The sequence below is a fragment of the Pan troglodytes genome, chromosome 5 (genome assembly GCF_028858775.2).
Source record: "Pan troglodytes isolate AG18354 chromosome 5, NHGRI_mPanTro3-v2.0_pri, whole genome shotgun sequence".
Classification (NCBI taxonomy): domain Eukaryota; kingdom Metazoa; phylum Chordata; class Mammalia; order Primates; family Hominidae; genus Pan; species Pan troglodytes.
In genome coordinates this window covers 117,958,469-118,019,416 of record NC_072403.2, presented here as the reverse complement: position 1 = coordinate 118,019,416, position 60,948 = coordinate 117,958,469, and the positions used below count along the sequence as shown (strand labels likewise).

Here is a 60,948-nt window from a genome sequence, read left to right as displayed (position 1 = left end):
ATCTTAGTTATGAGAGACAGATCAATGCTGTCAGATCACGCACAAATATACTCCTGGAAGGAGCCGGGGGAGATCAGGGCATCCCAGAGGGTGCTGCTGAAGAACAGGGGTGGGGGCAGGGGAGAGACAAATTGCATTGTGTTCAAAATTTGTTCTGGTGCCATCTGTACAGTATGGAGATGTCGCTCACTGACCCTTCACTCAAGACACTAGACGAATTTTGGTAAAGCATGAACATTTATATTTAATTTACATTTTGACAATTTGCACATAAATAACATTGTAAACCAGTATGTAAACATAAGATAGTTTGTTGTTCTAGCAAAGTAAAAAGCCAGTAACTTTGGTCAGTTTTAACTTTGAGTAGAGGAAAAAATAAAACCACTGTTGATTGTGGGCTCAACATTCACATGTAAGAGGCAGAAAAGGATGGATGGTGAGAGAAGCAAGAAGTCTTTATAAAAATTCTCACTATGGGAAAGCACAAAAGGAGAAAAAGAACAAACGAGTAGTTGGGAATCAAAAGTATTTGGTCTAATGTCAACGTGATGCTTTGGTTTACCTTCAGTTAAGGACTGTGTTTATCAAACACTGATACATAAAAAGCTGTCAGTCTTGGAAGTTACAGAAGACCAGTAAGGCTCTTGGGTTTCCCTGGATTATTCGAAATTTGTTCTCTTCTGCAGGTGAACATTAGTTGATGTGAACAAAATGTCAAATATAATTATAAAATAGATTGGAGTAATGTATCAGTATTTAGTGAGGAAAACAGAAAAATTGCAGCGGTAAAGTCAGTTTTTTATTTCTGTGACTTGGGTGTGACCACATAATCATAAAGTGGCAAAAAAAAAAAAAAACAGAGCTGTCTTAGATGGTCCTTAATACTAAAAAATGATGTATCTCTTCCTCCCTGGTTGTTTTGTGGTCCCCACCACTGCACCAAGGTTTTAGGGTCTCTTACAGTAGGCAAGGGTGCCCAATCATACCGACGTGATTGTGAGGTCACCAAGTATTAAGCAAAGTCTCAGAAAGGATTGTTCTTTTTTTTTTTTTTTTTTTGCCCTTAGAAAAAGTAGATCTTTTACATGGCTTGGCTCACAATTTAAGTGGTTATAAATATATATACATATGATATAGTGGTATAAATAGATTTATAAATATACATCATTTTTTGCTACACTTTGAACACCAACATGTAATCTTTGGGCTTAGCAGAATAAAAGATAGAATGACACAAAGTCTATCTTGCTGGAGCACATTTACTCGGTTTCTCCTCTAGAGAAGCAAATCATTAGATAAGACATCATTTCCTGCACTACTGGACACACTCAATGAGGTAACTGTTGATGAACAACTTTGCAATGCCCTTTCATCTTCCATTAAATTAACCATAAAATGTAAAAACACAAATACTGAGGAAAATCTGAGTTTTACAGAAAAAATACAATTGATGTGTTGGGGATAGGAATGTTCATTACCCGCTTTTACCCCAAGATGACTAGAATACCCGTTTTTTGTTGTTTGTGTGTTTGTTTTTAAAGTGTGGCCTGAGCCTATCTACCTCGAATCCTTCCTGGTAGAGCACCATGTTTGTGCAATTTTGACATTAAAAAAAAAAAAAAGCAACAAAAACCAACAACAAAACACCACCCAGACTCAAGCCCCCAAATCGCACACACACAAAGCCGCCTATGCTTTGGGGAAATTTTCGCAGTGGTTTTAAAACATGGCATTTTTTTCTTCTTCACATTTTCTGATAATACAATGGATGCAAAAGTCATGTGGCCGCTCTGAATGGCCACAGGACTCGGTGGGGAGGGCAGGGCGGTGGGAGGATTCTGCTCTTTTGGAGGGAGAGACAGGTTGGTAAAGCCTTCCTGTCACCCTTCCGGTAAAATTGTGGCTGGGGGAAAAACATGAACTATCAACAAAAATATACAAGATTCCCTTTCTTGTTTCTTCTACTTAAGTTATTCTTGGGTAATCCTGCACACATACCCCCAAGTTATGTACGATGCTGTTCAAATGATAGGATCCCAGGAATGAACACATCAACTGTCCAACATTGGCAATTACCCAAACCTCATTTTCAAACCATTATTAGAGAGAGAGGTTGACTGAAGTCATATATTTGTTTAACTAAATCTTAGGTACTTATACAGATGTGCAGAAATTATCTACAAAGAATGGCCACAAGACAAAAATACATTTATACTCAAATTACAAGGAATCTTTCCAGTCATTGTAAACTTTTTTAATTATTGCTTTCTGAATGATAAATTGTATAATAAATTATGAAGGATTATCATTGAAAAAATAATTATGACTAGGTAATAGTCTTAGTAATGGGAAGGCTATGCAAACATATCCACACAAATATTCAAAATACACAGGGGCAAATATATAGACACAGGTGTAAATAAGTATATATAATATGTATATAGATATATATATATATATATGGCCTTTGCCTTGTTCATGCCCTGAGATTTCAGTAACTTTGGAGTTCCTTCTTTAATTCCAGAGGTGAGGGGAAACCATTTGCTGTCGAGAGAGCTTTGCAGAGCTGGGATTATGTACAAGCCACTTCCTACAGGCACCCTGACTCACCAAGTCATAACTTAAGAAACAAAGTAAGTGTTTTCTGAAAATCTTAAGGATCCATTGGTTCGACTGTTTCTTGTTTGACCTTTACAGGTACCAGAGGTAGTGGGTTGCTGGGAGGCAACTTCATGAGGGGTAGATCTGATGACTCATAAAGGCTGCACCCTGAGGAGAGGAGTCCATTCCCCATGTTTCTTTGCAAAGACACTTTCAGGCCAGTTTCTTCTTTCTCTTTTCTGACCACGGCCAGAATTTCCTTCTCCACTACAGAGATCACACTGATGTCATCCTCCACGTCCTCGAGCCGGTCAGCATTGTCACTGATGTCAAACTTCTCGATTTCTTCATTGATTCGGGTCAGATCTTCCAAGGGCAGCCCAGGCGCCGGGGCCACAGCGCAGTTCCCTTTCAGGTGAACCTTGAGGCTACAGAGATGGATGTAGTTCTTGTGGCACTGGGAGCACTTGTGGGGCCGCTCCCGGGTGTGCAGACGCTTGTGCAGTTTCAGGTGCACAAACTGGGTGAACTTGGCAGGGCACACCTTGCATTGGTATGGTTTCTCTCCAGAATGGAGTCGCAGGTGGGTCTTGAGATTGCTGGTGCTGCTAAATCTCTTGTGGCAGACCTACAGTGTAGGGGAGAGAGACAGCAGGGAAGGGAGACAGGAAGGCCAGAAGATTAAGAGTTGCCAACGGGAGGGGCAGGCTTACAGGCCAACGCCCAGCAACCTAGGAGGTGAGAAGCCTCCTTGTGGCACCTCCAGTGTGGTATTAAGCAAACGGGGGGATGTGGGCACACAGCACACGAGGGGCTGTTTATTTCCCCTACCATTTTCCCACCCACTGGAAGCTGGCTGTGCCATCTCAAGTCATCAGCAGATACAAAGTACTGGGAAGGCCCATAGTGCCATCAGTCCAGGATGGGACAAGGCAGAATCTGGTGTTGGCTTTAACTACGGGCTATATAGGACATGGGAGGGTGACTCACAGACATTTTCTACAAAGGTCAGAAGGTCTACCCAGAAAATACTGCGCACCTGGCATTCATGTGGCTTTTCTCCCGTGTGTACCAGGTAGTGTTTCTGCAGGTGGGCGAGCTGAGTAAAGCCCTTGTTGCAAGTCTGACATTTGAAAGGCCGTTCTCCACTGTGCACTCTCAGGTGGACCTGGGAAGAAGCCACATGTGTTAGCTCTGCTCTCAAGCTGGCTCTGAGACCTAACATTTCTGCTCCAAGACTCAAGTGTTGATGCAAATATCTTAAGAAAAGCATCAAGACAGTCTTAAAAAGAAGAAATCTTCATGTTTTCAGAATGGTGTTTTTCTTAAAAGTACAAAAATCACAGGCTAGCAGGGAGTTTCACCTAATCTTCTAGTCCAAACCCCCAATTTTTTTATTATTCAGAAGAAAATCAGGAGAAGGGAAGTCACTTGTCCAAAGTCAAAGAGCTAGAAGTGGCAAAAGCCAGGCGGAATCCATACCCACTATCCCCAACCGGGGGCTCATACTACTGCAAATGCAATCGATACCCCATGGAAAGCAAGCTAAATACAAACACAAGCATGCACTCACAGCCCCTTGGACTGCTCTCTCTCAAGGCCTACCTTCAGATTGGAGAGCTGGCCGAAAGTCTTGGCGCAAACGTTGCATTCGTACTTGATCTTGCCGTTCTGCTTCTTCAGCGGGTAGGGAAGGGTCTTGTAGCCGGTCATGTTTCTTTTGTTTTTAATGAGATTCATGGCTTCGTCGCTGCTGGGGGCTGCCATCGCTGCTGAGGTAGCTTTGGGCTGCACCACATGTTCTGCCGTGGCGGCTGTTCCCGCCGTGGGAGACCCGCTTGTGGGGCTACAGGCCTTGTCCTTCATGCTGGCGGCGGCCCCGGTAAGGGAGAAGGCACTGTGGGGCGCCGGGACAAGCACCTCCCTGGGATGCTCCGGCTGGAGCAACCTCCGGGCTCCATCTGAGGGCAGCGAGCTCGGGAGAGAAGTGGGGTTGAGCATGGGGTGGGGCAGGCTGCCCCCACCGAGGAGATTGCTGTAGACAGGGCACAGCCTCGGGAAGAGGCCAAAGTTGTTGATGCCATTCATGCTGCTCACAGCGCTCAGGCCATTACAATTCATGCCGTAGGGGGGCAAGAGGAACTTGGGGTAGTGAGCGTTGTACGAGGGGATGAAAGCTGGCGGGAGGTGGGACAGGGGTGCGTAGCCAGGGTAGGAGCCCAAACCTTCCGTGCCGTAGGGCGCGTTCAAGTAAGCGTAGGAGTCCCGGTGCTCTTGAGAGCCGGGGCCCACAGGGGACACCGTATTCCCAGGGCTGCTGTGAGGGCTGGAGCTCTTGAGGCTTTGGTCGGGGCTGCTTCTTGCAGAGGGGCTTGGAGTGGTGGAGGATGGAATGGGGGAGCGAGTGATGTACGTGGGTCTCTCGATCCCGTAGGCCAGGGAAGCTTTCAAAAAGTCTTCTGGCAGAGGGGCCCGGATGGGGTAAACGACCCGAGGGTAGAAGGGCATTTCGGGGCTCCCATGTCTTCTAAAGTCATCGAGGTCCTTTTCTGACGTGAGGGGTGAAATGTTAGAACGGTAGAGGTCCTTTCCTTTGGAGGGGTTGGAGTCCAATTTTAGGATTTCTTTCACGCTGTACTCTCTCTTTGGGACATTCTTTGGGCAGAGTTCATTTTTCTCAGTGCTCGGTTGCTTTAGACTGCTCTGTGTTTGTGCTGAAATAAAGAAAAAGGGGCGATTACACAGAGGGCTAGAGAGAACTGAAGCAAAACTGCCAAAGTTGCTCCTCCTTCTTGAGAAAACCTGAGTAACAGCTGGCGACACAATCGCCACATATCTGGCTTCCAACGCACTCTCATTCTAGAAGGCTCTGGGCCACTCACTCAAAAGTGCAGTTCCGTTTCCTCCTCAGCAAAATGCGGGCAATGGCAGCACAGACAGAACAAACAGCAGCCTTGGGTGATTCTGTTTTCAGTAGTACAGACCTTATGATAGAAAATTGCTATTTAAGCTGGAGTAAGATAGCCTAAGCTGGATGCAGTGGCTCTTGCCTGTAATCCCAGCACTTTGGGAGGCCGAGGTGGGCGGATCACCTGAGGTCGGAAGTTCGAGACCAGCCTGACCAACATGGAGAAACCCCATCTCTACTAAAAATACAAAATTAGCTGGGCGTGGTGGCGCACACCTGTAATCCCAGCTACTTGGGAGGCTGAGGCAGAAGAATCGCTGGAATCCGGGAGGTGGAGGTTGTGGTGAGCCGAGACTGTGCCATTGCACTCCAGACTGGGCAACAAGAGCAAAACTCTGTCTCAAAAAAGAAAAAAAAAAAAAAAGCTTCCATTTTAATGGAGTGGAAAAATACTGGGGTGGGGACCCTGTCATAGGTTAATAAAAGTCTTTCTGATGTTCATGGTTTACCTAAAGGAAATCAGCATACCCTGAGAACTAAATGTGAAAGATTAAGACTCATTTCAAGTAATACACAGTCATCAATTTTCACTTCTACTCTTGTTGAATACGAATTTGATAAAGCCCTGTTCAAACTGCCTATGCCAAGGAGCTTAGCGAAGTGAATACCACCTTCCTCGCGATGTGCAGACAGCCTAAGCACTTCACCAAGGCTCTGTCTGGTCTAGCCAGGATCCCAGCAGTGCTGGCCCCTGGAGTCACAAGGCGTGACAGTCACCTCTGCCAAACCACAATAGGTACTTCCTGAGCCAGTTCAATTACTTAGCGCACCCAAGAAAACAGAACAGGCTAAGAGGAAAGCACTTATTCCCAAAGACGGCACGTTATTACTTGGTAAAGATACTATTTAGGAACAGCAGCAATGAGGACAGTTCTAGACTATCCCTGCCACAGCCAGCCCTGTCTCCTCGCTACACAATAAATGATGCCTTCAGGAAAAAACACCCATCTGGGCAGGGAAAACTGAAAATTCCCTGCTCAGCCTTGCCTGGAAACCAAAAGTAAAACATACGATGTTTAGTTTGAGCTCTGATTATTGGAGGGCAGTCACTCAAGCCAGGACACCTGCCCAAGGAACGCACTGAAGGCATTGGCTGTCAATATGTGGAGATGCCTTCAGAGGCAGCAGGTTTGGGGGATCATGCTGAAGCCTTTGTGCAAATATCCTTCATCGTCTAAAAAATGTCTCCGCTTGAATTTAGTTGAGAAAGAACTCCACGCTTGCTATCTGATAGGTCTAGAAATGAACTCTGTGAAACTCCAGAACTGAACCCTTTAAATGTATTCTCTAGGCTGACTGGCTTGAGGGATTCGATTCCAATTTGAGAGCCCCTTAGAGAATGTTATCTCCTGCCAGCGGTTATCAGTTCCTCCTGGGCGAGCCTGAAGCCCCAGAATAAACACAGAGAAGAACGCTATCAGGGAAGATGCTGACGGGGGGCCGTGATGGAAAGCTTGCTGAGGGAGAGGGATTTCTGAAGCCACTAAAACAAAATAAATATCTCCTTATCAGGCCAATATCGGTCTTTCAGTGAGGCCCAGCAGGCAGGAAGTTCTAATTGTCACTTTTGTTTTTTAAAGCTAAAATGGTAAAGGATGAGAAAGACAACTAAGCTTGAAAACTGATAGGCAAGGCATCTCACAGCCACAGGAAGGAATTTTATGAAGGTGAAAAAGAATTATTTGGAAACTCTATATAGGGTCAAATTCATAATGATTTTTAAAAACGATGCCGCTCGAATAAAATGGAAATACAAAAAACTTTACCCTCATGACTTTGAGCCATTTTTACTCAAATTATGTATCTAAGTCTCATATTTTTTCCAGTGGCTTCCACACTCCCTTGGTTCTATAATTCAACAAATAATAATAGCATAAATGTGCAATAAGCATAAAGTTTCAGTCCATCTGTGGCACTGCCCCTCACATTTAGCCAGGGATTCTTCTTAAGTACCTTAATATAATTTGAATATTGAACTGATATGAAACTTATGATTGGGCCAACAAAAAAGCCAGAATTTTAAACTTTCTATGCAAAACACTTAGCACAGTGCCTAGTATATAGTAAACTCACAATAAATGTTTGCTATCTCTAATGCCTTCAGAAAAATAGATTTGCATCTTATTCTAAAAGAACATCCAGAGTGACATGTTAGCCTCCCTAAGATGCTCTACAGGTGGAAATTAGGAAGTCCATATACAGTAAAGGTGCATTTTAAAAAATCATCCTTCAGCAGCTGAGTAATCAGTGGAGCTGGTGTCATTTCTGACTCTCCCACTCAGCAACAGCTTGAGTTAACATGAAAAAGAAAATCAAGATCTGTTTTTGTTCTGAAATCTTAAATGGCTGTAGGCGGACGGAGTCATTTCAAGAGTGAACTGCTTCTGAAGACTCCGAATGGCTTAATTATGCCGACTCACATTTTCGATCTATAATAAGAACCCCAAGACTATAAGAAAGAACCTAGAAGTTCTGCAGTAGGCAAAACAAAGTCTCTTTTCAACTGAAACTGAGAAAGCAGATTAACATTTAGAAGTCTATAATTTGGTCAACTGTTTTCTAGATGGGTTAGTTAGATAGATAGAAAAAAAATACCTCCCCCCCTGCCAAATTTGGGAGGGGTAGGGGTTTCAAACTTATTAGTTCTTTTATTCCTTTTCCTTTGTTTTTAGAAAAATGCCAGTTTGTGATTTCTGGCTACTTACTTTTCTTTCCTTTGGTTTGTTTCAAATCCCTTCTTCTCCAAACTCTACCGCCTGAACCATCACTGCCATTTAAGCCCTCATGGAGATTCTTGCTCCACCTCTATTGTGCTTTAAGCACGGAAACCCAACACAATTCATTTGGAGACACAATCTACCTATTAGGCCTGATGAAATAGTGGAAATTTTCCTGATCACAGTCTCAATCATCAGCTGCCACGCCTAAGACAACCGGTTTCACAACTGGCAGCAGGAATCTTGTTTTAATGTGACTGGTTATTGTTAACTCTCATTCTTTACTATGAATATTGGACAATGAAATGTGCTTGAAAATGTTAAACCACCATTTAGATAAAATTCTGCCAAAATAAAAGGGGACATACTGCATAAATAAAAAAGGATAAATAAAAGGTGTCATTTCACAGTATATATGACAGTTGCTTCTGAACACAAAGTAGAAGCACTTGAACCTTAAAATACTGTGCAAAACCTTTCTTTGAGGAATAAAAACGCCAGGCCTTTAAACCCTTCCCTTGATTGGCACAGGGTGCGGGAAGCATGCAAAAAAGTTTCTTGGTGGTTGGTGCAAAGTCACTGGGGTAGGTCACCTCAAATGAACTGTTTAAAGAAAAGCAAAAATCAAAAGACTTTCCTCTGAATCCATGAATGATTAAACTCAAGGAATGTAAGGAGACCCTTAAGCGGAAGTGGCTCACTATGTTAAGAAAGCCAGGAGGGAGCTGTACGCTTCTTCTGAGACGCACAGCTGGAATACGAGTTCCACAAAAATGCCACTGTGCCTGTGCATTTGTCGTTTGTTACTAGGTCCTCAGCACTGGGCATGGCATACACAGATGCCACAACAGCCGAATGGTTCCTGGGAGGCTCAGCCCTAGGGATATGACAGAGTCTCCAGAGTCTCAGGGAGCGCTGAAGAGACATGAGGGAAAAGAACTGCCACCTTTTTGGTCAGGACCTGATTAGACCCATTAAGCTGGAACTGGGGAACTGGGAGCCAGTTCTTTTCCTGAAGCTCAAGGGTAACCTGTTGTGTAAGGACCCCAAACACACAACCTCCCCTACGGGGGAGGTCCTGATGCTTTTATAGCCCCAGATTTTCAGAAAAACTGCAAACACAATCTTGCAATCTTAAGGGAGATCAAGTAAAATGAAGTGTGGAATGAATACCAAATAACCATACAGTTGGATTATATATGACTAGGGTAAGTACTTGGCTTGTTCATTGGTCCTAAAATCAAAGTCAAAATTCCAGTTTATGTTAACATTGATATTTATTCCAAATGTCTCAAAGGTGAAAATGAGAACTAAAACAAGTTAGCCTTCTGGTAAAGCAAATGGATATACTTATCAATAATTGGTAAACCTGGGTAAAGGGTAAGTGGAAATTCTTTGTCCTTTTCTTCAAATGTTTTCTTAAGTTTGAAATGATATCAAAACCAAAAGTTACAAAAACTTCAGCATTTAGTCTTAACTTCTAAACCAAAAGGAATAATTTTTAAAACTGCTAGTAAGATTTAGTGGTCTAACCAAGAACACACAACCATAGTTACAGCAGAGGTTAGAATCTTATGGCAATTCTTAAATTGCTCAAAGAGATCACTTGAGAATGACTAAAATGATGCAGCCCTCTGCAGAGAGAGGTCATGACAGCAATTTTAATCAAATAAAAGAAGTAAAAGCACATAAACCTAAGGAACTGAGAATTTGTTAAGATAAAGTGATAGGTGGCTACTATAATACTGATCAAGAGATCAGATAGTTTTTTACTGTAAGGAAGGAAGCTAAGATGTAAAATCTTTACGGTTATTCACTTAGAATAATATTGAAAAATTATGACAAAGTTTTTCTAGCAATGATCTTACAATGTTCCACATCAGATCCTAACTGTACACTCAAATGTACATCTATAAATATTTTGATGCAGTCTAAGCCCTGCCAAAGTACCACAGATGAGGGCTATACCTTGCATACGCAGCATGTCTGGACCAATCCCTGTAATTCTCCCAACTGCTTTTGGATAAATTAGAATTGGACATATATTTCTTCCTGTAACATCCTGAATTCAAAACTCAAGGTAGCTCCTCATATATATATATACTTTTAAATGATCAAGTTTCATAATAGTTAATAGGGACTCAAAAAATGTTTTTCCTCTTCCTAGTCCCTAGCTTAAGCCACCTACTTCATCCAACACATGACAAAGCCGTATAATTAAACAACATGTTATTAGTTCAAAGGGGCAGAACCGACATTACTGGCATTTTTAATTTTTTTGTTCTGTAATCCACTTACTGAGATTCATCATTGTCAGCTCTCCGGGATAAGGGTAGTGAAGCCTTTCTGCAAAGTCCCGACAATACCACACAAGAAGTTCCTGGTTGGCAGGGATGGGCTTAATGGTGTAGAAGTAGATGTTCATCCCGTTCTGACACGCAGCCAGGTTTTGCTCCCGGGGAGAGTGTGCTGGATTCACATAGCGCATCCAGTTGCTTTTCTCTTCATTAAAGCCGTCAATGAAGTGGTGAAGCTCCCCTCTGGAATAGATCTGTCCAAAAGAGAAGACAGGCATGTAAAAGGAAGTCAGACCCAATGCTCCCCAGCACCTCTCAGAATAAACACAGCCGGTACCGTGTGTGATTTCTGATCCCCTACTGCCTAGTTAGAAAAAGAATCCAATCAGTTTAGCCAGAATAGTCTTGAATCAGCAGAAATCAGGGCGGAAACAGGTAAGGCACACTTTTGTCAGTTACCTTTTCCATTTCAGTTTTATCGTCTTTTCATGTTCGGGAAAATAACAGAAAAATGAAACACAAATGTTCATTTAAGGAGCTGCCTCAAACCGATTAACCCACCACAGAGTACTACTTTTGCTACTGCAGTGAATGGCAAATGGGCGATGCTACTGACTTCAGTTCCGATTATGCTGACTTTTAGTGCTTTGAGTCACTGGGTAGAAGACCAAGCCGGCTGACGACGTCAAACTGAGTCTCAGCTTTTTCTATGGCCTCTGTACTCGCCGTTTCCTACACCCCCGCCCAAGGCTTCAACTATGCAAACATCCTCCACCCCCAACCCTCCAAGTCCTAAAGTAACACTTGTTCATATGAATACTTGGAACCTTGCCTTTTTGTGGAAACACTGGGTGGGGCAAAGGTGAACTTCACCTGCCATAACAAAGCGAACACTCGGGCAGCAGCCAGAATTTGACAGTCTATTACTGAGAAGTCACTTTTCCTCTTGATAAACATGTCCAGACTTGCACTTTCCTTTCAATGCAAAGGAGGGAAGGGAACCCCTTATCTGGGAGGAGGCTGGCTAAAACACCACACACAGAGCCATAGGCGTGTGTTTTTGGAAAAAGAACAGGAAGAAAGTATGTTGTTCCTTAAAGGCAACGCAGAATGAAGAATTTGAAGTTTGTCCTAGAGTAATACTACTTCTGGATAACAGATGCACTCAGGCTACTTGGCAAAGAGGCAGAGGAAGAAGAAAAATTAAAACGTACACTCTTACTGAAACTATAAACACACTCCTTATCCTTCCACACAAAGTTTTCTCTCTTCCCCTCTTTTTAGGAGGTACCACCTTTACTTTAGACTTTAAGAAATTTCCTTATACAATCAGTCAATACCTAGTGTGATCTGCGACTTGCAGTCTCCAAGCAGCAGTAAGGCACTGTTCGTAGCAGGAATTTTGTGCTCACCGGACAGCAGGTTATTGCTTTTCCTTACTCACGTACCGACTATGCTAGTCTACAGATAGTTTCTGTATTTCGCTCAAACGTTATCAGAAATAAAAAGGAACTCTGTCCCTTTAACACAGGCGGTAAACACCAGAATCACTTTCTTTTAAGAGTAACTTCCTGTAAATTGTGAAGGGGGAAATACATGTGGCTTCATCAAAGCAGCTTGTGAGAGCTTTTGCGGTGTGTTTTGTTAAGAGAAAATGGAACAAGGCTGGGTGAATTCTGCTATCAAGAGGGGTTTTCAAGTTTGTTTACTCTGATGTGCAAACTTCCAGGAACATGGGGTTCCATCGCTCTTGTACTCTTCGCTGGTGCGGAAACTGCTTTCTAAAGCTACGGGTATGTTGATTCCAGTTAGCCTTCCTCGGACTGCAATTTACTGTATCCTCATTTAAAAACAGCAATGTCGGTGCCATGAAGTCACTCACACAGAATAAAATAACGCATATGTAAAATGAACACCGTTTCCTACCACCTTCCTGCACTTCCATATATTATCTAGAAGATTAAAATGCGCTGATTCATAGTACAGTTACAAGAAATGTCACTGGTTTCTCAACTTGAACATCCCTTCTTTGGCAGTGTAATTTGCATGAAACTTTTTCTTTCCTCACAACAGATGTTCATATTCCTGCCAGCAAAAACGAGATGTTCTACAATATCCTTTGCATGTGAAAGACTGATTCAAATAAATCCTCCCAAGGAAAGCCTTTCAGTTACTTATAGTGAATCTTTAAATGAAACAGGGAACTGGACAGTGAGGGGAGATTCTTAGGTGCTTCTTGCCTTTTCTCAAAATAATCACACATTAATGAGACTTATGCTGGATTGTCTTAATTCAGACCTTTAACTCCAAGAACTATGCACCTTTGTGGCTCACTTCTGAGAAGACGTTATTGACAATAAAGGCAAAAATGCACTCATGGTTCCACCATTGTAAGTCAGGTGATTAATATATTTTAAGGAGGAATAATTATTAAATAAAAACTGTGAGCACATGTAACTACCCTCTTTTGCTTGGGAAATAGTAAGATAAATTTCTAAAAATGAAAAACTTCCTGGATTAAAAATATTGTTTCTTAGGAATAGCTTCTTGTCCGAACGATATAATCGTTCTAGGCAAAAATACCAGCTAAAGCAAGCATAACACAATTTTTGTTATCATGCAGCTGTTTCTTTTTAAAGAATTCAAATAATGTACATTTCATGTAAGTATGCACAAAAAAACGCTTACTAAATTCTTTATCTTCTGAGGAAACTAAATATCCCTGAGACATCTATGGGAAGAAGGAAAGCAATCTGACTTTTTTCTGTTCACTGCTAATCCAGTGTTTTATTCAAGGATTCCATCTAATTGGTTCACCTCTGGGGGCCTTTCTAACCCTAATATAGCAAAGGAAATTGTACTGGCTAGATCTTTTGGTTGGATGCTATAGGAAAGCTTATCATCTTGCATATGACTGTTAAGCATTTTCCTTATGCTATGAGATAATTAACCTATTGTCAAATGGAATCATTTTACCATGCACATGTATTTAAATAGGACTAGTTCTGTGGTCCTCCATTCCCCTCAACCCATCTTCCAGCTATCCTTCCTTAATGGCATTTACTTATAAGGTAATTCATTTGTCATTCCTGGCTGGGCGCGGTGGCTCTTGCCTGTAATTCCAGCACTTTGGGAGGCCAAGGTGGGCAGATCACGAGGTCCAGAGATCGAGACCATCATGGCCAACATAGTGGAACCCCGCCTCTACTAAAAATACAAAAATTAACTGGGCATGGTGGCGCGCACCTTAGTCCCAGCTACTCGGGAGGCTGAGGCAGGACAATTGCTTGAACCTGGGAGGCGGAGGTTGCAGTGAGCCGAGATCATGCCATTGCACTCCAGCCTGGTGACAGAGTGAGACTCCATCTCAAAAAAAAAAAAAACCAAAAAGATAATTCATTTGTGATAACTCTTCCATTCAATTAAAGTTAAGTCAGCAAGAAATCAAAAAGGGGTGAAATCTAAGGCTTGGTAACTCATTACTACTTCCTTGCGGAGAAATGCAAATGAACCTATCCTTAAAGCAAGCAACAAACTGTTTCCTTTCATTACAAAGCTCTAATGAATTGCAAAAATCAAGATTCACATATAGCCCGTATCTCCATCACTAACCACCTACAGGCCAAACATTTAATCGGTTTCATCACATTTGTTCAGAATTCCCTGTGTCCATGGGGATGCTGGATACTTATGGGTGAGCCCCAGCATTTCTCAGCACAGGATGAGAAAGGTGAGCCACCCAGCTCTTTTAGCTCCATTTTTTCCTAACATTTAATGGGTCTGAAGAAATTTCCCTTACTTACCCTCCAAAAATATTTCCTGTTGGCGTTCTTAGGAACTGTGTCATTGGTGTAGATTTCACCTATTAGGGGTCCAAAACGTGTGCCCTTTGGTATGTATTCTTTACTCATCACTCCAATAACCTAAACAGGAAAAAACACAGGAAACAATTACTTTAACTATAAAATGTTAACCAATCTTTTCAATTAAATAAATTGGACTGTCAAGTAGTAATACAACTAACAATGATAAAATTTTGATAAGTAAACAGACATTAATGATGCCTACATAATTAACAAGCTTCACCATAGGGGGAGACCATCTTTTAAAGTCTGAGATCATAAGCAAATACTCAACCAAGAATTAAAACAGTCTAGGGGATTATTGTCTGGTAATACAGGATCTTTTATTTTTATCATTACTTTTTATGCTAGAACAGCGAATATAACCATTCTCTTTTAGAATGAGAATAAGACACTGCAGAATTAGATGGTCAAGATTAGACCATTTCAGCCTGTTCCTAGTTTCCTATTTCTCATTCTCCCTCAAACCATAAGCATAGTGTGCTTGAGGGGAATAAAATAGTTCTGACCTCAGAAACCAAAATAATGTTCTTTGGTTGTTCCATAACAGCCTAAGGAACCAGAAACCAAATGCATTATGTTTTTTTCATTCCAGATGAGGTTTGTGTGTGTGTGTGTGTGTGTGTGTGTGTGTGTGTTTTTCATAGCTTGTACATTCTCTTTAATAAGAGATCTTTCAAGTAACTTTGTTCTTCTCTGGCCTTCTACTTTGTTCTTCTCGAGTCTTCTACTCAAGAGTGGTCAAAGGCCCTCGTGTGTGTGTGTGTGTGTGTGTGTGTGTGTGTGTGTGTGTGTGTTTTAAAGACAAGGTCTCCCACTATCACTCAGGCTGGAATGCAGTGGCTTGATCTTAGCTCATTGCAGCCTCGACCTCCTGGCATCAAGAGATCCTCCCACCTCAGCCTCCTGAGTAGCTGGGACTACAGGCATGCACCATCACGCCCAGCTAATTTTTGTTGTTATTGTTGAGAAGGGGTCTCACCATGTTGCCCAGCCTTGTCTCAAACTCCTGGACTCAAGCGATCCTCCCACCTCGGCCTCCCAAAGTGCTGAGATTACAGGCTGAGCCACCATGCCTGGCCAAAAGCCCTCCTTTGAAATTAAGTTTATACGGAGGAAAGCTGTAGGTTCTAAGATCTGAGGAAATGACCTCAGACTGGATGCATCACACATTTTAACTTTGTGGGGCCTTGCTAAAGAAACATGTTAACTATACCAGTTCCTCCTTAATAATAAAGTTCTCTTTGAAGGGGTAAAAAAATCACCAACCGTGAATCAGGAAGCAATTCGTCACTATTCAATAGAACTCCTCTGTGAGTAGTCCTTTACAACAGCTTGCAGTTACAGTTTTGTTTTGGTTTTTATTCTCTCACTTTCCTAGTTTTATTTTCTTCTCATTCAAGATAGCCTACCTATCACTTTACTGAATTCTTTACTAAAATGGACCAAGGAGGAGGGAGTGGTAATAGATGATAATGTTTATTTTCCAGTTTTTATATTCCCAGTAGCTCCTGTACATTCGTGTACCTGAAATGGTAGACTCAAATATGTGAATCGATCCATGCACAAAGATTGTTCACAGTGGAATCTACAATTTTGGTTACAATATACACCAGTTCCTCATTAAGTCTCATCAATAATTTAAACCTCTATTTAAATAGATATGGCACACCTACATGCCTGTGACAGACTAGCTTTTCTCATTTAAGTGTCTTATCAGCCAATGATTTTTTTTCTAAAACAATTTAGTATTCAATATACAAATCAATGAAGCATACTCAGACTGGAAAGAGAAAAAAAGAAAATTTTCCTACACCTAACGTAAGTTGAAACAAGAGTGTTATTTTTGGTCCTTTAAGAATTTCTGTCAGAGAGCTGAAAAAAGCAGATGTTCATTTCATCCTCCTCCTCTGCCTTCATTTACATCTATCTGCCCTTTTAATCACCGTTTGTCATTATTGGTATTTGTTGGCAGTAAAACTACTGGGGACAAGAGTATCTCAGAGCAGTCTTGAGATATAAATATATATATTTAAAGCTTTAGTAGACTTATTCAGAGGCTCATTGTTTTGGACATATTATTATTGAATCTAATTAATTTGGAAAATTAATGGAATTGAATTCTATGACATGCAAATCATTTAACATTCATATTTCAGTGATTATTCCATAATATTAGAATGACAAACAGGAAAAACAAATCATGCCATTTGTTGGTGAGCCAATAATTAGCAGTTGATATTTTCAACATATCTACTTTACAACAGTAATTTTAAGAAAGGCACTCAACTGGTTCATCAACTTTGCTTTAAATTATAGTCTCTTAGAGATGGTGTCTTGGGAGTCAGAGCTTGATTACCAAAACGGAGCACTGCACTGAGGTCGTGGTTCTTCTTCCAAATTGCCATTCTTTTACAGAATGGGCCTCTAGGTTTTCAGTTATCCATCTTACACACATTTTCTTGTGCCCAAAAAGAAGTCAACTAGAAAGCATAAGCTACCCAATACCTATTTGAGCACAACTACAGACTCATCACTAGTAAGCTATAAAGCAGCACCGGAAGTAGCTCTTGCCATCTCTAACCTTACAAATTCAATTCAACAGGCAAGACAGGAGAACAATTAAAAAGAGAAGGCTCTGTGGTAGAAGAGAGGTCTATGATAATCCTCAAACCCCAGACAAATTAAAGAGCTTCAATATTAGGTTATCATTAGGAAAGGGACAGAGCGCCCTAATATTTTAAATTTCAATTACATACAGTGCTATAGGGCACATATAAACTCACACCTATAGATAAAGATACAAAATCATAAAATTTCAAAACTGGAAGGCGCTTACAAACCACCTATATCCATTCTAAGTCTAGCGTTCTAATATACAGTAAACATCTTCATCTCAAATGCACGTCTGAGACACAGACGCCATAAAAGCTGAAACTCTAAGACTATGGTGCTTGTCCAGGTAACTTTGGAGGGGGAACAGGAACCAGGATTGTTTTTAAAGGGAAGTGAAAAAACCAAGTACTAAGTCTCCCTCTGGTCCTAGAAAGATCCAGAATGTGCATCTTAGACTACCCATCTCCCTGACCCATAGTTTGTAACAGTTTATCTTTGAACCAAGCAAATACTAAGGAGGAACTTGGTGTGTACCTTAAACTTCACAGTGCTAAAAAGACAAAGAATGTGTTCACCTAACTCAAGAAGGAAACTTCACTGGAACTGACCAGGGTCCTAAAGAATTACTGCTGGGGACAGGCCGCTCTGTGCCTTCTATAAACTCAACAGCAAGAGGACACCCGGCTTCAATACCTCCTTGCTTCACCTGCTCCCACAGAAGCTCTTTATGTGCGGTGCAGACCCCTCCACCACTTGAGCAGATTTGTTTCTGTCTGTGGCCTCAGTTACAGAACACACCCCGCCGTCCACAGTTTCCACAGCTTCCGGACAAAACACAGGGCTTCTTTTCAATTTTACACAATGAAGGAGATTTGACAGTTTAGGATGGGTTGAGTTGGAGTGCTTAATGGAAGGCTGATAACAAGGACAATATAGGTTTTTTGTTTTTTTCTTTCAAATTCCTTCTTTAGAGAGTATGCAAACAGACACACACAGCGTGGGTTTGAAGCAGAAACTATATCCAAGTCTAAATGTCATCTGATCATCCTCTCCCCAAATTACATTAAGATCATTTAAATTACTAGCTATCTGTTTTCCCTCCCCGAATCCCACTCTATAAGAATGACTCGTTAGATTATAATTCTGTTTTGACCATATGAATGTTTGTCTTGAGAGAACTAGAACTCAGTAGTGACCAAGACCTTCAGCCTGCAATCACCTCATTTTTATTTTATTTTATTTATTTAGAAACAGGGTTTTGCTCTTGTTGCCTGGGCTGGAGTGCAATGGCATTTATTTACTTATTTATTTTGAAACAGAGTTTCACTCTCGTTGCCTGGGCTGGAGTGCAATGGCACGATCTCGGCTCACTCCACCTCCCAGGTTCAAGCGATTCTCCTACCTCAGCCTCTCAGGTAGCTGGAATTACAGGCGCCCACCACCATGCCCGGCTAATTTTTGTGTTTTTAGTAGAGATGGGGTTTCACCATGTTGGCTAGGCTGGTCTTGAACTCATGACCTCAGGTGATCTGCCGTCCTCAGCCTCCCAAAGTGCTGGGATTACAGGCGTGAGCCACTGCGCCCGGCAATCACCCCATTTTTAAAAGGAGTGAAGTGAACAAAGTTGTTTGGAGAAGGTTTCCTTCTTCATTATCTTTCTATTAAAGGAGACATGGTGATGCCTTGGTACATCATTTCTCAAATAAAAGGCAACATGAAGAGAGAATTGCATGTTATGGTGAGATACTTTTTACAGATGGCTTGAGTTAATAATGGACTTCGATCAGAATGGACACCAAAGGAGTCTTCACAATCTGTCTGATGTTTATCAGCCACGATACAGGGAGGTGAGACTCACAGAGCCACAGTGCCTCTTGAGTGCAAGCAGTCTCAACCGACGGCAGAAACTACAGGGTAACGCTTCTAAAATATAAATGCTTGAACTGATTTTTCTGTAGTCAAGTAGTCATAAGAGATTATTTCAGGAGGACAAGGGGAAAACCCCCATAAAAGAATAACCCATCAGTTTAAAACATTTTCAAAGTTTTGAATAGTAGGTCTATATTTGATTTCAGTTCTGGAAATAGGAAGTAAGAACAGTTTTTCATTAAAGGTGCAGAATGATTCTAAACCCAATCTAAAAATGAGGGTCAAGATCAGAAATATGATTTGTATGTTTTGTTTTAACCAAAAAAAAAAAAAAGGTGCTGACACATGGTACAAATTCATAATGAAAAATGGTCTTGTAAAAAAAAAATTCCCCAGTATGTCAGCACAATAGTACATATTGTAACATCTTTTGCTATTTAAACGAAAACATTTAAAGAAGGGCAAGATTAATAAGTCAGATAAAAAGTACATGTAGAAAGACTCTTCCTATTTCAATGGCTCATGGAACTTAAAGAACTAACTGAATAAAGATAATGTAAACATTTCATCAATCCTTAATGTTGCTGTCCCGGAACTAGTTTGCAGCTATCCTACCCCTTAATGGCTCAACTGCACCATCCTCTTTCACCTTCTAAAGGAAGCTGTCCTTTCCCAAAGTTCAAAAACAAAGGAGAGAAACAGAAAAACAGGTACAAATTCCAGAGTAAGCTTAAGACAGTATTACATTCAAGTTTACTCCTTGCTTGACTTTATGATTAGGGTTTAAAGACATACTATCCTCTATTCAAGCGCTTCAGTTAAATGCAAGATAGGGAAATAGGATAAGAGAACCCTGACCTCTTAGGTTAGTTTCGAAGGACCTTCTTCAGGAACACAGGCATTGTCTGTTTTTTGGTTGCTTAATATATTGAAATAGGAAGTTATACATTCAGAGGGGAAAAAAACACAAAATAGCTTAAGGATTGGTCTGAAATATATTAAGATGATAACTAAAACCACAGTGACACCAAGAGGGGCCAGTGTAGCATAATCGAGAAGCACTCATTGGAGAAGGCAGAAAAACTTTGCTTCAAGTCCCCGGTCTGGCTTTACCTATATGCCTTTGGGTAAGTGACTGTCTTTCTGAACCTTGAACTCAATGATCTAAGAGCATTACTTGACTTAGCTATGATTTTAAAGGAGAATGACGGAAATTGAAAAACTTAAGCTAAGAGCTGAACTGACGATAAGAACATTATAGAATTAAAAGGCAAAGATGACCCACAGAATGGAGATTTTTACTTCAGTCCCAAAGGACTGGACAGGGCAACACAGCACAAACGAACCTTGGGAACAGACGAATATTTGGTCAAACTTGATATGGGGAAAAAACACACTACACTTTTTAAAGCCATAGTCAAACCTCATATACCCAAACAAATCCTACATTCATTCCAAGGGCCACATATTGAGAGACTTTCTATAAGAAGAGCATTACTTTCAGGAAGAGGTATAATTAAGGCTGACCTCTGGGGTTAAATTTTTTGGTAACATTCAACTACAACTAGAATTTAAATTTTATTCTTTATAAAATCTGCCTCCATTCACGCAGCAGTGGGGGAAAAAAGAAAGACTAAGCATTGTTGTTCTATTTAATTTTAGACAGCTGTGTCTCCCCCTCACCAAAAACACTGGACTCAGACACACAAACAGGAAAGAGACAAAGCATTTCCTAGTCTCCCGGATTCCTTCAAATACTGTTCCTTAGGGAAGGGGGAAAATGATTTGACATGGCTGTAAGGAATAGTCCCAGTAGCAAATTCTGGATTTCTACGGCCAACCATCCCCTTTCCCTACTTTCTGAAGGAAGTAATAGAATTGACAGGGCTCTGTGCTAATGGTGGTATGGGAAGTCTGCTGAGGGGTCCTTTCATTCAACTCAACCCAGTAGTAGACTAGTAAGTGCAACTACAGTAAGCCAAATTCTGAAAACAAGAGGTGGTTCTGCAAGTTATTTCACAGCTAAACATCACGCCTAGCTATAATCTTTATATTAAAGGTAAACACAAATCAGTTGCTCATTCCAAGTTTGGGTTTTCATCCCCTTTGAAACAACAAAGAGTGTACCCACTTCAGAGGCCAGTAAGGAATTGGCCTGCCAGCCCAGCCCCAGCAAAGGAGCTGCTGCAGATAAACAGTGGTTAGCTCTGAAGTCATCCAGACAGAGGACACTTTTACATGACCCCCTTTCTCGGCTTATACCATCACTTCACTTCATAAACACGTCAAAGTTTTGAGGATAGTTTTAGAAACCCAGCTAATAAAGCTGGCTTGTTAAAAAGGGTAAAGCCAACTAATTACCAAAGACAGACAAAAGAAACATTAAAACTTTTTTTTCCAAGAAAAAGTTTTCTCCCTTAAGAGATATTGTACAACAGGGACACTAGGGCCAGTGGGCCCAGAGCTTTCTTGAAGTTCACTGACAATTTCACCCACCCTATGCTGCAAGTTGCTTTTCTAAGACATGTCAATTTGCCAAAATATTTAACTGTTTACTAATTAGTACGGAACAGTTGAAGGCTGGAGGAAATGAGAAGGAAATGGTTTAGGGAAAGAGAAAGCAATGCAAGAATTGAATAGAGCAATCAATTATTTACTGATACTTACAGATTCTCAGAGGTTTTCAGAGATATACAAGGCCTCAAGGGCAAGTAGGGAGATTTGGCACCAGGTCCCCAAATCTTCTTGTCAATAAACCAGAGGCTTACCTCTTCACTGTTGGTGGCATACTTGAAAAGCAGATTCCTTGGTAAGGATGCCTCTGCCTGAACCGAAGTACCGCCATCAGCACCAGAATCCCAGGGGTGGTCGTTCACAATGTATGTACACTTCTCTTCAAACTCAGCCTCTGTCCACAGAGTCATATCCGCATCCTCCATGTCCATTTTCATGGTCCCCTTGGTCCCCTCTGCCAATCCCTGAAACCTCACAGTGCTGGAGTTACACTTGGGGGCAGCCTGGAAGAGAAAGGAAAGGCCTTTAATCCCCATTGTCCCGCCGTTCCTGTGGCTCCCTCTGAGAGGCTATGACTAATACAGTAGTCTGAAGACTTTAAAAGCAGATGCAGAGTGCTTGGTACAGTTGAGAAAGAGCCAAAAAGCCGTATAAAGTAAACTGCCTTGAAAAGAAGCAAGGTTTTTAAATGCTACTCTTAGTTAAAAAAAAAAAAAAAAAAAGAATGTGGCAACCTCACTGTGGGGAAAAGGAAAAAAAAAAAAAAAAAAGAATCACCTCTGAACAATCCCTGGCTTTACCTCTCATGGCAGAAAAATGTTCTGGGCACACAGTCCAGTGTCCCAGAATGCCTGGGGTCATGGCCGCCAGACCCTCGGCACTGTGGAAAAGCTGCCTCAGAAAAGTGTCACAAACAAGGAGAGGAAGAGGAAGGAGCTCTGTCTGCCTCTGAATGAAGCTAAAAATGGAAAGCGCGTGTGGGGCAGGAGCGGAACCCAGCCTGCCTTTTCCAAATGGGGAAGACTGAACTTTCCCACCAGCTTCCAACGCAAAACAACTTTCAAAACAACTGCCTCCTCCCTCTGCTGCGAGCTCTCTTTCATCCTCTCACATGGAAGACTGAAAAGGGTTGCATCCTGCCAGCATCACTGAGCTACGGCCTCTTAGAAATCACTTGGACCACAGGAAAAGAGGAGGAAAAATGGGTGAAGGGGAAAACAGCCTGCAGTGTCTTCTGACTTGCAAGCATCTCACACCAAATTGAAAAGGCAAAAACAAAACATAAAACCGTTCAATAAAATTCCCTGGAGAGAATTCCTTTAGGAGCCCTCAGCTACAAATAGCACTTTCCATTTAAATCTGAAAGTGTATGAATTCCCAGAAGTCACTGATGTACTACAGTTTACTGTAACTAAAGTTACAACAAATTAAGAAGACTTGGAGTACAAGCTCTGCTTCCACTTGTACATTGATGAGGATATTCCCCCAAAATCCTTCCTCACACTCAGAAAAAAAGTGTTTTCCAAAGGCAAAAAAAGGTAAACAACTTCTGTAAGGGTTTTCTCATATAGACATGTTTGATAAAAATGAGGAATATGGGTATCATTTCCATGTAAGAATGTGTGCTTGTTCAAATGTAAACATAAAACATTCTGTGGAAGTCCTTCAAGGAGGTTATTACATTCTTCCACTTCTCTAAATAGGATGCTCTTAAAAAAAAAAAGTTGGATGCAAAGTTGTTTTTCCCTCAGTTATGATTTAAGCAAACCTGCTTATTTTTATTTAGTTCCAACATGTAGAGTCATGACGCCAAACACATGTTAAAAATAAAATAAAATTGAAAACTTCAGCCAACCCGGAATAGTTTGACGAGTGTGAGCTGGAACCACTACTGAAATTTCAATGAATTGGCAATTATGTCTAGAACTGAAAGGGTTAATGATTCATAAGGAAAGTCTCACAAATGTTTGACAGCACTAAGTGCACTAAAGCAGAAGCATGTTTCTACTGCGACATTAGCCAAAAAAATTAATAATAATAATAATAAAGGAAAAGAAAATAAAGTTTTCAGATCAATTTCAGAATAAAAAAAAAAATTCAAGTTCCTTACCAAGGTCGTACCCACACGTTTTTCCACGCAAATATCCAACATCTGAGAAAAGTCTCGTTCATCTCTACCCAGTCCACATTCTCCCCGCGTCCCCCGCCAGGCTGAGCCGCACAGACGCGCACCTCGGCGGTCCCTCCTCGCTTCGTCCGGCCGCCCGGGCGCCCGCGTCCCAGCTCCGGGCGGACAGGTGCCGCGGTCGCTGCTCTTGCCTCTCCGCAACACTGGAGGGCCGAGTGTCACGGCAGCACTTTGTCTGTGTTAACCGTCTGGCTTCCCCTCCCTGCTTAAGATTTCCTTAGCCACTCGGCTGCGCGAAGTGGGGGCGTGGCCAACGTGGCCAACACCACCTGGCCGAGCCCAGGGCTTTCCCCCAGATTGCTAGCACAGCCGCCGAGAGCTTCCTCTCTTCGCATGTGTATTTCAACATTGACTTGGAATCTTCTTACTTCCCTTTGAAGGCACTTAACCTCAACGCTTACTTGGGCTCTATTGTATTCTAAACACTCCAGATCGCCCTCCTTCCTGGCGCGGCAGAATTAGGGGGCGCACGTTCCTTAAATTAAGGAAACTTAAAATTTACCTACACAGTTTCTAATTTCTCAGCTCAAATCCCCAGGTACAAAAGACACAAATCTTACTTCAAAAGAGCAAGTTAAATTGTTTTTGCAGCTAATGTAATACAGTGGAGCTGTCTGGTCCTCAAGCTGTTGTGTATGTAACGCACGTTTCCCCGCCCCCCGCCCCAAAAGTTGTAACATTCCATTTCTCCTGCTAACGTTCAAACTTGGCAGAACTAACTTTCCTCTTTTAACTATTTAGTAAATTAGGGAAATAGGCAAAAGTTATAATTCTACAGATTAATGTTTGTTTTCCTCTCCTCTCCTCCCAGAACCCACAGGCTGACTTCCCAGGAGTGTAAGTAAAATGTAGAGCATTAATCGTTTCACAGTTCAGAGGAATATTGAACTGATCACTGCAAGTGGAAAGCGGTCGGAGGCAGTAATTAGTGGGGCTTATTCTGAGCCCCGGCCAGCTTTTCCTCCAGCCCAGTCAGTCCTCTGTTGAAGGAAGGACATCCTGTGATGATGGCATACAATGTCCTGTTTGTTTATTATTAAGAGCGTGGACCTTGCATTCCTGCTTCTCATTACAAAACAAACCAGATGCTTTACTTCCTTCAATGGTCTTGTGCCTTCAGCAAAGAATCCTTTAATTCAGAGAAACAATGTTTATAGCAAACACCCCATTTCAATTATTATTTAGATCATTGAAATCCAGGTCTTCCATTTTTCCTGCTTGCCTTACCATAGGTAGGTTTTTTTTTAAATCATCTCTCCTTCGACCTGCAATGTCTTTTCTAACATTTTAAATACACGTGTGCACACACACCCACCCACACACACACCCACATACACACACCCAGTTCCAACCTAATGATACCAACTTAGTCATACAATGAAATGGACATCTGAGTATTTGTTTACAGGAAGAAATGAAACAAAGCAAAACAAAAGCCCAACTCAATCCTAAAAAATATGTCTGTTTATCTTTAAAATTTCTTTTCTCACTTTTAGAAAACTTTTCTAGAATTTTTTTTAGGGGAGAGGGGGAGAGGCAAAAGATTATTTGCCAGGAAATGGTGTCTAAAGTCTTGCTGCAATCTCTCTCTCAGTACAGAACAATTAAATTCCCACTAGGGGACATGATTAGCACACACTCCCTGCTTGCTGCGTGGCCCACCTGTGATTGCATGTTATGCCAGAGGGGACGCTAGCACCAAGAGGAAGCAGGACTTTTAGAAGGCAGATCTGCTAGGGGTGGAAAACTGAATGAACAATTCCTAAGAGTCCTCAGAAAGCTCCAAGCTGATAATTAAACAAGAGAAATCCAGCCTGCTCAAGAGGGTTTATTAACTGATGCTGAGTCAGCACCACAATGGACAGAAAAACAATGTAGTCATACTGAAGGCTGGCCTGCTGTTCAAACAGTCTCACTTGCAGATGTTAAAGAGTATTTCACTTCCCTTTTAGAATCAAACTCTGTTCTTAGGCCACATACACCATCATGCAACTGCTGGTGAGTCAACCATGATAGAGTAAGGGAATAGGCAAAAAGTTTGATATTTGAGGTGGGAAGAAGGCTATTTTAAGCCAAATATTTGCTTTAATGACTGGAAGATGCCAGTGAATCAACTCACTGTTAATTAATATCAGCCTGCACTCACCTTCAGAGGTGGTGAAATGGGCTTGAGTCTAGGGAGGACGCAAACTTCAAATACCAGTGTGGGGCTTAGCCAGGCAACCCTAAAATTAGTTCCAGGTGTCCCAGCTGAGCTGGACAAGGCCACGGGTAGAACTTTAAGGAAAGTAAATTTTCAGACACAGAGTGTTGGAATGTAAAGTCCTTCACATGTTTGCTTCTTGTCTCAAAGTGATTGGGAAAAAAAAACCTCCAAACCAACTTTTGACTATGATTATAGTAGTCAATGATGGATATCATCATTTAAAATGAAAGCTACCAAAAAGGAAGAAGAAATAAAAGAAAGGAAGCTTGCTCCATAATAGGAAAAAACATGTCCATATTGTAATATTTAGGTATTGTCCAGCACAAAACCATTAAGGGGGAATAAAAGGGACTGACCTCTGAACTTCACTCGGTCCTCCCAGAGGGCCTGAGCAGTGCACCTTTTTACTGCTGACTAAAGCTGGGAGACCCTGGCAGCAGTACAGCTGTGCAGAGAGAGCTATCAGAGGCTGCCACTGTCTGGAATCTTATGTCTCAAAGGGTTTGTTTCTAAGTAATAACTTGGTGCATTTTTAGTCACTATATTATTTCCCCCCAAGTTAGAACACCGAAAAGAACCTCAGTTATCTTTATTAATCAGCATTTCTCAGGCAGAGCTCTCACATTAAAAGTGTTCACAATGGCAGCAAATCATGAATGAGCCAAATAGTTCTGTTCTCAGAAATTCTCGTCTATTCCCGTGGATGGCATCATCACAACAGTTCCATCAGCCAATTTTAATTCGGTTTCAGCTACTGGGCCAGTTTTTTTCCTCTCCCAGTTCCTGGGTGGATTGGGAATTGCAATGTTGGTGGCCAGATGACTCTATAGGGAAAGGACTATTGTAGAATGAAGGGAAATTGAGTACCAAATCTGGAGACCTGAACTCCACTTGGGGAAAAAAAATTTTTTTTTTCGAAAGGAATTTTTTTTTTCCTAAGGTAAAAAAAAGGGATGAAATGTACCCAAGATGAAACATGTTTTCATTTTCTCATTCAACTCCTGCCATACCCAAACAAGGTCAATGACAGGCTAACCACATCAAGAGAATAACCCCCCCCCACCCTCTTCTTCCTACTCCCTACCCACCCACCCACCCTCACCCCCCACACCCATTTCCCGCTTCCTGTAAGTTAGGCATCTTCATGCTGGTAAACATTTGGGGACCAACTGTAAGCCTGAGCCTGAGAGAGGGGCACTGAGGCTTTGAAGCCCTCCCACGCGTCTCAAAGCCAGGCTGAGAACTAGAGGGACACTTGGTTTTTAAACTTTAACAGCCTTTTCAACTCAAATCACTGGGCTTGGCCTTCTGGCTGCCTTCCTTTTTAAAAGCCGGACAAGAAGAGCGAGTATGTGTGTATGAGTGAGAGAGAATATATGTATGACACATGCTATGTTACAATGCAGCCTGTGTGTGTCATTGGTGTGATATGTGTATGATATGTTTCGATGATGAGTTGAATCAATTTAAAAATAGCACAAGCTTCCTTCTCATGACACAGCTCACCTCCCAAAAACTTTTGACAAACATATTCAGGGCCTAAACATTGGGACGGTGACCTTCGGGGGCTGTTGGATGTTTTGGAATGAGGTCAGTGTTTTGACTTCCTACATAAGGGAAACAAAAATTAAGTAAATTCAAGAACACAAGTAGAGCTCCCTTCCCACCCTAGGAATGAAGATGTAAGTGTTCTCCAGAGGACTTTATAAAACCCACAGGATGTCCAAGGTCTCAGAGTATTTATAGAACCACCTGTATCATTACATCTAAGTATTAATATCTTTTTTAGCCCTCCCTTCAGAAAGACAGTTGTATTCTCATCTAATCATTTATATATGATTTTAAAATTATTTTTTAAACTATTCCTTTAGTTCAGCATCTACCAACTTAATAAATGATAATAGCAATACTAATCATTTCCAGATGACTTGTGGGGAAACCAAGGTTTGGGGTTTCCAAAATTTGCTTTCCCTTCTAGTTATGTTTTTATCATAGTGAATATTCAGACAGAAGAATTTTAATTTCTGAGAAGTCTGTGGGAAAGAACAGGAGAAGGAAGATTATTTCAGAACTCAGAAGACACTTCCTAACCTTACAGCTGGTGGGAAAAAAGGAATAATCCTAAAATTAAACTAACAGAAGGCAAAACCTGAACTGTTAACAAGGGAGAAAAAGAGCAATAGGAAAGGTGTCCACTCTGAAACTCATCTCTTGTCTTTATTTGGAGAACAGGAAGAGTAGCTTCCACACAAATGAGAGAGCAAGACTGTGGGTCAAATGTTTGCTTCTCTCACCTTTCGGTGGGAGGAGAAGCCATTCTGGAAGAGGGGAGGACTCAAGGTGGAAATAAAGGGAAGGTCGCCAAGAATAAGATTAGGGAGGACCAGTTGGCTTAAAAATGAAGGTGAAAGGCTTCTCTGGAGGATGAGCAGGAACAGCAGCAGAAGACCCAGTGCAGGGAGGAGCAGTCCCCTTGGAAGAGGAAAAGGGACCCTACAGTTGTACCTGCCACCGTGTGCTTCCCTGAAATCACAGAATATTAACCAAAGGACACAGGTGATTTTATTTAAAATGGGACTGACGATTTCTTCTCATCCTTTCTAAGGGAAGATCAAGACTGTAGAGGCTTGACTTTTTTCACGCCAAGGTAAGTTAGGATAGAAGAGACAGAATCATAAAGGTTAATAGTGAGATCATTTGACCACCCCCAGCCCCCAACTCCCATTCTGCTCCAAAGGGGATTTAGTATCCAATCTAAGTCGAAGACAATATATCCCCTTCTATACTTCATTTTCCTGCTGAGGAAACTGAGGACCAGAGGTCAGGAAGCAGAAAGGGCATCTCTCCCAGACTCTTTTTTGGTAACTGGATCTTAACATAGAACTGTGAACCTGGGAAATGCCAGCCCACAGGCAGGGCTGCAGCTCAGGGAGCAAAATCAGAACTTGGTTCTCAGATTTCCAGCCAAGCTCAGGGTTCTGTAATGGAGCCTAAGCACTTACTGGACCTAAGGTACACATGGACTTTAAAATGAGGAGGAGGGGGCTGCGCTTATTGGAGAACCTTTTAAATGTTAAACCGGTGGTGACACCAGAAGAAGTTCAACCCGCCTAAACCAAATTCGTGTCTGAGTTTGGAAGAAGGCATGACTGTCCTTCACCTCCACCCACCTGAGAGGTGGAGAGGGGAGGGAGGAAAGAGAAGGCAAAGGCAAGACAATAACAAACCTCATTTAATAGACACCTTATCTTTTGAACAACTCTCTAATGTTGACTAAGGAAAAGCTGGGAAACCTTTTAACCTGAAGATAGCCTGGAGATCCAGAAGCCATCAGCCCTGGCTTATCTGTTCTCCATCTACAGCCCATTGTTTCCTCCAAGCAGGCACCCCGGGGAAGCAGGGCAAAGGAGTTATTGTTCAGGAGGCATCCGCCCCCTTAAGGTGCACCTCTGGAGGACTGAAGGGCAACCCTGCTTTACCCTAGAATGGGACCAAACACAGGGAAGGAGCGGTTTGGTGCTTTTCAGGCAGGATCCCCACAACTCCTTTTAAGAGAACAGGCACTGCCTTTAGGAGAGATAATCCCACAATGGATGTCCATTAAAAGTATTAGGATGTGTACTGCCACCATGATCCCTGGGAGGAGAGCTCTGTCCTGACAATAGACAATTAAAGCTGATAAATCCAAGCTACTTGTTGCTGTTCTAATTCCTTCTAATTGTATGCTACTTGTGCCTGGCTCTCGCATTCAGGGATGAAGCAAGCTACTCTAATCTCCAAAGTACCTGACCTACTTCCTACAGGATCTTTTCAGCATTCTTTTCTTCCCATCTGGACCTTTTCTCCTCTTCTCCTTCTCCTTTCTTCCTCATAGATTGAGGGGAGGAGAAGGAAGGATGCTGGGGGCTGCGGTGGGGGGCGTGGAACAGAAGGCTGAGTCCAAATCAATGACTCTGGGGCCTCAGACAGTTCACTAATCGGTTAACAGCTAATCATGCTCACGGGCACATCAGTGATTAAACTGCACTTTGCATTAGGCTCAACAAGTGGCACGAGGCACACTTAGGATCCAACTGCTAGATCACTGCTAGCTGCCAAATCTGCATGTGCTTATGTGTGGGGAGTGCATGCCTCACTGATTCATCTGTAGCTGACATCTCACTAATTACGCTGCCACCACCAGCTAGGCAGAGTAAAGCCTTCATTCTCACCCAACACCCCAAAGGATGTAATTCTATCTAAACAACAGAGCTTTAAATGCCAATTTGGCGCCTACCTGCATGTGCTCTCCTTCCAGAATCTCCTAGAATCCAAGAAAGGAGCAAAATCATCTTTGCAATTCAATCTTGGCCCCTGGGTGTGTTTTTAATGCTGAAAAATCTTTACAGAGCTATCTCTTCCCACTCTTCCCTGCTCAATAGCCTAAAGAGTGGTTAATAACCTGTCCTTTTAAAATACAATACTGGAATTAACAATTCCAACCATCATGAATCACGTGTTGGGTTTTTTTTGTTGTTTGTTTGTTTTGAGAAAGAGTTTTGCTCTGTCACCCAGGCTAGAGTGCAATGGCATGATCTTGGCTGGCTGCAACCTTCACCTCCTGGCTTCAAGCAATTCTTGTGCCTCAGCCTCCAGAGTAGCTGGGATTAAAGGCACGTGCCACTACACTTGGCTAATTTTTGTATTTTTAGTAGAGACAGGGTTTTATCATGTTGGCCACGCTGGTCTTGAACCCCTGGCCTCAAGTGATCTGCCTGCCTCAGCTTCCCAAAGTGCTGGGATTACAGGTGTGAGCCACCGCACCCTGCTGTGTTGATTTTCTTTTAAAATAAATCTTTGTGTTACAGAAATACAAGATACAATATTCATCAATGAAATTATATGCTTTTTGGCCTTTGCCTCAAAATCATTGGGTGGGGTTGGGATAGATGAAACAACCCAGGTCTTAAGTTGGTAATTGTTGAACTGGGTACTGGGTGCATTATACCATTCTCTTCAGTTATTTTTTTTTCCCTCACTGATCCCTGTTTTAACAGTTTTTTTAAATGTTAAAAATAATAGACCAGGCGCGGTGGCTCACCCCTGTAATCCCAGCACTTTGGGAGCCCAAGGTGGGTGGATCACCTGAAGTCAGGAGTTTGAGACCAGCCTGGCCAACATGGTGAAACCCCGTCTCTACTAAAAATACAAAAATTAGCCAGGCCCACGTGGTGGCGGGCACCTGTAGTCCCAGCTACTCGGGAGGCTGAGACACGAGAATCACTTGAACCCGAGAGGCAGAGGTTGCAGTAAGCTGAGATCACGCCACTGCACTCCAGCCTGGGCGACAGAGTAAGACTCTGTCTCAAAATAATAATAATAATAATGATAATAATAATAATTTTTTTAAACTAAAACTTTAAATTCCAGAGACCCCAAATGATCTACTCAAGGCCCTCATGCTGTTTTATTTTTTATTTTATTTCTTTTCTGAGACAGGGCCTCCCTCTGTCACACAAGCTGGAGTGCAGTGGCACAATCATGGCTCACTGTAGCCTCCCGGGTTCAGATAATCCTCCTGAGTAGCTAGGACTAGAGGCACCCACTACCACACCCAGCTAATTTTTGTATTTTTTGATAGAGACAGGGTTTCGCCATGTTGCCCAGGCTGGTCTTAAATTTTTGGGCTCAAGCGATCTGCCTGCCTCGGCCTGCCACAGTGTTGGGATTACAGGCATGAGCCACTGTGCCCAGCCATGCTGTTTAACTTAAGTTTATTCCCTTTGCATGAATATAAATGAATGTTAAATTCAAAAGCACTGATATAACACAAAGAAGGCATCTGGCTGCTATCCTGCTCCATCAAAAGCAGCAGTCTCTGCGATTGCAGTCATTTTGGGGGACATGTTTTTTCAGTGTTCCCCAAATGTAAGGCACTTTCAGGGTGTCAAAGATATGACAGCAGTCACCCAGTAGGTTTAATTTTGCCCTTCTGAGGAAATTCTAAACTGGGTCTCATTTTATTCAATTTTACAGAGATCCCACCAGGAAAAGATTAAGAGCTTATTTTGGACTGAAAATTTATGTCTTCCAGGAGGTAAAACTTGCAGCCATCTGAATCTGTTCCTGCGTGACGCACCCTCCTCTAGACAGAGGGACTAGAAATACAAATTTACCGTACTCACTTTTTCTCTACAGTAGTCTGAGCAAGCCTCTGGCAGCACCCAGCAGGGACTCAGCTGATAAATGGTGTCAAACACAAACCATTTGTCAACTCCCAAGAGAGGAGAACAAGCTGAAAGATGGACGCAGGAAGTAGATTTATCTGGAGCAACACATTAACTAGTATAAATACCAGTGAAAAAAGTAAACACATTTACCGAGCAAGAAAGATCTCATCACAGTTACCTCACTGCTTAACTCAATGTTCTCCCAAAGCCTTCTCCTCCTCAGACAAGGGACACCCATTTGTCTTGATGTTCTGTGCAGAAGATATTTAAACAAATCAAAGATTTATTTCCTTATTGACCTCTGTTTCATTAACAACTAGTTTACATTAATAGAAGAAGGTTCTGCCAGACAAAGAAAAGGTTTCTCCAGTGATGATGTTCCCCCATTCTTTAGAAGACAGAAGGTTTTCCAAAATGCCATTAGGAATGAAAACACAGCATGTGAAATTATCCTTCAAACTGTTATGTATATTAAACATTCATTCATATGACTTCAGACATTCGTGGAAACATTTTTAATTTCAGAAGTCCCAAAAAGCAAAGATACAGCCAAGAAGTCCACATGCAGTCATGGTTTATTGAAGTACATGTATTGCTACAGAGTTGCTGGGTGATGGTGACAGTGCTAGGCATGGCCCCAGACACCTGGCTTCCAGTTCAGGCGGTGTCTATGGAAAACAGGGAGCCTTGGGCTCCATTTCCTCATGTATACCACTTTTTTGCTCATGCTCTAACTGTGATTCATCCTCCTGGACAATGATCTGTCTCTGTGGTCTTCTACCTACCAGGCTATACATAATCATCGGTATCTGAAAACCCAGCCCTTAGCACAGTGCCTGGTGGTGTGATCGATGGTTGATTAATGTGTGCTGAATGAATCAATTAAAATGGTTCTCAGCTCCCATCTGTGAAGGGAGCACTGTAGTGGGCTCTGAATGTACTTTCTGTTTTTCTAGAGAAAATAAGACTGCTGCTCAGCCTTTGTTTATGGGACTTCAAAAAACATGTTCCAGGGCAGGAGCCACAGACGTTAAGATGTTCATGTTTATGGGAATGGGAAGAACTTACCTCTGACAACAGCATTTGAAAATAAGTTCATCCACTAAAAGCAAATGTAATAGATTTTCCAAGTGAAAGTGACTTACACAGTTCTTGTGGGGTCTGCTTTTGTCCACTCAGCCATCTGCACTCCTGGCACTGGACTTCTTCCTAAAATTTTCTCCTGCCAGTCTTAGGGCCTTCCTCCCTTTCACGGAAAGCCACTCCACCCACAGTAATTAGGTTTAACTAGAGCAATTAACAAAACAAACTCCTTGTTGCTTAGTGGGCTGATAGAATTCTGATTGCAAAATTGTTTTAGGATGTGCAGAGTAGTTTAAAACAAAGATAAATAAGTTATGCAACCATTTTGCATATAATCTATTTGTTTGTGTGTAGGAAACAGTTGTACATCTTAAGTAATATAGTCTAAAATTACATTTTACTAAGCAGTATGCCTTCCTCATATAATATTAATTCAGATCTAATAAATTTAAACTGGGATTATTTTTTCTAGTGCTACATAGTTTTAAATTATTCAGAGAAAAATGCTTCATTTTTTTCTACTAATAAAGTAACAGCTTACATGTTTTTTAAAAGACTGATGTAACATAATCAACACCATCCAATTCCCCAAAAGCCTTCTCCACAAAATACTATGATTTCAAATCTAGTTTTTACAGGCACTATCACTCTAAATTCTTTCTGTATACAAAATTTAGTACAATTCCATTATTTTGCTGATTCTTCAATATTAGTGCCACCTAAGACTTCAATCATGTATTTAGAGTTTTACATACTTTAATTTGATTTTACCAGGCTGGGTGCAGTGGTTCACGCCTGTAATGCTAGCACTTTGGGATGTCGCACTTTGGGAGGCAAAGGTGGGAGGATCCCTTGAGTCCAGGAGTTTGAGACCAGCCTGGGCAACATGGCAAAACCCCATCTCTACAAAAATATAAAAATTAGCCAAGTGTAGTGGCGCATACCTGTAGTCCCAGCTACTCGGGAGGCTGAGGTTGGAGGATGGCTTGAGCATGGGAAGTGGAGGTTACAGTGAGCAGAGATCGTGCCACTGCACTCCAGGCTGGGCAACAGAGCCAGACTCTGTCTCAAAAAAAAAAAAAAAATTTTTTTTTAAAATTTTCCCTGTAGTGATTTTTATTATGGTCTTATACCAACTTCTTTGATTTTGGAATAAGAGTATGGTGATGAAAAGTAATCTTACTAGCTGTGCGCAGTGTCGCATGCCTGTAGTACCAGCTACTATGGAGACTGAGGCAGGAGGATCACTTGAGCCCAGGAATTCAAGACCAGCCTGAGGAACATAGCAAGACCCCAGCTCTTAAAAAAGAAGAGAAAGAAAAAGAAGCTTGCTGCAACTTTACCTGAAAAGGGAAAGTCTACATTCTATTAAAAGTATAGTTTTCTTTCAACTAGAAATCCTAATAAGCATCTGATGGTGATAGATTCTCACTATGTGAAAAAATGAGGGTAATCCTACAGGAAAACAAACACAATAGCCCCTGAGGGCCAGGGAAGAGATGATCAGAACCAAGGACATTTTATGGTTAATACAAGGCTATGTAAAGCTTTTTGAAAATGTCTTGCGTTTCTCAAGAAGCTACTGTTGCTGCATATTAATGTTCTTATTCTGAATGCCATAGATCACCAGAATAAAAATACAATTGCCTCAAAATATATAGAATTAGTTAAGAATCAGAACTAAAACCATGGCTAAAATATTACTTCAGCTCCCAGAAATCTAATTTAATATAGGAAAATGAGGACTTTTGAAAATTGTTTGTTTTGGAAATGAAGCCACTGAAAATAATAGACTGTCCTTACTTTAAATACGGCTCAATTCATAAAAACACAGTCTTAGAGAAAATTTCAAAATATAAGGTATGCTGATATATTAAGAAATATTGATAACACAAATCAAGTTGTGTTATGATAATAAAAAAAAAAATTCCCCCCTAATTTGGTCAATAATCAACATGGTTGATGCTTTCTTATCCAATGCAATTGGGACCAATAGTTTTTAAACTATACAAACAGTTAAGTTAGAGCTTCTTTAAAATGATGACTATTAACCTTAAACATTATACAGTATTGGAAACAATATGTCAACTCTCCCATCTTTGATGCAGGACCAAGGCCTCGGATCACTGCAATCTCTGCCTCCCAGGTTCAAGCGATTCTCATGCCTCAGCCTCTTGAGTAGCTGGGAACACAGGCGCGTGCCACTATGCCTGGCTAATTTTGTATTTTTAGTAGAGATGGGGTTTCACCATGTTGACCAGGCTGGTCTTGAACTCCCGGCCTCAAGCGATCCGCCCGCCTTGGCCTCCCAAAGTGCTGGGATCACAGATGTGAGCCACGGCACCAGGCCTCTCCGATATTTATATCCCCCCTCGTCCCCCAACCCAATATTCTATAGTTGTTTCATCTATTTCAATTATAGGATTTTTCAGCCAGTATTTACCAAGCCTCTCCAAAGAGTTCTACTTGGTTTTAATGGAAACAACTCTTAATACTTATATGTCATTGATTTATATAATATTTAATTAAGTTACATAATTATAACTAGCATTATCTAGTTTGGGAACAAATACAAACAACCCTTGGGGAGCATGCAAATCAGAAAATGCAATGATCAAACATACATGAGTAATGTATTTTAAAATTATTATACAACATGCTGTGAGCAACTGGCAACTTGAGTGGGAAGTCCACAAGTGTTTGGTACGTGGGAAATTACAATCCCTAGAGACTGGATTTCTTAATTTCATAAAGGAAGAAATTGACTCTCAGGGAAAGTAATTTTCTTTTGGTCACTCAGTTATGCGTATAGGCCTACAACATTTCATCTGCAATTCCAAAATCCAAAAAGCTCTGGAAATGGAATGTTGTTTCACTTTTTATTCTCACTGCCATAGATCAATTTTAACCACTAAGATACTATAGTGGCCTTGTAATTACCTTCTCCATTTTCAGTTTTACTCCTTCAATTTTCATCATCACCACTGCCACCAGAATTATCACTCTGAATTACAGCCTTCCCATGGTCCTTCCCTCCCCCCAAATTTTGCATGGCTCCCACGGATGCTGACCAGAGGCTGTCTGTAGTCTTTGTCTCCACTCATGTGGATCATGTTTTCTACTGCAGAAACCCTAACATTTGAATAAGAACACCTCACTGAGGGTATATGCTTCAATATCACCTCTCTAACATTTGAAAAATTCTGAATCCAAAGTCACATCTGGCCTCTAAGGAATGCAGATGAGGATGTGGGACCTGCATCTGTGTCAATACTATAGCCAGGCCTCCCTCCTCATTGGTCACTGGGCCTGGGATTCCATGTACAGTGACTGATCATGATTCCAACAAATATACTTCTTGAAATCACTTACTAAGTTGTGATCTTTTCTCTTTTCACATAAATTTTAAAAATCACAAATAACATTTAAATAATAAAATACTTAGCCACACATTACCTAGGCAAAGCAATAAATAAAAATAAGAGTTCCTTAACGCTGTCCAGCTGACCAGAGAACATAGACAGTAAATGGCTTAATCATTATTCAGAACATTTTTTAAATTGAAGAAATAATATGATATATGATGATACAGTATTGCCCTTAATACCTAATCAAAAGGAAATTGAGGCCGGGTGCTGTGGCTCATGTCTGTAATCCCAGGACTTTGGGAGGCCAAGGTGAGTGGATCACCTGAGGTCAGGAGTTGGAAATCAGCCTAGCCAACATAGTGAAACCTTGTCTCTACCAGAAATACAAAAATTAGCCGGGCATGAGAGTGGGCGCCTGTAATCCCAGCTACTCGGGAGGCCGAGGCAGAAGAATCGCTTGAACCCAGGAGGTGGAGGTTGCAGTGGGCCGAGATTGCGCCATTGCACTCCAGCCTGGGCGACAGAGTGAGACTCTGTCTCAAAAACAAACAAAAAAAAAAAAGAAAAGAGGAAATTGAGAGATACTCTGGGTTTAGAGTGATATATATGCACACAGGCAAACAAATTTATTTGTCACCAGGATTTGGACATTTGTCTCCTGTTAATTGCCACATGGTGAAGAGCAGAGCCGGCAGCCACTTCTCATCCCTTCTACTACTCCCTTGTAACATCATTACTTCCCCTTCCTCAGACCACCAGAGTCAAATCTGTACACAACATAGGCCACGTCTTCCAGGGAAGCTCAAAGGCCTACTGGCATAAGGTTCCCTTCAAAGCACCCCTGGAAGCTGTGTGGGATGAGGAGTATTGAAACCATCCTCTTTCCAGAGAACAGCTCAATCCACCACGTCATGTTTCTGTTCTCATTTACCCGGGGCTCATGATGTAGATGGTTAGAAGGTTGCCCTGCAGCTCCCCAACACAGGGGGCACCGCAGACAGCAGGAGAAGCCACACACACATCCGGGCAGAGCCCCCCAAAGTGAGGCTGAAATCCAGCTATCCGGGTCTTGAGTTTTATTAGGACTGGGTTATAGAGAAAAGACTGTGGGACTAACTGTGGGAAGGAAGAGGGAATTGTTCTCTCTCTCTATATTCTTCCCTTCTTCTATTCCTCCCCCTTCTATAACAGAAAATACAAGAGTTGTGCTTGGGGAATATGAGATACTTTAGTCTCAGGTGAGGCACACCCAATTGCATGCTGCACTTCAGTGGAGAGAGGACAGGGAAGGTCACGATTCCCAGAGCTACCTCATTTGCGATCTGGAATTCTGCTTAAGACCTACATATTACACCCCAAAATAGCCCTAAAAAGCCATGTCCAGATTCAATTAGTTGTTGCTGTCTTTTAGAATGTGAATTTTTCCCTTACTTCTCTTCTCTTTTCCTGTCCCCAGTGAAACAGCTAAGAAGTATGAAGGACATCTTTTCCTCACCATAGGTAAAGAAGATAAATGTCTATGAGTTGGTGTAAACACAACTGCAAAAGCCCAGCAAAGGGCATCAGAAAATGGAACACATTGATAGTAGGTCATTAAAATATGCCCCATAAAATCTTTCAGTAGTCCCCAAACTTTGCTGCACAGTAGAATACCCTGGGAAACTTTAAAATATCCTGATGTCCAAGTTGCATCTAACATCAATTAATGAACCTTGAGAATGCTGGGGTGGGAGCCAGGCACCACTATTTTTCAAAGTTCCTCAAGTGGTTCCAATGTGCTGTCAAGTTTGGGAACCACTGCCTTACTTAATCAGATGCCAACCTTTTAGATGATATCTACACTTAAAACACTTCCTTAACTCTCACCCACCCTCCCTCCCAAGCAAAGAAAATATACTGTGGTTGTGGAACATTCCCAGGAATGGCATCTGAATATATGGCTTGGACTGATACCACATAACAGACAATCCGCCTCTGAGATTAACAAAGAACTGGGATAATGAGGCCAAGGACCTGAGTTCTGTACTCAGAGGGGTCACTTAGGCTGGCTTGGGTCTGTGGCCACACAAATTGTGCCCGTAATTCCAGTTATGAGTGAATACTGTGGCTTGGAAAGGAGACCACCAGCGAGTGTATGGATGGGTACAGCAATGCAATATCCAGTACCAGAAAGTCAATGCAAAATCGATGGGAAGTGGATCAGCATTGTTATCTTCCTGTATTAATTTTTATTGGAGATACCTGTATGTATGTATGTATGTGTGTGTGTGTGTGTATATATATATACACACGTAACTTACATATACATACATACATATATAACATATACATATAATTCTCCTCATTCTCTGAATTAGAACATGAATGGGTGGCATAATAAGATGCATTCTTTTTTTTGAGACAGAGTCTCACTCTGTCCCCCTGGCTGGAGTACAGTGGTGTGATCTTGGCTCACTGCAACCTCCCCTTCCCAGGTTCAAGCAATTCTCCTGCCTCAGCCCCCACAAGTAGCTGGGATTACAGGTGCCCGCCACCACGCCTGGCTAATTTTTTGTATTTTTAGTAGAGACAGGGTTTCACCATGTTGGCCAGGCTGGTCTTGAACTCCTGACCTCAAATGATCCATCTGCCTTGGCCTCCGAAAGTGCTGGTATTACAGGCATGAGCTACTGCATCAGGCCAATAAGATGCATTCTTAATGTAGGTGGTTCAAACATGTCATTACAAATCATCGTTGTTCAAAGAAACATGGTTGTTCAAATCTGGAAGATTGCCTTCAGAATAAATATTTGAAAGTAGCAAAGCCAATCTTTGGGGTATGGCATGATGCCTAGCACACAGTCAGAGCCCAATATGCTTGTCAAATGCACAAAAGATAGAAGCACTATGCCATAGGGTTACTATTCAAATATTAACAATATTACCAATATTTACACAGAGGAAAATATAAAGAGATGGAAAGTCTTGAAATTTTAGGTTAAATTTAAATGTCTAAATATTTACAAACTATACTTTGTTGGTATAACTTTTCTGAAAAGAAATTTACCTATATATACCAAGAGCCTTAGAGATTTATAACCTTTGACCGAATGATTATACTTATAGAAATATATCCACAGGGAAATAATTTGAGCAAAGTTATATAAGCATATTAGTTACAATGTTATGTACAATTATGACACACTAGAAACAACCTGAATATTCAAATTTACAGAAATTATTAAATAGATTGTGGTAAGGCAAATATAATATAAGTATTATTCAGGCATTTAAAAAGTTTAAAATGTGATATGAAAGAATGCTTGAGATAAGTCCCTGGATTAAAAAAGCAGATACAAAAGTGTACCATAATTTCATTTGTATTCTTGCAATGACTAAAAATATGCTACCATTTATGGAAAAGAAAAACATCTAAAACAATTAGAAGGGGGTATCTGAAATGTTGATTCCAAATTCTATTCCTCTAATTAGTCTTAATGAAGTCAGCAGTTTTGTCATAAATTTCAATTAACTATAATCCCCATCTGACACAAACCCACTAGTCCATATGTTAGGTCTCTCATTTGACCAAATGTAACAGCCTTTGAAAATTGATTTAGCTAAAAAACATGCAACAGACACAAATGACAGCCACTGAGGAAATCTGAAAAGATAATCACCAAAAACAAATTGAGGGAGAAGTGGTGGATGCGGAGAGGGAAGAATTGCATTAAATCTATTTCCCAATTTTCTCCTTCCTTCTAGCATCAGTTAACACAGTCACAGGCCACAAATAACGTACAGACTTTTTTTTTAAGGTGAAAAATGCACACACAGGGTGTTGGAGACCAACTCCTCATTTCCCATTCTCCTCACCGAAGCAACCTCTTCCACTAAAGTCAAGCAACCAGTTAACAGTGGAGCACACGAGAGTGCATTTTTTATCCAGCAGAAATATTTAGCTTGGCTGACTGCCAGGGAATGCTGGAAGAACAGACTGTATTAGGGGATTTACCTTCCACGTGTTTGGCACGTGTCATTTGGAGTATCTGAGAAGCTCGTCTCTCTTTCTCCATGGTATCTGAGCAGTGGAGAGGGCTGCCAAACCATAGAAGAGTGAGGCGATGCCGTCATCTAAATCTTCAAATCCAGCACCTTTCTCAGATTCCAGTTTGCTTTCTCTCCATGATTGTTACAACTATAAAAAGACATTCCAGGTATCTATTGCTGTTGAAAGGAAAAAGCCCATATATCTTCCCTAAGTGCTAAAGATGCTTTCATTTATTAACGCTTAACGCCACTTTGGAGTTGCATGAGTCTACAAACAATTTTGATAACTTTGATTTTTTTTTTTAAAGCTCTGTGTCATCAGGCAGTTTTAGCATCTTCGTTTATGGCTTTATCAAGAACTGCTATTTTATTTATTTTAAACCTAGACATTATTGGGAGTCATATATAATCAAGTTACAAAATTTGTTCTCAACTGTATGTGTTTTAAGTTTTTTTAATTGATTGGACCCTGTGCTAAGCTACTAAACACTTTGTAAACTCTAGATGCCAGAAGGGTCCCTATAGAAGCCCTTTATTTTACAAGAGAGGCAAAGTGACCATCCAAAGGCAATGGCCAGTGGTAGTCAAGCTGATGGCCAATCCGAAGTCTATCCCCACAACCTGGTGTGCTTTCTGCAACCCCATACCACTAGATAGACCACCAGGCACAAAGATGGGTGAATGATAGGAAGTCACCTGCAGCTGAAGAAGGCTCTGACCCTTGCTGACCTAACAGTGGCCACAGGTGGGGGATGTACCATGGCCTCCAAACAGAGAATGTTCACAGCCCAAATTCCTAAAGAAGTTGCCTCTTTTCAACAAATTGGGGAGGGTAACATAATTTCCTTATGTGGGGAAAGAAAAATGCCTGTATGTCCTCTTTTCTTTGCAGATGACATGATGCTGTCACTGTTTGTAGAGTTGAAAAGGTCCCTTCTGAAGAGTGCACTGTGTGTTCAGGCAAGGATGCCCATCTCTTGACCCAGAACCCCAGCTCAGTACAGCTTGTGGTAACAACGTTCCCATGTATGACTGTGGATGGTAGAAGGAGAATTTAACCATGCTTTTGGAAAGTGCAGGAGTTACAGTGGGAGAGGTTTCTATAAATACAAATTTAAACGAATGGTTTACAAGATACTATAACTTATGTGAAAAGGAAGGAAGGAGAATATACATATTGCACACAGACAAACATATGTAAGGCTACACAAGAAGCTGAGAACAGTTGCTACTCTGAGGAGAACAGGGTGGGCCAGGCACAGTGGCTTATACCTGTAATCCCAGCACTTTGGGAGGCCAAGGCAGGTGGATCACCTGAGGTCAGGAGTTCGAAACCAGCCTGACCAACATGGTGAAACCCTGTCTCTACTAAAAATACAAAAATTGGCTGGGCGTCGTGGCATCCGCCTGTAATCCCAGCTACCAGGGAGACTGAGGCAGGAGAATCGCTTGAACTCAGGAGGCAGAGGTTGCAGTGAGCCGAGATCACACCATTGCACTTCAGCCTGGGCAACAAGAGCAAAACTCCATCTCAAAAAAAAAAAAGAACAGGGTGGCTGGAGTGTGCGTAGACTTTTCACTGTATACTGTATACCTGTTGGTACCTTTACAATTCTGAACAATGTGAGTATATTTACCTATGCAAAATAAATATAGATAAGTTATATATAAATTGCTTTGAATTTTTTAAAATAATATGTTGCTGAAGATATTCTAAATTTTTACCAAATGTACATTTTTTAATTGTGGTTTAAAATATATAAAACAGAAAGTTACCATTTTAATCATTTTAGAGCATACGACTCAGTAGTATTAATTACATTTACACTGTTATGCAACCATCACCACTATTCCCAAAACTTTTTCATCACTCAAAACAGAAACTCTGATCCTATTAAGCAATAACTCCCCATTCCTCCCTTTCCCCAGCCCCTGGTAACCTCTATTTTACCTTGTGTCTCTGATTCTGCCCTTTCTAGGTACCTCATAGAAGTGGAATCATACAGTATTTGAACTTTTGTGTCTGGCTTATTTTACTTAGCACAATGTCTTCAGGGTTCATCCACATGTAGCATATATCAGCACTTCAGTCCTTTTTATGTCTTATATTGCATCTTGATTCTCCATTCTTCTGTTGAGGGACACATGGGTTGCTTCCACTATTGTGAATAATGCTGCTATGAACACTGGCATGTAAGTATCTGAGTCCTTGTCAATTCTTTTGGGTGTATATCTAGTAGTAGAATTGCTGGGTAATACGGTAATTCTATATTTAGCTTTTTGAGGAAACCCAACATCATACATTTAAACATAGATATTACATTTACAGGAATTTATTCTAGGGAAGTAATGGAATGCAACCAGAGAATTATCCACTAAGTTTTTGACCATAAGCACTGTTTATAATATTGAATAACTGGAAACAAGCCAAATGATTAACAATGTGGAATCGGTTAAATGTTTTATTTATGCAAGCAAATTCTATGAGGCTGTTTGTAATGGTGGTGAAGAGAATTGGCTCTGAGGTCATCCTGCCTGGGTTAAGATCTTGGCTCTACTATTTACATGCTGTCTGACTTTAGCCAAGTTAATTACTTTCCCTACATCTCTCATTCTTCATCAGCAAAATGGAGATAATAATAGCACTAAGTTCATTGGGAGATTGTGAAGACTAAATCACTTAATACACATGAAGCATCCGGAAAAGGGCCGGGCACACTATGTCCGCAGGTATGGTTCAAATACTTTACCATAAGCAATATCATAATTTTATAATAAAGAACAGTGTTGCAGTAGATATGTAATGATGAAGAAAATACTCGGATCCGTAACTGACATTACTTATTGTAAAGCATTTTTGGTGGAAAATGTGTATATATGTATACCCACAGGAAAAAAAGACTAGAAACACATACACAAAATAGTAATCAATTAGAACCAGGTGGTAGAAATGCTATTGATTTCTTTTCTGTATTTTTTCAAATCTTTAAGAATGAATATTACTTTTATAATTAGGAAAAAAGTTAGACAGGAAAGGAACAGAAGAATGCCCTTTCTGAATGTCTATTGTATGTTAAATTTGGATTCAAGAATCTTAAACATATTTTGTTGTACTATCTTTTGAAATGCTGGATTCTAAAATCCAACCTGCTCTGTGGGAGAATCATGAAGCAGAAAATTCTCCTTCACAAAACTGCCTACTTGATTAAAATCTTATTTTAAAAATCTTTATTAAAATCTGATAATCGTCTTTGAGGGTAAAGTTCTAAGACTGACTTGACCGAGCCCTCCTCACAGCTCACCCCGCTTCCATTTAAACATGATCAGCTAGCTCCTGCCCACCAGCATGATGAATTAAATGTATGACAGTTATGACAGGTGAGGAGTACATGGAGGGGCTTAACCAGCAGGGATAAGATAAAGCCCCCATTTAAGAACAAAGCCCCCACCAAAGCTTGCCTATTAATGACCACGCACAGAATCTCTTTATTTGTCCCATTTGGAAGGAGCAAGCAGAAACCATAGACAATGGGTGGTTAGGCAGGGCGGCTGTTTCTCCAAGGGCCTCCCAACCAACTAATTGAAAATCCTTGATTTTCTGCTAAACACATCTGAAAGACAGGCTCAGCTTCCATGGGCAAGGGCAAGGCTGCCTTTCAATGTTGTATTAATACAATAGACTTAAATTTACAGCTGGACTAAGTGGAATTACTGTATGTAAACCATAATATCTATCTGCAGGGATCCAGCTAAGCCCTAGAGAAACAAGTACAGCAGGACAAATCCAAGGAATTTTGGAAGTCAATCCATTAGGATTATGGGGCAGACCCCTGATTTTGGAAGTCATGGGTTCAATCCATGGAAGCAGGGAAGTCTCAATCTTCTTTTATCCTAACCTCTTATCTGAAGGCCTGCTGACCCAGTTTTTATTTAAAATAAACTGAGAAACTACAAATAACATAATAATTTTCTATATTTATATATTACTGGGCAGCCAGCCTAGTCCTGTATTACCTTTTGTGCAGTAATTAAAAACATACTAGTGTGCCAAAAGTGTAGCCCTTTTAATATATAATTACGATAACCTGAACATTACTGATACATGATAATGATACGCATAAGAAAAAGTGAACTGTTGATTACACTTTCCTCCTTCCAGACTTTTAACCAGTGTACATTTCAGCTTATTAACAACACGAGACGCTATAAAAGAGCTAAATTATAGGATGCTCTCTGAAAATATACTGTCACCTAGGGCCTGGCTCTTATGGATTGGTTTGTGTAGGGGCAGGTCTAATCATAGTAGGTACTCAAGAATATTTGTTGAATAAATAATATATTAGGTTGTGTGGTGGCACATGTCTGTAGTCCCAGCTACTTGGGAGGCTGAGGCAGGAGGATTGCTTGAGCCCAGGGGTTTGAGTCCAGCACCCGGGCAACATAGCAAGGCCTGGTCTGTTTAAAAAAACAAAAAACTTGACAAAAAGAAACACTTGTTCAATAAATACATAAGATCAACAAAAAGACTAAAGCCACAGACCTCCTCTAGCCATCAAAACAGCCTCCAACTACCCCAGAGATCAGAATAAACCCATCCATGGCAGACCTCAGCCATTCCAGCAGTCTGTGCACAGTTAGTCACATGGACAACCAGTGTGGCTGGCAGAGGTCCTACTGAAGACCAGATAGACTAACAGCAGAGAGCATCATCTCTCTTCTACAGAAGAGGAAACGGTGATTCAGTTAAGCAACTGCCCCAAATTCAAAAAGCAATTCAGTGGCTGGGCTGAAAACCCCTCCAGAATCTGCAAGCTTCTCAAGGCTCTTTCCAAGGCTCTGTGCTGTTCTCTGCTCCCACCCTATCCCCAGAAAGTCTCCTGATCAATGCTAGCTTTAATTCAGCATCTGTAAGGACTTTGGCCAAGCATGCATTCTTTCCTTCTCACCAAGGAGAACCAGCTCTGGAAACATCTGAAACATAAGGACCCAACTTATGCCTATACAGCCAGGAAAATCAGAGAGAGGATTTTCCTGCTATTAGAGGTCAAGATAAATTGAGGCTGGGCCGCACGCCCTCAGACGACAAGTACTCATTCTTGCACTGCTTCCTATCTCCCCTTTCACATAGGAGTAGAATGATTCTGGTGGTCCTCAAAACATCAGGTTTGAGTCATTTGGCAAATCCTCTTCAAGGCTCTTTTACTCATTGCAAAAACATCCACCTGTGTTTTAAACTGCCCAACAGTTTCCCCGCTGGCTAAGCATCTCACTGATCCTGAGTGATCACTGTGACTGCCCTGTGAACAGGCCTGGATTTCGTCTGTCCACAGCTCAACACCCAGAGAGGATATTTTACAGAAAAGCCAAATAGACATCGAGGCTAACTGCTTTTGGGCCTTATCTGAATGACAGTACTTAACTTTCACCACCTGGGCCAGGCCTTTGCAGAGGAAACAGTCACACTCAATTACTGTCTCTTTCTTCTAGGCAACTACTGTTTAATCCTACCTCCAGCTGATATAAACTGGTGGAAAATACAATGCTATTTTTAGATGGGACAGTGATTTCTCCCTTTCATCTATGAAAAATGTACTTCCTCTTGCAATCGGGTCCATCCCAGATGCTGGATTTGGGGTAAAAATTTAATACTAGGGCATTATTACCCTTTGCAGAATGAGTGAGCTTTGAACTCTCTAAGCTAGTTTTAAATTCAAAGCTCTTCTCTATTCTGCACTCTGTTAAAACATGTAAGTAAACAGAATATAGGCTAAATCCCTACAAGCCACACTGACACAATGAAGATGAATAATTTGCTTTAAATAAGACTAGCATACAAGGGGAAATTAACCAAAATAACATTGCAAAAGCTTCTTGACACATTTCTGCCTTCTACCCTCCATGTCAGCTGTTCTCCTTGCCCCATCTTTTTAATCTCAAGCTAACAAATGATTTGGTCAAGAACTTGATTCAGCATGTCGTAAACTTAACATGGAATTTCCAGAATTGACTAATAAATATTTTGGGGATTGATCATAATGTATTTCTTTCCTATTTTTTTTAGAAATTATTTTTCAAGGAACTAGGAATTACTAAATTGACTCACTCTCTTTATATATGAAGGGATGCCCCAGAGAAAATATGTATCACACAGGGCAGGGAGTCACACCTAATCCCTGAATACCTGAAAATGAGGAGAAAACTTAGCCTGACATGTCAGCAATTCACATTTTTGCTTTAAAATGTGACTTTTCATTATTTGGTAGGAGGAGGGGTGTGAGACATTTATAGGCAGGATACAATTAAGATCAAGAAAACTCTACTTGTGAAACCAGCATTAGACCATACTAGTTGGTGCTGAGATTATCTGCTCTACAGCCAAAATACAAAAGACTCCCAGTGCACATACTTGGTGTAGAAAGCAGCCTTTGAAAATCCAAGCTCATTATTTCCCCTGGTCTTTCTTGCCATTTGAAGAAGGATCTGGAAAGGAGGTGTTGAGTTAGTTTACATTGACCTTCGCGTGACCTGAAGGTAGAAGTTTTAAGAGCTGAGCAGTGGTCACAGTCAGGAAGCCCCAGGAAAACAACACAACGAAAGGACTAAATCTGCGGGGACCCACGAATCACCCCGCCATTCCTATTGCAGATAGAGGGCATCCCCTTCGCCCTTTGCTGGTAAGGGAATCCATCTATCTTCATTTAGGCGTTTTTGGGGGGTGGGAGGTGAAATGAGAGGGGACTGCCATTTCCTTTGACTCTTAAAAACAGAAACTAGCACTGATTATTCATTTACACTCCCATTCCTTCCCAACAAACCCTCCTATCAGCAACCAGAAGAGAACCACTATTCTCTGAACACATTAGTAGTCCTCCTGTTTAGTAACCAACTGTTGCAGGCTGAGCAGCAGCAAGCCAAAACTTAGTCAAAACCTATGATTCAAAATGGTGTGTGTGTTGGAGGAGGGGTAGGGAGTTATGTTGGAAAACGCTTTGAAAGCTATTCAAAACCTTTTCTACACAGGAATAACTCTTGTTAGAGCAATTTGCTGTAAAGGACATTTCACTCTTAGAAAGGGCCAGGTGCAGCCAATATTTTTTGTATACATCCCACTAAAATTACTTTAGTAAGAGCCAGCTTCCTCCACATTCCCATCAACAACTGTGCAGAGGCATCTGGAGCACTGGAAATACATCTCAAATTATTCTGTATAAATCAGTGGAAAATCACTTTCAAGATATGAATTTTCATGTTATGGATTAGCCTCATGAAGGGATTACACATTTTCTTTCCCTATGAGAAGAAAAATTAAAATTTCACTTTTCCAAAGGACAAAGAAATAGAAAATTACCCTTAATACTTAGATCTTGAAGAATAAAAAGAAATACTGCACATGACAAAGATCTGTTCCCGTAGAGTAAAAATGTGTTTTTAAGATTCTATAGGCAGTTCCAAATTTGAAATGATCAAGAACCTCTATAAATATCCTAAAAGAATTATCAAAACAAGCCATGTAGACAGTGGAGTCTAAAAGATTTTTTTACAATTTTTAATAGATACATCCCACTTGCTCTGCAACACTGATGAATGTATTCACAACCTCACTGACAGCTGTTTTTCCCCCACCCTTGCCTATACTGGCATTTTTCAGCTATTTTCATCTTTGCCAATCTGATAATCAAAATGGATCAACAGAATTAACTTTAGGATAGATCCTCTCCTGAATATATCTTGTAATGGTGCTTTAAAGTCTGTCACTTCACTTCTAGGCCTCCTGGATAGGTCTAAATTCTAACTCCATTGACTAAAGTAGAAATGATCATGGATGGGCCAGAGCTGAATTTGCCAGTTGGATATCATCAAAATCTCCCAATGCCTTGAAAATGCATGAAGACCTCTGCCCCTAATTAGCTGAAAGCCTTAAGCCCATCACTCAATGTCTCTAAGCTTCAATTTCCATATTAAGACATTCAACTCAAATAAGAAATCACATGTCCTTACACTACAGTACTTGTTGCTGGGGTATAAGAGCCAAATTTGTTGAGGGTGGCCAAAATGAAGTAGAGGAACTCAGAATCTAATCACATACTGGAAAATATGTTTGAGATAACAATGAGCTATGGGACGTGATTATCATGCCCACTGCAGATGAATTCAGCCAGAAGGAAAACCAGGGACATCCTGGCAGGCGTGTAACTCTTTAGCCAGGTGTTTAAGGACAAGGCAGAGCTGAACTGCTGGAAGGCACTCAGTCTGGATTAGCGGAACCATCTAACTGCTATGGCTAAATCCAGGGACACTGGCTAAAAACCAGAAAGAGAAGCAGGGGACTTGGCATTGAGGTTGGGGTTCTCCTTGCTTCTCTGACTGCTTCCAGATCATTTCCCCCAATCCCAATCCCAGTTTTTTGAAGCACATGACATCAGGTGTCTGCTACACCTCTGCTTGTTGCCATCATCCCCAGATCTCCTGGTCTATCCCCCTTGATGACGGAAGACTTTCACATCTGGCTCACTGTCGTCCTCCCTACCGTTATTTCTTGTTACCTCTGTCATCATCTGATTGTTTTCTCCCCCTTTATCCCCATCCCAGCCACCCACTCCCAGTTCACTTAATGGCCATCATGCCATGAAGCACATGTCCTCCAAAGCCTCTGTCTCTAACCTCCTCCTGTTTAGTCTTCTCAGCACGTTTTTACTGCTTTGACTCCAGAAATTCCTCAAATTACATCAGCTCTTCCAATCCAATGAACAACTGCCCTACTTTTTCATTCTCCAGTATTTACCACTTGTTCTCACTTCCCTTATCACCCAACTTCAAGTCTATGATCCATCCTTCCTTGTATATAATTTTCTATTATATAATTCCTCCTCTTTCATTACTTATGCCAATCCCTAGTACTCGAGTGAGTTATCTATGTCTACAGCCTCCACTTCCTCTCATCTCAGTCTCTCCCCAGTGCTCTGCAATCAAGCTTTCTCACCCATGATTGCACTAAAATCACCTTTCACACTGCTCACCAGTGACTTCCAAGTTACCAAATGAATGGGCAATTTTCTGTTTTCGGCTTGTTTATCTCTGAGCAGCACTTGACACAATCATGCTCTCCTTCTTGAGAAAATTCTTCACATGACTTTGGACTATTCCACTCTCCTGTTTTCCTCCTTCCTCACTGGCCACTACATCTAGTATCCTTTGCTGGATCCTCATTTTCCTTTTTGAAAAGATAGCATGACCTGGAGTTCAACTACTTCATCTAATATTTGAATTTAAATAACTGTCTGGATTGAATACATTAACTACATGCTGACAACTCCTGATTTTCATCTCCAGCCTGGAACACTCCCCTGAGCATCAGATTCCTAAAAACAGCTTCCTACTTGCCATCTTTATTTGGACATTTTATGGACATATCAATCTTAATCCAAAACAGAACTGATTCTCTCTTTCCAAAGCTACTCTTCTCCATATCTTCCAATCTCAGTGATTGGCACCTCCATCCACCAAAATCGAACTTACGAATCATCAGTTATTTATGATTCTCCCTATCTCCATCCCCACCACCTATATCCAATCCATCAGCAAGTCTTACTTGCTTTATCTTCCAAATATTTGCCAAATCCTCCAAACATATATTACCATCTCTACCACTCCTATCTTAGCCAAGACACTGTCATGACTTGCCTGGACTGTTGAATGAATGAGTCTACTAAGTGATCTTCCTCTTCCCTTCTTGTCCTCTACCATGTATTCTTCATCTACATTCAGAAATCTGTGAAAGCATAAATCACATCATGTCACTCCAATGGTAAAACTTGCCAAGGGCTTTCCATCATCCTCAGAATGAAATTAAAGCTCCTTACTTGCCAAGGTATGCAAACCAGGCCCTTCCATGTTCTACTATCTCTTGGGTCTCATCTCCTTTCATTCTCCCACTTGTTCTCTAAGCTCCAGACACGGTTTTTGTTTTGTTTGTTTCCTTTTCTATTTCTTTGACAAACAAGCACATTCCCACCTTTGAATTTCTACCACACATGACACAGATCACTCATTCATTTCATTAGTCTCTACTCAAATGCCACCTCCTCAGAGACTCTTTTTTGGTCTACAGAGCTCTAAAATAGTGTCCTAGCCTGTTTCTCTATTCCCTTACACTGTTTTATTTCTACTATCATAATCGCTCTTTTTTATCTTACCTGAAATTGAATTAATTAACGTGCTTGTTTATTGATTTATCTGTCTCTCCCTCTAGAACGTAATCCCTATTGGGGTTACAGAATAAGAGGGGTCTTGTGGTGTTTTGTCTGTGTTGTTTTTACTGCTGTATCTTCAGCACTTAGGACAATGCTTGATACAAGTAGGTACTCAAGAAATATTTGTAGGATGAAAAGAATTACTGACTAGACGGATGGCGACTCTGAATGCTATAAATTTAAATTTGGTTCATTGAGTGATCTTTAAGAACCATGAGTTCTTGAACAGGACACTGACATTATGAAGATGAAGTTAAAGAAATATGCTGGTGGCCAGGCGCAGTGGCTCAAGCCTATAATCCCAGCATTTTGAAAAGCTGAGGCAGGCGGATCACCTGAGGTCGGGAGTTCAAGACCAGCCTGACCAACATGGAGAAACCATCTCTACTAAAAATACAAAATTAGCCTGGCATGGTGGCGCATGCCTGTAATCCCAGATACTCAGGAGGCTGAGGCAGGAGAATCACTTGAACCCAGGAGGCAGAGGTTGAGGTGAGCCGAGATTGCGCCATTGCACTCCAGCCTGGGCAACAACAGTGACACTCCATCTTTAAGAAAGAAAGAAAGAAAGAAAGAAAGAAAGAAAGAAATATGCTGGCTAATGGGAATGCCAAAGTGGAAGCAAATGGAGGCCAGAATCAATTGTCTTGAGGCTGCAATGGACTGAATGTTTGTGTCCCCCCAAAATTCACATGCTGAACTCCTAAGCCCTCAATATGACAGATTAGGAGGCAGGATCTTTGGGAGGTAATGTGGCAATGAGGGTGGAGCTCTTGTGTATGGGATTAGTGCCTTATAAAAGAAATCCCAGAGAGCTCTCTCACTCTGATTGTATCCACATGAGGATACAACAAGTGAGAAGTTGTCTGCAACTTGGAAGAGGGCCTTCACCAGAACCCAACTTGGCTGGACCCTGATCTTGGACTTCTCAGCCTCCAGAACTCTGAGAAATAAACTTCTTTTGTTTATAAGCTGCCCACTCTGTGGTACTTTGTATAGCAGCTCAAACTGACTTAGAGGCTGTCCCGAGAGTCATTTGAGAGTTGAAAATAACTTTTGCCAAATATTGGTGCAGGGTGGTATGTAATGTAAGAATAGGCCAAGGAGATGAAGAGTTACAAAGCATTTCAAAATTGTAAACCTATACAATCAAGTGGTGCCCCTGCCCAAATGGGAAAGTTAGGAGAAACCGGCACAAATTCACTTGCATCAAGTTCTATCTACTTTTTACAGCAAAAGCTGAATTATGATTTTCAGAATATACCTCTCATTTTCTGTCTTACCTATACTTGTATAATTAAAAAGGAAAATGAATTATCTAAGGTTTAAGGCACATTTTCTGGGAGTAAGAGAGGTATAGGAATAAAAACTGAGTTTCATATAGAGCAAGGACTAAGTGATGATTACATCCAATATCATTTTAAAAGATGATTTATGGTTCTGTTAGGAATCCTCTGTCACTCCAAATGATTTAAAAATGGCTCTTTGACATGCTTTCCTTTGAAACAGTGAATTTAGCATTCTCTGCATAGACATATGTAAGGTTGATTTACTGAGAAGAAAAAAATCAATATTGTGCAGTAAACCAGTCGATTATCCTACAAATTCAGAAGGAAAAAAAATACCCCAACAAATATATTCCTATCTACTTATACTCCATTCAGTATGCATTCCAAACCAAAAATTGTAGTGAAAAAGTAAGGACCACTGCCTCTTCTCAGGGTCCATAAAAGAAGGCTACAGATATGTGAATATATCTGGCAGGTGGATGAAGCAAAAGGCTTCTTTTCACATTTCTATATAAATACAACTTTAACACCAGTGCTTGAATATGCTTTTCTCTAAACCACTCATAAAAATTCTTGAGGTTCTTAACCTTACTGGAAAAGAAAACCTCAGATGACTATAAAGTAAATACACAGCATATTCTCAATATCATGGCCATCTTCAAGCAATTTCTCACACTTATAATGCATTTATTTTATATAAAGCAGATGCATGTCTTTGGGGCAAACCATGCCTTTTATTCTTATGTTGTGAAAGTCCCTTCTAATTAAAACAGGAAATACAAATTTCCTTGTCTAGTTCTAAGGATAAATCCTACGTAGTACAAGCAGCTGTCTGCAATTTCTGATGAACCCTTTCTGGCTATTCAAAATGTATAGTGCTGAAGTCATATTCCTTGAGCACTTGTGAATCCACATTCTGAAAACAAAAGCCACACCCATTGTCCCTGCATTCTCACCTGCCAGGGCCTTGTACACCTTGGGCACCTTCCCAAGCCAAATAACAAACACAAGCAGTGCTAGAGCTTCAAAACCTTATTCAGAACTGAGGAGGCTGAATATGTTCTGAAGGAAGGGTTAAGGAAAAAGTGGAAAATGAGAAGTCATTCAAAGAAAAGGTTAGGGGTTGAATGCAGGAGAGAATGTAAATGAATTTATTTTAAAAAGTCATTCTTTAAATGCTTTGTGTTATAGCTCAAACTGCAATTAAGAAAAATCTGGTCCCACCCTTCTAATTAAAAAGCACAAGTAGTTCCTTTACTGACCACGACAAAGGGCAAATAGACTCAAACCTACTTCCTTCGCAGGAGCTTCTCTTGCTGTTTCTGAGTCGGTTGTGTGTGGCTGATAAACAGGCTTTTGGGTCTGAAGGCATTAAAGTCCAAGCAAGTTGATACATACTGGAGCAGATCAGATATGCTGTCTGAAGAGTGGGGCAGTTTTTCCACCTTTATAAAGGCTAGATTAATATTCCTACTAATTACATTCTAGGAATGGCCAATTCATTCAATTCAAATCACTTGCAAAGGCGGTGAGGGACGAGGAGGCCAGAAACTGTCCTTATCCTCTTAGGGATCTGTGGGTGAGTGCAGACTCTCCGTGCTTCTCCCATTTCGCTGCTGAGGGCTCACTTGCAGGACAACAGAATGGGAAGGCCAGTAGCCCAAGTCCTGCTGGGCTGTACCACAAAGACTGGGTAAGGGAAGTTTGTGCTTACATTATGACAGAAAACTGCTTTGTAGCTTCATCTGTAAGGAATTATGAGATGGAAATTCTTAACCTGAAAGGATTTACTTTTAATTTTAAATATCTCAGTTCCTACCTTTATATCTGAAACAATGTGTTTTTCCTTGAGTTAAAAAAAATTGTTCTTAAGAATGAGCCTTTCTCCCAATCCCCTCCCACACACAGCTTTAATTTGATTTGGACTCTCAGTCAAAAGCATCTTGTTACTTAATTCATATTTGCAAGTTCAGTAAAGTGATGGTTGTGCCTTGAAGTAACAACAGGCACGTTTGCAAGCAAAGTGTCAATAGTGACTCTGAGCTCTAAAAATCTAGAGTCGGGGACCAGAGCTATACCCATGACTCTCCAGAACCATGGCAAGAAAGTTAGTTAATAAACACCAACTAGCTTTTTTCAACGGCAGCAATAAAATGTTCAATTGGTGAAATGTCCACAAGTTCTGCTCAAAACATCTTGTGAACTGTTTAATTAGCAAACTCTTGCAACACTCAACAAATAGATATTGGCAAGTTAGGGAGACACAAGGTCCCTTACGTATTAACTGTGCTGATAATCTAATCTGCAGGCTTTTCAAGGGGACACATACTCCATTCTTTTTTCCTCTAAGGATTCAGATACTCAAATGACAAGCATTTTCCATTTAAAGTGTTCTAACAAGTAAATAAACCATAAGAGATGTAAAGACAACTAGTTATAATAGTGAACCAGGCTACTAATCACACGCTAGGCCCTGATCCGATTAATAATAGCTCTCATGTATATAATAATGCAAGACATGTATGTATCTTCCCAAAGTAATGATCAGATTTTATTCACACAAATATAACTAAATCCAAGAAAAATATTCCCGTAAAAGCCAACTCTCCTTTTTGCTTCATCAAACTGCAAAGTATTATCAGATACACATTTAAGGACCCTGCCCAGTATCCTAACAGCCAAAATGCTAGGAAGGTTCAATTAGCAGTGATTTTTAACTAGTCATGCTTCGTGAGAATTATTTCCTTCCTTAGCTCAGATAATCCAGGACAGGCCACACTGAGAAGTCCTAGTTAGCTGATGAAACCCAGATCACAGGTCCAACAGCAGTATGGGTCATTTCAATATATTTTGTTCCAAATTATAAACAAATTGCCAGTATTCATGCTAGAGATGTCTTCAGTAAAATGATGTGTATGAAATGTCAAAATCCTATTCTCACTATGAATTCAGAATATGTATCCACTCTGTCAAAGGATCAGTAGTATGTTTTTGCTTATGAAAGAACACATATACACTATTCTCATAAAGATCAAAGAAATATATACCTTTTATGGCATAGAAAAATTTGAAAAGCATTACATTAAGCATCTTCTTTCTCCTTAAAAAGTATAGCTATTGTTCATTCCAATCACCATTAAATAATTGATTAAACTGCCTGTAGCTATTCTTAGTTCTACCTGAAGAAGTAAAATGCACATGGTCCTTATCTTCTTAAAGCTTGTACATTAATCTGACACTGATCTTCTTAGGCTGAAATATCCAAGTCTTTCATAAATTCATTTGTAAAGCACAAAAGAAAACACATGGAAGTTATTGTTTTAGCAGAAGAGCCATGCTTTTTAATTCATCTAATGGTCTTTAGAATACTTGACATGTTCTTAAAAGAAAATCTTGAAAAAAAGCCAAATACCGAAGACACCATCTGCCCCTGCCCAATTCAGAATTAGTTTTAAGTGAGAGAGAGATAGACAGAAAGGAACAAGTAGCAATCTGATTTTCAGTTTTATACAAATACACCAGGTATACACACAAAAGATTTTTAAATGCTTTAAAGAAGGATTAAGAGGCAAATCATTTACTTCAGAGTCAAAAAGCATTTAAAATTCATTTTGTAAAATACCTGAGTTTGTATCTTCCTTCAGTTTTCTTTATACATACGTGTTTCTGTAAAAATGTTGAGATGATCTTGTTTTCTATTTCCCTGCTGCAATGAAATAATGACAGCTACCTCATGACACCATCAGTCTTTGGTCAACCCCTTAACCAAGCAATAGGCAGACTGATCCTTTACACAGATGACCTATGATCTACGAATCTAGTCTCCATGAAAAAAAAAAGAGACCAACACAATGATCCTGCTCTGCAAGGAAACCCCAGAGGGGCTTTTATTCTGTAACTTTTTACAAGTGGTTCATAACCTTTGTACTCTAGACACTCATTCAAAAGATCTCACCACTCTGTAAACTAGGGGATAAGGATGCTCTAAGGCATGAACTTTCTACCCAGAGTATTGTATACATTGTGGGGGATGGAGGGCTGGGGGGTGGTGGGCACTGTGCTACTGGTAAAATAAACCACGAAAAAGGACATTAGCCAAGACACTTGTATTCAGGGAGCCTCGCCAACCAGGGAACTCAGTTTTGGCTTCAACCCTGTTACTCAATAACTAGGTCCCAAGGAGAACAAGTGAGCCTCCTTAGAGTGTTGGCATTTTAAAGTTTCCTAAGAGTCCTTGGGTGCCAATAAGTGTATTTCAAGAATTAAAACAATCAGGATACAATACAATACTTATGTATTCTATTAGAATACATAATAGATACAATAGAATACTTATGTATTTCTAAATTGGGGTCTCAACTGTGTTTTTTCGTTTTAAAACTATAAATACAACAGAAAAAACATATAAAGGGGAGAAGGCTACTTACTTACAAAAGATTACTTATGACAACATTTCTGGTTGCTTTAATTTTAATTTTCAACTGGGTTACAATTTTCACTAAGAGGTCTTCTATCTGATTCAAAAATGACTTGATTAGAAATTCAAATTAAATTATTTGCAACAAGGCTTTTTCTTCTTTGGGGACAGGGAGAGAGTAGAGAAGAAGAGGGTCACCATAGGCAAAGCTCCTAAACCAGTGTAAATAAACCATGCTCCTAAAACCAGTGTAAATAAAAATTATCAGATGAAGGCAGAAATGAAATTCAGTCCAGTTTCCCTAAACTGAATAAAATTTAAAAATCAATTCATTCTAAAATAAAAATGCAATTAAAATAAAATTCTACTCCAAAAATTAGGAAGTAAATTTGTGAAAAATAATATTTAATATTTGAGGGTTTTTTAGGTTTTAATTTCCTCTAAATAGTGACCATAACTTTTTTTTTTTTTTGAGATAGAGTCTCACTCTGTTGTACAGGCTGGAGTGCAGTGGCGTGATCTCGGCTCACTGCAACCTCCGTCTTCCCAGTTCAATGATTCTCCTGCCTCAGCCTCCTGAGTAATTGGGACTACAGGTGTGCACCATGCCTGGCTAATTTTTGTATTTTTAGTAAAGATGGGGTTTTACCATGTTGGCCAGGATGGTCTCGATCTCCTGACTTCATGATCCATCTACCTCGGCCTCCCAAAGTGCTGGGATTACAGGTGTGAGCCACCCCACGCCCGGCGTGACCATGAATTTTTAAAGTGATGTATTTTTACTCATCTAGTTGAGATGTATTCGGGTGTAAATCTGCCATCCTACCCAATGCATCATCAAGGAGACAGTCTGTCTTCCAACAAAGGATCCAAAACAATTGTTAATTTAATACGCTAGATATTTTCCTATGCCACAATCGGATGAGGTAAGATATACATTATCAACAGCAAGTTGATAGTTATTTTTTACATTGTTAGTTAAATGTAAACATGAAGCGTAAAAAAACATTAAAGGCATCAATAACCAGAAATTCAAGACAACCATACCTTTAAAACAAAGGATGTGAAAATCTTCCATAGAGTAAAAAAAACTTGCCAAAATATTCAGTCTACTTAAGAAAAAACAAACAAAAAATCTTGCTATGTCTTAATCATGTTAGCCTTCTAGGCCCTGGACCAAGTTGTTACAGGTTTCCTTTGGTATATCTTATGACAAATATGTCTTTGAACAATATTATAATAACTGATATTTCTTTATTGTGGTAAAATATACACGGCATAAAACTTACCATTTTAACCACTTTTAAGTGTACAGCTCAGTGGCATTAAGTAGATTCACACTGTGGTGCAACCATCATCAGTATCCATCTCCAGAACTTTCATCCTCCCCAAACCTATTAAACAATAACTCGCTATTCATTCCTCCCTACCCCCAGTCCCTGGTAACCTCTATTCTACTTTCTGTGTCTATGAACTTGACACAGATACCACAAATAAGTGGACTTATATAATATTTGTCTTTTTTAATGTGGTTTATTTCAATTAGCATAACTTTAATTTTTTCGTGTAAATTCTGATTCTCCAATTTACACATGGAAAAATTAAGAAAACAAACTGGTTACCTGGAAAATATACAGGCAACACCATTCCCCAAATACTTCATAGGCCATCCACTCACCTTTTCAAAAATAATTTTGCCTTCTATAAAGAAAATTCAGGCTTCGGCATCATTTCCCCCTTCAAGGGCTCAGACTCCAGAATCTTCCTAACCAAGCCTTGTTGTGGCCTACTCTTTGCCCCTCTTTTTTCCAGACGGAAAGGAAAGTTATGCCAGCTATCCTTTGCGGCACCACACACCTGCTCAGACAACGGGTCAGTTAAACAAGCAAAATAACAGCTGAGAAAGTCAGGTCAGCTACCCTGTGATCTTAAAGACATTTACAGAACCAGTCCCCCTTCTCTGCCTTCTTTATGTGAAAATAGCAGTTTAAGTAACATGATTCCTTCCCTTCCTGTTTGAAGAGACAGTGAAAGCCCTCCTGCTGTGAGTCCACTCTCCTAGTTTGGGGAAGAGGCCTCCTTAGTCTACAAGCTTAGTCCCTAAGACTGGGTCTGCAGGGGCAGAAGCCCTAGCCCACTGAGGTTATGTTTGCTTAAGGAGCCAGGTCCAACTCAAAGAGTTAACAATTAACAAGGAACCTTATTACATGTCAGATATTCTTGTTACCATGATTTTCATTCCTAGGTACAATTAAGGAAACTGGCTTTGTGATCCGTCTTAAGTTTCTCTTCAGTCGGGCTCAATGCTCTGAATGAAAAAAATACACAAACTGGATGGATAACATTGCGGATATATTATAACAGGTGAAACCTGACTTTTCTAGTAATATTTTTTTATTTTAATGGATACAACACTACAGGTATAGTGACAAAACCAACCCATCAGGCATAAAGATTTTCTGGATGTACCTTTTCCAAATATACTTTTATATATTTCTTTCTAAGCACAATTTATCACTAAATTTTAAATACAAAAAGTAAACACTTTTTTTCATTAAGGATATGCCTTTTTAAGAAGTTTTGCTTTACTTGTAACTTTTGAATAGTGTTTCTCTGGATTCCTTAGATGTGGGTATATTGGTTTGCTTTATTTTAACTCAGAGAAGAAAAGAGAAAGAATATGAATGGCCAAAATCCACCTAAGTACTGACTGTTACAAAATACGTGTTTGAAGGTGTAACTGTGTAAGACATCTAGCATACAAAACTACCCAGTCCCCAAACAGCCTTCTGTGGTGAGGGAAGTTTTCTCTTGGCAGGTAAGATGGATGAAGGGAGAGAACCTAGCACACGCAGAAAGCTGACAGCTTAGGAATATACATTCTTCAGAAACGAGCTCATCTGTTTTTGTGAAAGAATAAAAAGCAAATGTTAAAAAAATCTCAATACTTTATATCCAAAAGTACCATAAGCAACTGCAAAACTAAACAAAAAAAAAACAATTCCTAAGTGTAGTAATTCTTGTAGGTTTTCATTTTAGTTTTAGTAAAGCTCTTCTCATGATGTCTTCAAATCACACTAGTTTAGAATTCCATGAAGAACCTTAGAGATAATATAGTAGAGTATAACTTATCCAAGATTTTATCTTAGTAATGGAACCACTACTGTTTATCTTTTTTACTTCTATTAAGCCTACTGAAATCTTAGAGTAACACTAACAAACAGTAGATAAAACCAGAAATCTGGTTGTGGAAGCAGCCTATGGATCCAAGGCCCATATCTGAGAAGCACTGTCAGTCCAACCCTCTCATTTTATGGAAATAGAAGCAGAGGCCCAGTAAGATGAGGTGACTTTTCCAAGTTCACATCACACCAGCATCGGAGTTCAGACTAGTATTCAAGCTCCTTACTCAGTGCCATCTCCTATGCTACTCTGCACCAAATATGAATATTTTGCATTTGTAGGAAAACTAAAAAAGTGGTCAGCAGGTTAGAATGAGGGTGAAAGTGTGGGTATGAAATTCTCAATGGCCTAAATTCAGGTTCTCAAGGCCAAAAAGACAAGAAATAAAGAGAAACGGACAATCGAGAGAACAAGGAACCAATCGAATTTAAAGGTAAAGGCAGCCATTTATCATTCTTTCCTATATTCATTTGCTCAGTGGGTAGTTAATTACAGACATGGTGCCAGGCACGGAGAAGGCACAAGTTTCCAGTCTGGCATAGTACAATGCACCTGTGTGTTTGTGTGTGTGTGTGTGTGTGTGTGGCCATGTGCATGTGCACGCAATTCAGGGAAGGAAATGATAGATGCCACAGAAGCAGCCCAGGAGAGGAAGACAGGGAGGGAGGACAGGGGAACCAGGGCAGGTGGTGGAGAAGGTGTCATCGGAGCTGAGCCTTGGATGGCATCCCAGCAGCCACAGCTGGACAAGCAAAGCTGTGAGGGGAGGCAAGAGCTCAGGCCATCCTCCCATCCACACTGGCCAAAATGAAGGACTTACAGAACTGTGGGAAGTATGGCTGGAGAAGTGACTTTGGAAGTGTCTGTTTACTAAAGGGATGCATGGAAAGCACATTCATATAGACATAAAATGTACACGACTTGGTCAGTCACCTGAGGCTTGTTGGTGAAAGGAAGTTACAGATTTCAACATTTGCTGTCAAGCTCCTCTGTTATAGAAATAGGAGAGGTAACATAATTGGCTTTGGGAGCTGCAAGTAGTTTGCTTTCCAGTAACAGCATCTGTTCTCTCTGTTCTCTCTCTCATACTCACCATACTATCGTGCCCACATTCTCTGCTGCCTCCAAAAGTGCTAATATAAAATTGGAAATGGGGCCAGGCGCAGTGGTCCACGCCTGTAATCCCAGCACTTGGGGAGGCCGAGGTGGGTGGATCACTTGAGGCCAGGAGTTCGAGACCAGCCTGAACAATATGACAAAATCCCATCTCTACTAAAGATA

General features: G+C 40.7%; 1 protein-coding gene across 5 annotated transcripts; it reads right to left on the bottom strand.

Annotated features, from left to right (window-relative positions):
* Positions 1-218: 218 nt before the first annotated feature.
* On the bottom strand, positions 219-23,983 carry PRDM1 (PR/SET domain 1). Of its 5 annotated transcripts, none has more exons than XM_518658.7 (7): positions 23,556-23,983; positions 21,700-21,948; positions 14,387-14,506; positions 10,585-10,837; positions 4,207-5,315; positions 3,641-3,769; positions 219-3,229 (listed from the first exon to the last, which is right to left on the bottom strand). In XM_518658.7, exons 1-7 carry the CDS (start codon positions 23,595-23,597, stop codon positions 2,654-2,656), a joined length of 2,478 nt encoding a protein of 825 aa, XP_518658.4. In that variant the 5' UTR covers positions 23,598-23,983; the 3' UTR covers positions 219-2,653. The 5 variants fall into 5 exon arrangements, with proteins under 5 accessions (XP_518658.4, XP_003311580.3, XP_009450037.3 ...); XM_009451762.5 differs by lacking the exon at positions 23,556-23,983 and adding an exon at positions 22,246-22,268 and having other exon boundaries at positions 2,231-3,229; XM_054686172.2 differs by lacking the exon at positions 3,641-3,769 and having other exon boundaries at positions 2,231-3,229.
* Between the last annotated feature and the right edge of the window lie 36,965 nt (positions 23,984-60,948).

Coding starts and splice junctions, on each gene's coding strand:
- PRDM1 (XM_518658.7), bottom strand. CDS start 23,597: ATGTTGGATATTTGCGTGGAAAAACGTGTGGGTACGACCTTG. Junction 21,949..23,555: donor AACGTGTGGGTACGACCTTG/GTAAGGAACTTG, acceptor TTTCTCTTCCAG/GCTGCCCCCAAGTGTAACTC. Junction 3,230..3,640: donor AAAAGCCACATGAATGCCAG/GTGCGCAGTATT, acceptor CCTACACTGTAG/GTCTGCCACAAGAGATTTAG.